Genomic DNA, 72,089 nt, shown 5'->3' on the forward strand with positions numbered 1-72,089 from the left:
AAACCCACAAAAAAAACATAAAAACACCACTATCACACCCATATATTAGTGCTACTAATTACAAACCCTATGATGTGTATAGCAGTTTGATGTTATTGATGGATTCCAAAAAGAAATACTGGAGTATGTTTGTAAACTGGTCTTTCCTTCTGGGCATATTAGATTATATTGGATTCAGAGGTTTACTTGACTGAGTAATCAGTAGGGTGTTGAGTATCCACCCCTTGGTGAGTGGGGACTCACAATAAAAGGCATGGGAAAGGACAACAGTCGGGGTATGTTTTTTTCTTTTATTCCTCCCTCCCCTTGTGGCTTTTTGCATGTTGCCTGCTCTCTGTGTCCATTCGCTGTGAGTTCCTATGTGCATGTATTTATTTATTTTTATTACCCCTTCCCTCTTGTGGTTTGCTTGCTGTTTGCTCTCTGTCCATTGGCTGCGTGCTCTTCTGCGTTTTTGCTTATCTCCCTTTTCTGTTGCGTCACCTTGCTGAGTCAGCTCTCCGTGGCATCATGGGCCCGGTGGTGCTCCGTGGTGCCTGCAGGCTGGTGGCGCTCTGCAGCATGCAGATGAGACTGCCTTCACAAGGAGGACCTGGGATGTGAACCCAGGGTCTCCCGTATGGTAGACTGGAGCCCAACTGACTGAACCACAGCCACTTCCCAAGTTGGGGGTTTTTGATGTTTTGAATTTGGATGGTGGGAGTTTGATGCAGAAGCCTTAAGCTGGAGCGTCAGGAAGTAAGCACACCGAGGAAAGAGAAGCAAGAACCCAGGAAGGGAGGAACCCAGGGAGCCTGAACCCTCACAGATGTCAGCAGTCATCTTACTCCAACACGTGAAAATAGACTTTAGTGAGGGAAGTAACTTATGCTCTCGGGCCTGCTATCTCCAACATTTATAGCTTTCTGTTTTGTTACTAGTGTGGCCATTCTAGTAGGTGTAAAATGATATCTTATTGTAGCTTTGATTTGCATTTCCCTAATAGCCAGTGCTGTTAAACATTTTTTCATGTGTGCGTGTGTTTTTTTGTTTTGTTTTGTTTTGTTTTTGCCATTTGCATTTCTTCTTTAGAAAAATGTCTATTCATGTATTCTGCCCATTGTTTAATCAGGTCATTTGTTCATCTGTCTTTTTACTGTTGAGTAGTAGGATCTCTTTATCTATCATGACTATCAGACCTCTGCTGGATGTGCAACCTTCAAATATTGTCTCCCATTGAGTAGGCTGCTTTTTTACCCTCTTCACAATCCTTTGAGGTACAGAAGTGTTTGATTTTGAGGAGGTCCCATTTGTGTAGTTTTTCTTTTCTTGCTCATACTGGTAGGTTTAATAGACCACCACCTACTACAAGGCCTTGTCGAGGTTTCCCTAGGTTATCGTCTAGGAGTTTTATGGTCCTGGATTTTATGTCTAGGTGTTTGATCCATTTTCAGTTAATTATTGTATAGGGAGTAAGATAGAGGACCTTCTTCATTCTTTTGGTTATGGATATCCAGTTCTCCCAGTACTATTTATTGAAGAGACTAGTCTGTCTCAGAAAAGTGCACTTGAGTAGGCTTATCAAAAATCAGTTTACCGTGGAGATGAGGGTCTATTTCTAAACTCATTTGGATTCCATTGATCGATGTATCTTTCTTTATGCCCATACCATGATGTTGTTTCCTTTTTAAGATTTATTTTTTAAATTTATTCTCCCCTTCCCTCTGCCATCCCCCCATAATCTGCTCTCTGTGTGCATTCACTGTGTGTTCTGCTATGTCTGCTTGTATTCTCATTAGGTGGCTCTGGGAACCGATCCTGGGACCCTCCAGAGTGGGAGAGAGGCAATTACTCTCTTGCATCTCCTCAGCTCCCCTGTTCTGCCACGTCTTCTTATTTTCTCTCCTCTGTACCTCTTGTTGCGCCATCTTGCTGCACCAGCTCTCCACGTCAGCTGGCACTCCTGCACAGGGTGGCTTACCCACATGAGGCAGCATTCCCACACAGGGCGGTTCTCCTGTGCAGGGCCGCATTCCCACAAGGGCTGGCAATCCACGTGGGCCAGCTCACCATATCACCAGGATCCCTGGGCATCAACATATCATAGTGTTTTGACCACTGTAGCTTTATAATACTCTTCAAGTTCAGGAAGCATGAGGCCTCCAATTTCGTTCTTTTTTTAGGATGATTTTGGCTATTTGGGACCCATTTCCCCTCCAAATAAAATTGGTAATTGACTTTTCTATTTCTGTAAATTAGGCTGTTGGAATTTTGAATAGTATTGTACTGAATCTATGAATCAGACTGGGTGGAATTGATATCTTCATTATATTTAGTTTTCGAATCCATGAACATAGAATGTTCTTTTTGTTTAGGTCTTCTTTGGTTTCTTTTAGCAACGTTTTGTAGTTTTCTAAATACAGATCCTTTACATTCCTGGTTAAATTAATTTCTAGATATCTGAGTCTTTCGTTGCTACTGTAATTAGAATTTTTGTCTTGATTCCCTCCTCAGCTTGCTTATTACTAGAATATAGAAATGCTAGTGCTTTTGCATGTTGTTCTTGTGTCCTGCCAATTTGCTCAACTCATTAGCTCTAACAGCTTTGTTGTAGATGCTTTTCAATTTTCTAAATACAGGATCATGTCATCTGTGAATAGTGAGAGTTTTACTTCCTCTTCTCCAGCCTTTTATTCCTTTTTCTTGCCTATTTGCTGTGGCTAGAACTTCTAGCACAATGTTGAATAACAACGTTGACAGTGGGCAGTTTTGTCTTGTTCTTGATCTTAGAGGGAACTCTTTCAACCTCTCCCCATTGAGTACCATGTTGCCTATAGGTTTTCATATATGTCCTTTATTATGTTGGGGAACTTTCCTTCTATACCTATCTTTCAAAGTGTTTTTTATTAAGAAAGGAAGCTGGATTTTGTCAAACACCTTTTCTGCATCAATCAAGAAGATCACGTGTTTTTTCCCTTCAATTTGTTACTGTGATGTGTTATGCTAATTGGTTTTCTTATGCTGAACCATGCTTGCATCTGAGGAGAAAAAAAAACACTTGATCATAAATTTTTTAATAAGCTGTTGGAGTCTATTACAACTACTTTATTGAGAACATTTGAATCTACATTCATTAGAGTGCTTGGTCTGTAATTGTCTTGAAGTATCTTTATTGGGCCTTGATATTAGGGTGATATTGGCTTCATATAATATGTTGGGTAATTTTCCCTCCTCTTCAATTTTTTGGAAGAGTTTAAACAGGACTGGTATTAATTCTTCTTGAAATGTGGTAGAATTCACCTGTGAAGCCATCTGGTCCTGGACCAGTCTTTGCTGGAAGATTTTTTTGTTTGAGGTACCAGGACTGGGGACTTAACATGGGACCTTGTATGTGGGATGGGAAGCCAGCACTCAACCACTGAGCCGTATCACCTCCCTGAGTTGGTTTATTCATTTGTTTGCTTGTTGTTTTTTGTTGCTGTTATTGTTTTTATGAGGCACTGGAAACCAAACCTGCGACCTCCCATGTGGGAAGCAGATGCTCAGCTGCTTGAGTCACACCTGTTCTGCAGTTGGAAAGCTTTTTTTCCTTTTTTATCCTCCCCCCTTGTGTTCTCTGGCCATTCACTGTGTATTCTTCTGTGTCTGCTTGTCTTCTCTTTAAGTGGCACTGGGAACCGACCCTGGGACCTTCCCGAGTGGGAGAGAAGTGCTCAATCTCTTGCGCCACCTCAGCTCCCTAGTCTGCTGTGTGTCTTATTGCCTCTCCCTTGTGTCTTTTCTTGTTGCATCACCTTGCTGCACCAGCTCTCCATGTGAGGCAGCATGCCGCATGGGCCAGCACACCACGTGGGCCAGTTTTCCATTCGGGCCAGCTTGCTGCTTGGGCCAGGACTCTGTATGGGCCAGTTTTCTGCTTGGGCCAGCTTGCCTTCACCAAAAGGCCTTGGGAATCAAACACTGGACCTACTTTATGGTAGGCGGGAGCCCAACCTCCTCAGTCCACAGCCACTGCAATTCTCAGACTGCTGTTTGCTCTGAGGGTGGGGGGATGGGCGCCCACTGCTGCTTCTGCAACTTTATGCCCATTATTTTTCCAGCTGGCTGAGATTCCTTTCCTTTGACCCTCTCTCTTCTGAGTGGTATTTCACCTTTCCCCAGTGGCCTGAGTCCCCCCAGAACAGCCCTCCAGAGAGTCTCCACCTGTCCTCTAGCTACTTTTTCTGGGGGAGAAGTGATCCCTCGGCTTCTCTAATCCTCCATCTTCCAGGAGGTCCTCAGTGGTTTTAATTTGAATTTCGCTGATGACTACCATGTTGAACCTCTTTTAATGTGCTTATTGGCCATATATTTGGATAAATGTCTATTCAGATCCTTTGCCTGTTTTTAAATTGGGTTACCATTTTAATTGTTGAATTGTAGGAATCCTTTATCCCTTATCGGATATATGATTTGCAAACATTTTCCCCCATTCTGTAAGTTTGTTTTTTCTTTTTCTTGATAGTGCCCTTTGAAGCACAGAGGTTTTCAATTTGGGGGACATACAATCTTTTCTTCTTCTTCTTCTATTGCTGTGCTTTCTGTGCCATATCTAAAACAACATTGTTTAACTCAAGGGCAAGATGATTTATTCCGATGTTTTCTTCTAAGAGTTTTAAAATTTTAACTCTTACATTTAGGTATGTGTTCTATTTTTTTTAAGATTTATTTTATTTATTTCTCTCCCCCCAACCCCCACTGTCTGCTCTCTGGGTCCACTCATTGTGTGTTCTTTTGTGTCTGCTTGCACCATAAGTGGCACCGGGAAACTGCATCTCTTTTGTGTGTGTGTGTCATCTTGCTGCATCAGCTCTCCCTGTGTGCTGTGCCTCGCCTGGGCAGGCTGTGCTTTTTTCACATGTGGCGGCTCTCCTTGCAGGGCACACTCCTTGTGCGTGGACCATCGCTATGCGGGGGCAGGGCACTCCTTGCATGCAGCAGCTGTGCATGTGGGCCAGCTCACCTCACGGGTCAGGAGGCCCTGGGTATCGCACCCTGGACCTCCCATATGGTAAGCGCACATCCGCTTCCCTTTGGTCTAACTTAATTGATTTTTATATATGGGTGAAGCAGGGAGCATTTAATTTTAATGCCCACTCAGCCTCTCTATAATCAGGTGACTTTTGGTAATTTTCTGGACTTCTCTATTTGTAAAGTGGTAATAACAAATAGTGCCGAATCATAAAGTTACTGTAAAGATAAAGAGAGATTGTATCCGCAGCACTTAACACAGTGCTTGAATCATCCTAATTGCTCACTGTTAAAGTAAGAACAACGGAATGAACTGCTTTGATGGTGCGGGCCTGTCGGGTGCAGAAAGCCTCCGACAATCTCAGTCTGCTTCCCCACCTGATCTCAAGCCTCCTAAACATCTCTAGGAATTGTTAACAAACCAACAGACAAACAACACACACACCCTGGAATCCCAGGTCTCCATCTCAGGTTGCCTGAAAGAAGTCGTCCCAGCCCGAGGTCCTAGAGTCTGCATTGGTGTCACCTTCTCCAAAGTCATACCTCGGTTTGTCGGGTAGTGGTGGGTGAGGGTGGTCGCGCCTGCAGGGCCACCGCCGACCTACAAGGGGCGCCCGAGGGCCCAGGGCGGTGACAGCGGCTGCGCGGAGCCATCTCCACGCCGGCGACCGCCCCAGTCCGCCCGGCTCCACTCAGCTGGCAGCCGTTAGGGCGGAAGAGGCGGTGTGCAGGTTGAGGCGGGCACCGCTAGGCCTAGCGGGCGAGAGGCGGTGAGCGGGCCCGGGCTAGGGTGGGAGGCGGGACTCTTGGGCCCGGCCCGGCGGGAGGGCAGGAGGGTACAGTGGGGACCGCGCCGAGGCGCTGGAGGCAGGGCGGGCGGCGGGGCCGGGACTGCCCCTTGGGCCTCAGCCCCTCAATCCGGGACGGGTCCCCCAGCCCATCCGGATGGGCTAAGACCCCGCCAGCCCGCGGGCGCTCCAGGAGCTGGAAGGGGAAGGTCGGGCCCGGGCCACATCCCGTCGCCCCGGGGCCAGCCCACGCCAGCCATGCCGGCACAGCGCCCCCTGGGGGCCTCACGCTGGGCAGACGGCGAGCTGGGGGCCTGCCCCAGGTTGTGGTTGAGAAGCAAGAACAACGACGCGGCCCGCAGGGCGGCGAGCGCGCTTGTGGAGGCGCCAGCGGCGGCGTGCTGATCCCGGAGCCAGTGCCCGCCCGGGGCTGAAGTCTGCAAGGCGTGGCCTGGAGGAATGAGTAGGATTGTCCCAGGCCACAGGGGCATCTGGAGGGAGAGGGACTTCCCTCACTGGAGTAGAGGTTTTCCGTTCCTCGACTTGGGGGTGGGGGCTAAGGGGAGAAAAATAAAAACAAACAAACAAGCAAATAAATAAATCTTAAAAAAAAAAACCAAAAAACAGAAAACTAGCATTAAATTCGAATTAGCTGTCTGATGCCTTCGGGATTTATTCTCGTTCCGTTTTATAGATGAGGAAACAGTAATTTGAATCCAGATTTCGGCCAGAAAGGGACCGAAACTGTCATTTTTCTTACTTAGAATGGAGATAAGAATAGGACTTATTTCGTGTGGCTGTGGGAGAATATCATGAGTTAATGCATTTAAAGGGCTCAGCTCGATGTACCTGGCGCGCAGATAGAGACCGTTAAATGCCACTGTTATTGTGACCCATTCCCTGCTTCTAGTGGGATGTGGCATTATGGTGACTGTGCCCTATACTTTTGGTCCCCTATTCCAGCATAAGTCAATTATATATTTTTTTCCAGTGTCTAATGCAAGACACGACTGGACACTGAGAACAATATACAGTTAGAAAAATCGACCTTTCCTGAGCAACTATTGCAGTCTAGCAGGAGAGAAAGTGCAAATTCTTAAACTACTGTATTGCAGCATGGGATGTGTCAATGTCTTAGGAACGTTAGAGTAAACAAGTTTGGCTGGATGTTAAAGACACGATGTCTAATTGGAAAAAAAAAGCTACATGAAAGGGGAGCTTTGGAGGGGGCCTTGAAGCCGGAGTGGATAGAATCAGGTCGAAGGAAATGGAGGTCAGAGCCCCGAAATAAGGGGTGGGGTCTGGTGGCAGCTTTGGAAGCCGGGGTCTGGTAGTGTAGGTCTTAGTTGCCATCAGAGGGAAGCACTGCTAGGAGCAGAGGTTCTCAAACCTGACTGCTCATTGGAATCACCCAGAGAGCTTGGAAAGCTAATGTTGGGGGCCAACCCAGAGACTCTGTTTAATTGGTCTGGGGTGTGGCCTAGGTATCGGCAGTTTTAAAAGAAGTCCCTCTGGAGATTCTCTTGTGCAGATAAGATAAAGAACACTAACTTAACACCAACAAACTAAATTCGGCTCTCACACCATTTGTAAATGATTTCACAGGAAGAAACAACTTAATCACATTTTCACCGTGTTCTACCACCTGGTGAAATTGTTTAAAATTAAATAAGGTAATGGGAAAGGACTTAACACACTAAATGTTAGGTACTCGATAAATGCAGATTGATTCAGACTCTCATTCTCAGTTTATCTGGAAGTCACAAATCCAAGAATATGTTTTAAATATTATGGTGTCACACATTTCCATAGCCCATCCGTGGACTCCCCCCACCCGCCACCCCTTCCTCCCTACCACCCAGTTAACAACCCTGGCTCTAAAGTATTTAGAATAAAGTTTAACAGTTTGTGTGCGTATGTTGTGTTGTTTTGTTTTAAAATATTCTGCCATCCTGTTTAAATTAACCTGACCTTGAATGTCACTGGCAGGAATAAGCAGGAAAGAGGAAAAACCGGAGGTGAATGGGAGAAGAAGGAATAGAAAAAGCAGAAGAGGAAAGGAGAAAAGAACAAAACCAAGCAGATGTTTGTCATGGAGCACGGTGCCTGCCCTCTCCTATGACCTTGGTGTTCCTCCTCAGCTCCTCCCAGGCCTGAGGCAGTCAGATCGGCCTCTGTCATTTCTGGGCACCTGCAAATCCTGGCTGTGCTCAGGCTGTGCTAGGAGAGTCATATTCACTTGAAGATTAGACCTGAGTATGTGTAGGATGTGTTTGACTTAAGTGGTATTATTGGGAATTATAGGAATTTAAATTTGGAGAGTGTCCTTACACCATTTTCTGTATTTCTTTTCTGCCGATGGCAGGATTTCCATAGTGTACCTAGTTTGAGCCCCGTCTCTTGGCCTCTTATCCAGCATCAGCAGTCGCATCTCCACTGGCCAGAGAGTAAATGGGATTTGCATGCATTCCAAACTCCCTGACCTCAGATACAGCCTGTAGTGTTGACATCCTTTTCTTCTGGTTGTCATTAACAGGTCCTAACTTCAAGTAAAACAGGTCACTCTGCGTCTTCTTAGAAAGGGATGCAGCTCAAGCAGAACCATTATTATTGGCTTGGGGAAATTATTTTTTGAAAACGGTATCATTTAAAATGACTTTGTTTAAATGAATTGGCACCTTTTAGAAGGTGAAAAATATGTCCAACCCCTTCCCCGCCATGGCTTTCTCACCTGTCGACTCATTGTCGTCTGGTTGTCTCCTTCTTTAGGAGGCATGGGAAACTGAACCCGGGACCTCACATGTGGGAGGCGGGTGCCCAATTGTCAGAGCCACATCCACTCCCTGTCCTAACTTTTAAATGTTGAACATTTCACATTTTAAAAATATTTTTGTTGAGAAGCAGCATATTTGAAAAAGCAAATATAGGGCACTGTTTTAATTGACAGAATAATTTATTGATTTTTGTTGTTTTATTAAAGTAATTTTCATAGCTTATCATTGCATAATTTTTCAAATTTAAATCACTAAATTGTGTTGCATCTTTCAGTTGCTGTGATAAAAAGTATTGATTGACACTTTAATTGTAGTGTATTTTCATTCTTTGTGTTACCTAAAATAATGATAAATCTTAAAATCTATGGCTTCTTGGCTTTGACAAAACCCAGTATTATTTCAGAACTTTGCTTGAGCCACAGCTACTTCCCAAAATTCATTTATTCTTAGGAAGTATATAAAAAAAGATAAAAATAAATAAATAAAAAGAAGTATATCAAATATACTTTTTCTTTTTTAAGATTTATTTATTTATTTCAATCCTCCCCCCTCCCCCGGTTGTCTGTTCTCTGTGTCTTTTTGCTGCTCTTGTTTCTTTGTCCGCCTCTGTTGTCGTCAGTGGCATGGGAAGTGTGGGCGGCGCCATTCCTGGGTAGGCTGCACTCTCTTTCGTGCTGGGCGGCTCTCCTCACGGGCGCACTCCTTGCGCGTGGGGCTCCCCTACGCGGGGTCACCCCTGCGTGGCAGGGCACTCCTTGCGCGCATCAGCGCTGCTCATGGGCCAGCTCCACACGGGTCAAGGAGGCCCGGGGTTTGAACCGCGGACCTCCCATGTGGTAGACGGACGCCCTAACCACTGGGCCAAGTCCGTTTCCCTATCAAATATACTTTCACTCCTTTTGTGAGCAAGGCACTTTGCTAGGTTCTGTGGAGAAGCCAAAGTAATCTCTGGTTTGGTCTTTTTCAAAAACATTTAAAATTCTTGCTCTCCCACACCCACCCCATCAGCCATACAATACCTAACTGGTCAAAACCAGCCATTAGAAGCACTACAAACATCCTTTTTGAAGAGACTATTGCCATTGCAAAGCTAATGGAATGCTAGAGATGCCAGTCCTTTTCAGCTTAGCCAGAAAAGCGGAAATATTGATTAATCCTTTACAGTTTTTTGTGAGGAACTTGTAAGTGCCTCTCAAGTTTTCCTAACTCAGTGCCTCTTCTTAACTGATTTGAATGGTTTTCTGTAGCTCCTCAGAAAATTAAATGTCGTCAGAAGACCGAGAAGCTCAGGAGGATGAATTGCTGGCCTTGGCAAGCATTTTTGATGGAGATGAATTTAAAAAGGCAGAGTCCATCCAAGGTGGAGAATCCAGGATCTATTTGCATTTGCCACAAAATTTCAAGATATTTGTGAGCGGTTAGTCCATACTCTTCTCCTAAACAGACTTTTTTCAATAAAGATCATTTTCAATTTCTTAGTGTGTCCTAAACTATTTATCATCTTGTGTTTATATGCATTAGTTTAATAGCTGCTCGTATTACTGAGTTACTTCTCGTTTCCATTTTGATTGCAAATTGGAATGGGGGTAAGCCATTTCAATTCGAGTCTTCCTCTTTGACCATTTAATTGGAGTGTGAACCTGCATATTTCATACATCCTACTTTTCCTCTACCTAGCAGTTTATCAGCCATGAGTCACTGACTGTTAAATAATGATCATCAAAGAGTAAATATAATAATGCATGTGAACACTTGGAAAACTTGAAAGTACCATGGTGCCTGTTATTACTGTTTGCTTTCCGGAATCATTTCAATTGTCATGAATACGTGCCACATGCTGTTACTCTGTGACCTTTTGCTTCAGAAAAAACAAAACTCCTTTTGAGACAAATGTTCACAGAAGACCTTGATGCACATTTTCTCAAAAGGTTTCTCCTATAAAGGCATTGAGTAAAGAAAGTAAGTGCAATAATTTAAATGAGATTTTGATTGTGCAAGTGTTGTATGCTCTACCATGCCCTCAAACCTTAGATCTCTGTGTTGGCACAGATTTTTCCAGCTGTGATTCGTCGGCTGTGGGCACATGCTGATCTCAGTAGGTCGTGGTTGTTTGATAGAAATAACTGTCCTTTTCTCTTGAAAACTAACTACTGGAAACTAACAAAAAAAATCATTGCATATTACTTATTACTGTTAGGAATTGTACTCAAAAGTATAAGTTGTGTATCTTCATTATGCATTTCACATGGTGCTTAGTTGATTTTTCAAGGGCTTACGAGATTTTTTTTTTTTATGGTGGTGGCTATGAAGTGAAAGTTAGGGAATGGAAAGTGCTTTGGGGGAGGATTTTTATCCCCTCATTTAACCATTAAGTCATTCTTTTTTTTTTTAATATTTTTTTTCCAAATTCTACTCAGTCATTAAGTCATTCTTGAGCTCTGCTCAACAGTAATAAGACACTCCAGTGTTGACCAACTGATCGTTTCTAATCTTTGTTTTTGGTTCAGGCAACTCAAATGAGAGTCTCCAGAACAGTGGCTTTGAACACACCGTTTGCTTTCTGCCTCCACTTGTGCTGAACTTTGAACTGCCACCAGATTATCCATCCTCCTCCCCACCTTCATTCACTCTTAGTGGCAAATGGCTGTCACCAACTCAGGTTTGACCAGATACTTAATTTCTCCGATCCATTTTTAGTAACTGAAAAATCATCCTTAGTTGAAGACTGTCTTGATGATCTTAAATTCAATGCATGAAGAACAAACGGTTTTGATTTTATAATTTTTCCCCCTTGCCTTCGTGTACCATAATGTTAATGAATTGAAAATGTTTTGGTGTTTTAGAAAGGAATATCAGTAATTTAAACTATTAATCATCGTGGGTTACAGTAGGAATCATTTTTAATCAAATATATTGCTTCTTGTTTTGCTATTTTCCCATTTAATCAGTATTGTAATGAAGACCATGAGGGCCTCCGCATTTTCCATAGATGTTGATGTTATTCTTCCCCTCAATTTCTTATACGTTCCTTAAATGAAAGATTTGATTTTAATTAGGAGGACTGAAATGGGGTAATGCATTAATCATAATAAACAGTTTTCTAAGTAAATATAATAAGTGGTTTTACCCTTAAAGATCTTTATATTAATAATAAATCATTGTTGACTGGCCTCACCTAGTTCCAAATGCACATAAATAGAAATGTGTACGATTCCTGTAGTATCTTACTAAGGCTTAGACCTGCTATTAAGAGCCTTCATTTCCTTTGGGTTATATATTCTGTCCTGCTATTAACCTCAGACTTGATTGAGACATAAGTATGACTTGAAGCTAATAAAAAGTATCCTGGGAGAGATAATGGATCAATAGTAGCTATTTTTCCAGAAGTCATGATGAAGATTGATAGACTGATGTATGTTAAGGCAAAAGCTGTCAGAGTTGCTGACCTCAAGGAATCACCTGTTTTTGATGGTGTAGTTTCCATTCCTCCAGCCAGCAGTCTCATATTTTAGATTAGAGTGCCTTTGAAAAGTTGACCTAATGTGTTAAAAACAAAATTGAACTTTAAAGAAGTTTAGCAGGGAGTGGATGTGGCTCAAGCAGTTGAACGCCTGTTTCCCACGTGGGAGGACCTGGGTTCACTCCCCGGTGTCACCTAAAAGCAAAAAAAAACCGCAAGCAAACAAAAGAAAAAAAAACTCAGGGAGTCGATGTGGCTCAGTGGTGGAGTGCCAGCTTCCCACATACAAGGTCTGGGCTTCCATTCTCAGCACTGGTACCTAAAAAACAAACAAAGAATAATCCATATAAAATAAATAATATTACTTTACATTCTAATATCTGCCAGAGGTGATAGATCCAAGAGAGGAGAATGGATTATTTGCCCAAGAATATCAAGATTATTTAACATTAAGATCACTGACACTTATCTGAACTCTATAGATATTTTAAAGTCATGTTTTTACATTTCTCGAGAGAGCCCTTGATACTTTTTGCCCATGCATGTGTATGTGTACATGTACACACACACACACGGACAAATTTACTGAGTATGTGGTGGCAGTTTCAGATTCCAGACCAATAGCATATACTTAGTACTGGCTTTTTGGGGGAGGAAGAGGGAGGAGGATTGTTTATTATCTTATGTTTTACAGCTATAATTGTAGTAGGATTCTTTATCAAATAAATTTTTGTGCATGTAATTGGCATTTTTAATTGGTCTGTTATACTCCTTCTTTGTTCAAATCTTCTTCACTGGGGGCCCAGATTCCTTGGCATTCTGAATCTCATATGTTGATAGTTAAGTTGACACATGGACCTGCCATTCCCTGAATTAGGACAGGTGGGTGGAGGAAAGTGTATTTAGTCTCCTAGTCTTTTCCATTTTCCCCCTTTTCCCCCAATACACATACACACACAGTCTTTCTTTCTCTCTCTCTCTCTCTCGCTTCTTTCCCTTTATGTCCCTCTTCATAGGCATTCCAGCCACCTTTTTAGTAGAACCTGGGGAAGAATTAGCATGGGGGAAATGGTTTTTCATTGGACTTGGTGGTTCACACAAGACTCAGCGCTTCCCTTTCAGTATTTGCTATTTTTTGGAGATTTCAGCAGAGTTTCTCAAAAGCAAAGTTGATCCTATAAGCATATTCATGCAAATGTGAAAAAGCACTAATTGTCAGTCTTGAATTCTTCAATAAGTGAGTGCTGTGCAGGGTTCAGTGCACATTACTGCATAGAGCAGCACATAGAAAAGGAGTCCTTCCTCACTTGTTTAAATTTACAAAATTTGTTTGCCATCTAGAAGTCTTATTTTGGATGTTTACCTAAAAAGAAAAGCTGCTTATAATTCCAAAGCTTTACTTAACAAATATAATACATTTCTAATGGACAACCCTCGTATATTTGCTTTTCAAATTGAACGGATCACATTTAAGGAGGAAAAAAAATATCTAAATAGTATAAATTTTGATTGTTTAGCTCGGGAAAGATTTCCTTATAGCAGCCAGACCATGTTGAGGACTTGATTATGCCCAGACACAGTATCAGTAGGCTTTCTTCCATTAACCAGGAGTGATGTAGGCCCAGATTAGTTAAAACCAGTGTGTAAATCTGAATAACAGGGACTGAAGTTGAATGCTGTTTGTGACTTTCAGATGAGTTGGCTTTTTGATAGGATTGAAAGTTGGAATTAACTTAGAAACTCGAGTGGTATTTTTAACTTTTTTTAACCATTATTCTATTGCATCTACAGGGATAGGATGCCAAAGGAATAGAAATAGTTCATTTTAGAAGCAGAGCTCTTTCTCTCCTACATGAAATATGTAACAATATTAAAGCAAAGAACAGAAAAATCCTCCATTTCATCAGCTCTTACGTAAATCTAGTTGTTGTTTTTTTTACCTTCTCCTGTGGAATCTTGGCCATTTCTCTTGTTTTTGTGATACTTCTAGCTACTGACTCTTGTGTTCAGTTCTGACTCCTGTTCCTGAATAGATGAAGAAGTGCTTTGATAAGAATGTTGATACCGTTTTGTAGCAAGGTTTACCACAGCAGTGAAAAAAGGTGTCAACATAGTATAAGGGCCTAAACTTACAAGTTAAAAGAGGTTTCAAGGGAAATCAGGAGTTGGCCTCATCATCTTTCCTTCCTAAATTCACCAGCATCCTTTGTTTTCTCCTAGCTATCTGCTCTGTGCGAGCACTTAGACAGTCTGTGGGAAGAACACCGTGGCACCGTGGTCCTGTTTGCCTGGATGCAGTTTCTTAAGGAAGAGACATTAGCGTACCTGAATATTGTCTCTCCTTTTGAGCTCAAGATGGGTTCGCAGGGAAAAGTGCAAAGGAGGCCAGCTCAAGCCTCTCTCAACACAGAGCTAGATTTTGCAGGTGGTGCCACTGGATCGGATGTAGACCAAGAGGAAGTGGTGGATGAAAGAGCTGTGCAGGATGTGGAGTCATTGTCGAGTCTGATCCAGGAAATCTTGGACTTTGATCAAGCTCAGCAGAAAAAATGTTTTAACAGCAAATTGTTCCTGTGCAATATCTGTTTCTGTGAGAAGCTAGGCAGTGCATGCATGTACTTCTTGGAGTGCAAGCATGTGTACTGCAAAGCCTGTCTGAAGGACTACTTTGAAATCCAGATCAAAGATGGCCAAGTTCATTGCCTCAACTGCCCAGAACCAAAGTGCCCTTCGGTGGCCACCCCTGGTCAGGTAACTGCTTACTCTGCTGGTAACTTTGTCCTACTTCTGTTTCGTGAGGGGAGGAAGTCTTCTCAGGAGTTTCCTTGGTAGGGCTCAGCGCAGTCTGAGGCCTTGGAGCCAGCCCACAAGTTGTTACAGGACCTATCGAGGATGCTGTGGTCGTACTTTACTGTTTAAGCAAATGTTAATCTTCCTTGGCTTGGTCTTGGAATAGGTGGTCCTAGACAGGAATCAATGTTAAAAAGTAATCGCAAAATAATGTTGGTAATTTACTTTGTGTATCTGCTAGGTTCACATCAACCTTGGGGAAGCCCTAGCCTGTCTGCGTGAGGCTGGGACATGTAGGGGACGTCCCTTGAAGTGGTTAACTGAGTCATTTACAGACCTTAAGATAAGGATAGCCTACTTGGTTGGGTTTTTAAAATCAACTTTGTTAAGGTACAATTTTACCTAAAATAAACTATTCCCATTTAAGGAATATAGTTTGTTTAGTTTTGACAAATGTGTAGATCCATGTTAACCACTACCTCCATTAAGATATAGTCTGTTTCCATACTTTGATTTTGCAGTGAGGTAGAGGGTTTTAATTTGTGTGTCCATCTAGTTTGCAACAACGTCCTAAGGATCTCGTCAGGATCAGAAGTGATGGGGAATCGCTAAACCTATGGTGTTTTATGTTACCCTCCAGGTCAAAGAGCTAGTGGAAGCAGAGCTATTTGCTCGTTATGACCGCCTTCTCCTCCAGTATACCTTGGACCTGATGGCCGATGTGGTGTACTGCCCGCGCCCATGCTGCCAACTGCCTGTGATGCAGGAGCCAGGCGAAACCATGGGCATCTGCTCCAGCTGCAGTTTTGCCTTCTGTACTTTGTGCAGATTGACCTACCATGGAGTCTCTCCGTGTAATGTCACCTCAGGTAAGCTGTAACTATGGCCCCAACCCCTCTAACCCTCTCCCCCATAAAAAAGCCTTATGTCTTAAAATTGGGAGTATGCATTCAACAGATATTGTTGTGCCAGTTACTGTCCTAGGTACTGGGTTATAGCAATGACCAAAAGGACAAAATCTCTGCCTTTATGGAACTTATATTCTAGTGGGGGAGCCAAGCAAACAAAACTAATAAGGATCCAACATGGTGTTAAGTGCTAAGGAGAAAAAGAAAGAAAGCAGAGATAGGATATGCAATGCTCTGAGGGAGACAGGTGGCAGGGGGAAGATTTTAGTTAGGGAACTGGGAGAGGCATCATTCTCAAAGTGGGCTGGGTAAAGATTTGAAGGAAGTAAGGAAACAAGACATGCTCATATTCGGGGGATCATTCCAGGAGAAGGAATGACAAGGTCATTTTTTAAATATGAACATGGTATAACATAGATCCTGGATGGCAGATATACAGCTTCTAAGCTGCCACTCTTGTTTCCATGGTACATGCCTGATAAGCTGTCAGATGCTTTCTTACTGAGTCTAGGGAGGCTTCAGAATCTTCCTCAACACAGCACTTCAGAAAGTTAGCGCATGTTGATGTAGTCACAGGAGGTGAAACATATTTGCCATTTCTGATCTAGGTAAGGAATGGGCAATCAGGCCCTTGACATCGATTTAATGGGACTTTGGTGCATTTAGTCTCTTTCTTACTATAGCAGGGATGATAATAAAAGCAATTTCATAGGAATAGTGTGAGGATGAAGTAAACTAATACAGTGCTAATCAAAGTTGTATTTGTTATTCCAGACCATGATGAGATAAGTGTAGAAATTGAGAGTCAGGGTTAGAAACTTTCATAGCTATTTGACAGATTAATTTTATGTCAATCAAATCCCATAATAAAAAACTTAGGGTTGTATTTTGTTGTTGTTGTTGTTTTTTAATTCTTTTTTTAGGGCTGTATTTTTTATCTTTCTCATTTAATTTTTCTAATTCATTTTTGTTGTGCTTTTCAAAAGTATTAGTGTCTGATAGATTGGGGGAAGAAAAACTGGTTCTTCACCAAAGATGGTTTGAAAAACAGCTAATACGTGTATAATGCAAAGTGTAAAATGGAAAGTATTAACTATTAAGATATTGCTAGTTGCTACTGTCTTTGAGAGAAGTCATTCTTTTACTGTATACTACTAGTTGCATAAACATATCAACATTAATAAAGCAAAATCAGATGAAAAAGAAATCTATTTTTCTACCACCTTTAGAAAAGTCCCAACTTTTCTAGTTGGGGATTCCCTTCTGTTCTTGGTTGTTCGTACATATGTGATTTTTTACATAGTTACGATTTTTTTAAAAAGATTTATTTTTTCTTTATTTCTCTCCCCTTCCCTCTTCCCCAGTTTTCTGCTCTCTGTGTCCATTTGCTGTGTGTTTTTCTGTGTCTGCTTGTATTCTTGTCAGTGGCACCAGAAATCTGTGTCTCTTTTTGTTGCATCATCTTGCTGTGTCAGCTCTCCCTGTGTGCTGCGGCACTCCTGGGCAGCCTGCACTTGCTTTCTTCATGCGGCATCTCCTTGTGCATGGGGCTCCCCTATGCAGGGGACACCCCCACATGGCACGGCACTCCTTGCATGTGTCACCACTGTATGTGGGCCAGCTCACCACACAGGTCAGGAGGTCCCGGGTTTGAACCCTGGATCTCCTATATGGTAGGTGGATGCTCTAACAATTGAGCTAAATCTGCTTCCCATGTAGTTTCTACTGTAATTTTTTTTTATTCTATTATGAATGTTTTAGCTGTGCCATAGGCTTCCTAATAGTAAACTTTTTCTTTTAAGATTTATTTATTTATTTCTCTCCGCTTCATTGTTTGCGCTTGTTGTTAGCTCGTCTTGTTTTTTTAGGAGGCATCGGGAACCAAACCATGGGCCTCTCGTGTGGGAGGGAGGCGCCTAATCTCTTGAGCCACTTTTATTACCATAAGCTTTTAATAACTGAATATTATGTCATTAAATAGCTCTTTCACACATAATTTATATTCCCTTGGACATTTAATTTGCTTGCCATTGTTATATGCATCTCTATGCACATGACTTTTCTTTGGAGTATTTCCTTATGTTAAAGATCCAGAAATAGCATTCTTCAGTAGTCAACGGTTATGGTCATTTTTTTTTTTTTTTTGGATCTGAGTGTTTTTCTCCTTTTTCCCCACTTTTTTATTTTTGAAAGATAATTCGATTCACTTTTAATGGCTTTTACTCAGCATTGTAAAGTTGTATAGAAATTAATTTTCCATTTCACCTTCTAGGGAAGTTAATGGAATTAGGAAAAGAATACTTGAAAGCAGATGAGGCCAATAAAAGATTTTTGGAACAGAGGTATGGTAAGAAGATAATTCAGAAGGCACTGGAAGAGATGAAAAGTAAGAAGTGGCTTAAAAAGAACTCAAAGAGCTGCCCGTGTTGTGGGACTCCCATAGAGGTAAATGTTTGGGAGTGGACTTAGAGATAAACAGACTTGTAAGCATGTTACAATTGCCTCAAGAACCCTATTGGTCAATTTTATGATTTAATAAGAAAGCGTATTTTGGTATTTATTAAACCTTCTTACTCAGAAGATGCAAATTCACTGCTAACTATTGTTTATGAACTTAAATGTAGACTTCCCTTTTCACAGTGCTTTCGTGTGGTGACAATTGTTCTCACATTCTATCCACCTCATAATGAATGCGTTATAAAGAGGCCCATACTAGAACTACTACCAACTCAATCCATCTACATGATTTAAAAAAACAACAAAAAAAAAATCATGTCTGACATTTCCTCAGAACTCTTTATGCTGGGATATAGCACACCTGTCTAGCAAGTCAGTTTTGGAAATGGAGACATTTTTCCACTAATCTGAGCCAAAATAATTAGACAGATCTTAATACATTTTAAATTGAAATATATCTTTCCTTTTGATTTGACTGTTCCAGCCCATTATATCTGAACTGAATTTAACGGTAATTACCCACTTACTCCATTAAGAACATGGGCATTATATTTGATCTCTTTTGATTGGCCTCAGCCCTATGATAGAGCAAAGGACTTGAGACGAAATGTTTACTTAGATTTATGTAAAAATGTCTTAATTGCACATGTTAAATTCAAACATTTTAACATTAAGCTGTAACTAGTTATTCTGCTCATAATATATGCTTGGCTTTTATCTACTGCTCATCAAAAGAGATTTTGCTCAGTTTCTAGTCATAGGAGCATCTGTTAAATAGGTATTGATGTATAGCGGAGAAAAGGAAAATGACTAGGAAAAGGTTGTACTGAATCTTTTTGGATTGTATGTTTCTCTTTTGCCTTTATAGCCTTCGTGTTATTCTCTTTCTATCCTTCCCAACAGAAATTAGATGGATGTAACAAGATGACATGTACTGCCTGCAAGCAGTATTTCTGTTGGATTTGCCTGCGTTCTCTCTCTAGAGCGAAACCTTATAAACATTTCACTGATCCTTCTTCCCCTTGTTTTAACCGGTAGGTATACCTATAATTCCTAGGCACAGCAGCAATTGTTGTACTTGATTTGCAGACCACAAATCCAGCATTTTACTTAAATACTCAGACTTAGAGAATTCTCTTACGTGTTTTCCCGTATAAAGGAATTTCTATAGTATTTTCATGAAAATAAGTTTTACGGTGGAAACATCCTATCTGGAAATTTTTATTTTATTTTTTATTCTTCCCAACTTTTTGTGCTTAAAATTTTCAAACATACAAAAAGATGCGAGGATGGTACTATGAATTTAGGTGGAAGGACACCTTCCACCTAAATAAACAACTGATAACATTTTTCCTTATTCTCTCTAAATTTTTTGCTGAATGTGACGGTACATTGGAGAGAGGGCACTTCAACTCTTAATACTTCCACATGTATCTCCTCAGATTAGAAGACTTCTCCATAAATAGTGGAGCCATAAATAATAAATAATGCCTATTTACAACTTGGCAATTTTTCCTAAAAATGTCTTTTAAAGCTATTTTATGAAACCAGGGCTCATTAAGATTCAGTCTTTGTAGTTGGTTCTAGCTCTTTAGTTTCTTTTAATATAGAACAGTTTTGCTCACCTTTGGAGTGTGGGTGGCAATGGTAGGGGGTGGGGAGTGATTGGCTTTTTGAGATGTCCAGGCCAGCTCTCCTGTATGACATTGTACTGTCTGGAGTTTTATTTCCCATGAGGTCTTTTAGCTTGTTTCTCCATTATCTTTCCTGTAAACTGGAAGTTAGGTCTAAATTGAGGTTTGATTAAATTCAGAATAACATTTTGGACAGGAAAACCTCTGGGGGGGGGGGGGCGTGACGCGTATTTCATACTGTATGACATCAGGAGGTCCCTCACGTCAGATCGTCCCACTATTCAGTGATGCTAAGTTTGCTCATTTGCTCCATTGTAAAGGTAAGTGTTCCTTTTCATTATAAGTAACCTGTAGAGTAATTCCTTGGCACAGTGTGAATATCATATTCTCTGACAGCTCTCCAAATTCAGTATCAGTTGATGATCCTGGTTGATAGACAAGCTGTAGAACATCTACAATCATTAGTAATATGAGACTATAAAAGAAGTTGAAGAAACAAACCTGCCCAGGAACAATTGGAAACTAGAGTTGGAAAGTGCATAAATTTTAGGCAACGTAAGGGAAAAAATGACAAGTAGGTGACTACAAAACATTCTACAAAGGGAGGGTGCAAGGACTTTGAAGATACAGAAAATGGAGTGCTTGACATGTAGTAGAGTTATTAATGCCTTGGAAAGAGTTCAGCTTCTCCTAAATTGCCTGACTTCCTCTATCTTGGCTCGTTCCACATATTCTGAACATTGGATATCAGCGTTTTGTGATACCCATGTCCCATGATTATTGTTTATCCTTGGCTCTAAAGACTTATCTTAATCCTAAAAGCCCTGTTCTTACAAACTTTAAGGCAGCTTGTTCAGAGTGTCTCATATTTCAGCCTTTTTCAGTGTAGTCATTAAAAGAGAGGAAAAGATATACAAAAATGTAAGCAGAAGTGTATAGAAATTTTTGAGAAAAAGAAAGGCAAATTATATTCAATTTCTCCTAAGTGCTTAAAACATGTACCTTATTTTATGTTTTTAGGCTGTTCCATGGGATACATGTTAATGGAGACATTTAGGAAGATGAGATTGAAGATTAATTAACTCCTACTGCTCAAGATTATGGATATGGAATGGTTTGCCCCAATCTTTTGTTGAGTACACAGATTAACCTTGCAGACTATTTAGGGTATCTTTCAATCACTATTCTATATGAAAGATATGGGAGTACAGGTTTATATTTTTAGTTGGTACTACCGATTAAGGCACATTCGTACATTTTTCATTGTAACATAAACTGAGAAAATAAGCCAAAGGTTTAGAAAACGAAAAGTAGAGAATATTACATATCATAATATGCTCCAAAGTCTGATTACCTAAAAATTACATATTTATGTTCCTAAGATAAGGAGAGGGGTTAAGATTTAAACTTACAGACCCTTTCTTCTCTGAGAATCATCCCCTCTAAGGCATTTCTGTTGGAGTCCCTGAGTACTACTCCATATACCAAGGCTGGGTAGAAGCCCTGTTAAAATTGTACTGAGAATTATATGCTTTTACAAACCTGATCTCATTTCCTCCATGTTACTCATATTCTTTCCAACCTAAATTTCTGCTGATTTAGTTTTCCTTTGAGGGAGTGCTTTAATCTATAACTTAACTGGATGGCCCAGAGTCATTTTGAACTGCTTTTCAAAATAGAAGTTTATAGATAATTCAAAGGTATTTTTTAATGCCACAAACACTGTGGATCACCTGATATTTACTAGTGATGTAAAGTCCAGTGGTTTTGAGCCAAATATACTGGTTCTGAAGAATTGCAGCCCTTTTTGACTTTCCTGGACAATAGAGCCTAGATTCAACATGACCTGTCCTGCTACCTTTTGTTCCACGTTCTGTCTTTTCACCTTCAGTTGGTAAGGACAGTTTTAGTATCTAATTCAGCAGTAGCTCATGTTTTTATTTCCTCTGCTGGGATAGAAGAAATCCCAATATATTCCCAAATTGAACAAGCTGAGAACTTTACTATCCATACCACTGTAGTTTCAACCCTAACTTTTAGGATTCTCTCCCCTTTCTCTGTCTTCTCTTAAGATATTCTTTAATGACCTATGGACATTTAGCTCCTTATCCTTTTTTTGCAAACAGTAATATTATGGGGAATAATTTTGATAATGGCTAGATCTCTGTTTCTGGGTTTTTGTTAGCTTTTTTGGAAAAATGACTTCCCTTACATTTTGGTAAATGGCTTGGTAGTAAATGAAAATTTGGGGGGAGGGGGAGGACAGGAATTCAGCTGCAGCTTGTGAACATGTTCTTTTTCCTATCTTCTCTTTAAAAACTGGGGCATCACTTTAACCATTTTGGGAGTATGGTTAGGCCCATTGAATAAGCAGGGATTGTGTTTCAGGATTGTCAATGAGGATGCTTAATTAAAAAAATAAAAATAAAAAAGAAACTTGTAATTAGAGCAGAGTTGCTGCTATTTGTTTTATCACCAAGGCTACTGATGGCATTTGAAAACTATTTGGTATATAACAGATATTCTTAAAGTGAGAACAAAAATGTCATGGAACAGCCCTTCTCTCATACCTGGGCTTGTGACTGAGCTTAGGATTTAGGGTTCATGTTTTTATGTAAAGCAAATATTTCCATAGGGTTCCATTTTGCACATTTTATATAATAACTAAAATTACTTAAAGAGTAAGTGGATAATAAATGGGAATTCAAAAATTTAAGTAAACGATATATACCTGAGACCAGCGCCTGCTGTGGTTGAAGAGGAAATCAGATTTTTTTCAGATTTTTTTTCAGTAGTACCTGCTTAGAAGCTCTTTAGTTAATGGTTGGTTGAGATTATCTAGAGATTATTTTATTTTGGGATGCTGCACATTATGTTCACGGTATAGGAGGAAGGAAGCAATTACATGAGAGAAATAAGATGTTTTTCCATTTATGATTAAAAGCAAAAGAAAATAAAACCAACACAGGTGGTTAGTCTGAAAGACTTGTTTGTTTATCTGAGTGTCTCTTTCTTTCTTCCTTAGGTACAGAATCTTCACCGCTCAATTTTGACAAAAACAGTAGTAGGGTTTATAAAGTCTTATTTTTTTAAGCAGGAGTTTTAAGATGACTCCTGCTGTCACATTATACTTTATTTAGTCTCTGAGTAATTAAAATGAAAGGTTGAGGTAACCCCCTGAATGTCCTGTGAAATAAATGTGTTTTGCAAGGTTGCTCTATCAAGGAAGTATATGATAGTGCAAAGAATTTTGTACCTAGTTTAGTTTAATGAAGCCCTGTTTGACTAGCAGCCTGAGATTTTCCATATAGTGAGAGAAACCTCTTGGGTCATTGCAAAGGGTCCCTTTGCAGGCTCCTAATTTATCCTGCTCAAAACAGTAGTTTGGAGAGGTGATGTCTCTTGATTTTCTATAAACAGTTTTGGTCTAAAGCTGATAAATGTAAATAAATTACTAAGTAAAATTTTAAGTCAATATAGAGGGTTTGTACCATTTTAAATTTGTCTTTGCACTATTCTTTGGGTTTACCTTTGTCAGCTGAGGTACATCATGTTCTATCCATTTTTCAAAATAACTTTATTTAGAATAGTTTTAGATTTATTTTTTTTTTTAATTGTGATGATAGTACAGACTTCCTTTACCCCAGAAGTTCTATGTAACCCACATTTGGTTTCACCTATATTAACATCTTACATTAGTATGGTACACTCCTCACAGTTAATGAGCCAATATTGGTCTATGATTGCTAACTAGATAGAAGCCATACTTGATTCCGATTTCCTTAGTTTCCACCTAATGTCCACAGGATCCTATCCAGGATACCACATGCATTTAGTCATCATGTTCTTTTAGGTGCCTCTTGGCTGTAACAGCTGTCCCATCTATGTTTATTGTTAGTGTTATATAAAGACCCATTATACCTTGATGCACCTGGATTATCAGGAGCTGAAAAACTTTCTTATATGCTGATTACTTAGCAATGAATACCTACTGTCCAGTTCATTGGACTCACCCAGGACAACTTAACTAAATGATGATGATGGACAACCCTCATCTCAAAAAGCAAAGGGTATTTACAACTGCAAGCAATACAGTTCCTTCCATCTGTCCCAGAAGATCTAAGACCCCTCTCAATCTGAAGCAGAGTAGGCATCGCCATTCCTAAATACTCCAGATTGGGGAATGAATAAACATAAAGAAGGATACAAACATGGACCAAAATAGAATTATTATTGTAGTAATGGAGGAACTTATAACATTGATATAATTATAACAGTTATCAGATGTTCTAAGGGGATGGGGAAGGACAAATAGAAATACTGATTACTTAATCCTACCAGGCTCAGCAAACAAATGAAATTCTTTTGACTCAAGTCTTTTTGTAGCTTCAAGTCAGTTATTTCTCACGACACTTCACTGGCTGTTTAGGTGGTTTTAGGCTGTGTACCTGTTATGGTTATTTTCCTGGTCAGCATCGTGAGGAAATCTTTAAGTGTTGGAAAAGTTGATCAGGTCATGCCATTGGTCAGCTGGACCCACAAGGCTCTGAGTGGCCTGAAAGGATTAGCCATCTACCCCAGCTATATACTGAATCAAGTGAGGGAGGGAGTGTTTCGTGGATACATCCATTCCATTTGAGGAGGTGGAAAACAGAAATGTGAGCTCTAGAGAAAGGCCTTGGCAACTCTTCCCCTACCTGTAGCATTGTCATCAAAGGTTGATTTTTAGTACTAGAGGGATCTCGTTTGCATTAGAAGTCCCTCAATATCCTTACTGTTTATTATTCTGTCAAAAGTGATGAGAGTTAATTAGACATGATAATCATAAAACTATCTGTAAGGCTGCCTATTTCAGACTGGAATTGAAAAGTGATGACTGCAATTGTGGATTTCCTATCAAATATTGACTTTGTTATGAAGTCACCAGCTGGTGGCAGCAGTTCCCATGTTACAAATATAGTAAATGGTTACGATAGGAATAGTATTTTGTTAGAGGCAGGTTTAATTTCTGGGAATTTAATTTTCATCATTTTGTTTCATCGCAGGCTGTAATATACCTTGATAGACAAATGACATCTAATGATAACAGCCAAACAGGAATAGCAATATAACCAAAAATTTGAGGCCACTTAAAACTGTATTTGGACCATGGTTGACATCTTATCCAATTGTTACATAAGAAAGCATCGCTCCTGACACTGGTCTTTATCTGCAGTCACACAAGTAAAGGAATTAAGTTATATACAGCTCTTTATTAGGACCGAGGCACTGTAACACTGTGGTACCCTCAGATACTCCTGAGAGTCACCAAATAGTTTGCTCCCTGAATTTTGTCTGAATAAAAAAAAATTGGACAGCAGAGACAGCTGAGGGCTTGTGGTCTTAAGAAATGTTTATGATCATTATGAACTTTCAGCACCCATAGTCTAGTCTTTGTGCAATTATTGTCCTTTCTACTCAGGCCACCTGATTATTTACCATGCTAAAGATTCCCACCTTTCTCTGAGTGAGAGTACACCTTGGAAAAGATTGTACACATTGTAAAAGTAGTGAGATTCTGATAATGAAGTTGCTAAGTAAAAAGTGAACACGGTTGCTTCTCTTCTGTGCTCGGATCTCTATTTTCTCTTTGTTAAAAATAAAACCCTCAACGAAACCTAAATGCATGTAAAACTTAAAAAATGGTTGTCTTGCTGCCAGTTCCATTCCACTTCTTGCAACATATTGCATTTCCTGGAATTCTTTCACTTAGTAAATATTTTTTGAGAACCTCTTTATGGGTCTTAACATTTTTCTAGATGCTGAGAATGTAGCAGCGAACAAAACACACATAAATCTCCCTGCACTCATGAATCTTAAATTCTGGTGAAAGAAACAGAATATAAATGAATTATATGGTTCATGAGAAGATAAGTGCTATGGAGAGAAGTTGGAGGAAGGAATGAAATTAGGAGAGGAAGGAATACAGAGGAGTGGAAGGGTAATGTTGGAATTTTAAAGTGTAGAGACATAAGACTTCACCAAAGTAGCACTTGAACAAAGGCTTGGCAATGCGGGAGTGAAAATTGTAGCTACATGGGAGAGGAGAATTCCAGGCAGAGAGACAGCATGCTTAGAGGGCTCCAAGAGCAGCATGGTGGCCAGTAAGTGTGGAGGCCCACTGAGAAAGGGAGAATCACAAGAGATGGGGTGGGAGTGGGGTGCGCTGCAGATTCTGTAGGGCCTTGTGTGAACTTTGGCTTCTAGAGAGGGGAAAGCTTTGGGAGGTTTTAGGCAGAGAAGTGATAGGATCAGACTTACATTTTAGGGGAGCTGGGGGAGCAAGGTAACAGACCAGTGAAGAGACCATTGCAGGACCTCAGCTGAGGAACACAATGGCTGGTACCAGTATGCCAGCAGCTGGAATCTTGAGAAGATTCTGTGCATATTTTGAAGGTAAAGCTAATAGGATTTGCTGATACATTGGATGTATAATTTGAGAAAAGAAGTCATCAGAATTGATTCCAAGGTGATTTTACCTGAGCAGTAGAGATGGAGAAACATATGGGTAGCACAGGTTTGCAGAGAAAGATTAGGTATTTGGTTGTGGAGCTGTTGACTTTACGACGTCTAGTAGTTATACCAGTGTAGGTGTTAAATAGGTGGTTGCACATTGGAGAGCCTTAGGCTGGAAATGTAAATGTGGGAGTTCAGGTAGAGATGGTATTCAAAACCACGAGTTTTGGGGCCACTCCAACACTAAGAAGTCAAGGAGATGAGGAAGCAGCAAAGGAGAAAGTGGCCAGCATGGTTGGAAAACAGCAGAATGTGATGTCCTAGAAGCCAGCCCATTTTGAGGAGGGAGTGCTCAACTGTGTCAAATGTTGCAGATAGGTCAAGTGAGAAGAAGACTAAGAATTGGCTTAGCCATCAATGCAGAGGTCACTGGTACTTTTGACAAGTGCCATTTCAATGGAGGGGACATAAAAGCCTGAATGGAGTGTGTGTAAGAGAGAATGGGGGAGAGCAATTAAGAGTCTGGGTAACTGGAGGAATCTTACTATTAAAGGTGATCAGGGAAATGCGCTGTAGCTGGAGGGGACAAATGGGATAGAGAGCTTTGTTTCCTTAAAATTTTGTTTTGTTTTGTTTTACTGTAATTTTTTTTTACAATTATAGGAGTTGTAGGTTTATAGAAAAGTTATGTAAAAAATGTTCCCATATACAGTTTTGTTTTGTTTTTTAAAAGGTTATATTTTTTGCTGATAGGAGTAACCCAGGAGATAAGGACAATGGGATGCTGCAGGTGAGAAAGCAGTGCAGGAGCAGTGTACTCTACTAGACAAGAGAGGATGGGATCTAGTGCCTGAGGGATCAGGCAAGGAACAAGTAACCTGAAAAAGGCAGAGTATGAGAGCAAGGCTAGCAGGTGGGGGGTGGGGTCATGGGAAAGTGTGAAAGTTCTCTTCTGACTGCTTCTGTTTTCAGGGGCTGAGATGGAAGCTGGGGAAGAGGAGTTAGAGGCTTGAGGCCTTTTGAACTTAACTTCTAGGAAACTGACTTGACTAGGGAGCTATAGTAAGATTGCTCACTGGTGTCATGGGCTCCCTTGAGATCCAAATTAATATGTTGTGTTTTACTTGCCCATTATACATAACACATTATGCACTCACAGTATATAATTTTTGGAAATGTATGCATCCTTGGCCAGCATCTCATCCCAGTCAGTAAAGATTTTGGTTCCCAGGAAAGGGGCATAAAATTTGCAAGGTTAGATCTCTTCAGTAGCCCCACTGGCCAATTTATTATCATATAATAAGCTACATGTATGATCACTATTCGTGGGGACAACTATATAATTCAAGTCCACAAATAATGGGTGCCTTCTAGCTATCAAGTCACTGTTACATGAATGGAATAAAATAGCATTTAAAAAGTGTTTACCCTCATGGAGTGTACATTTAGAGGAAAACAAAATACATATGAGGTAGGAAATGGTTCTGAGAAAATAAAGCAGGATAAGGGGGATAGGGAATTGAGATTGCTGCTTTACATAGGAAGATCAGAGTAAATCTCTCTGATAAATGACATTTGAGCAGACACCTGGTGAATAAGCCACTGATTTATCTGGGGAAAGAGTGACAGGTTCTTGTTCCATCCATCATGACTTGTGACAGACATACTTAGTAGTGGACACCTATTACATCAGCATCCCACCACTTAACCAAATGTAGTAAAGGTTGAAACACATTCTAGACACTTTTTGGGATACAATCTATGTACACTTAAATATTCCCATTTTGATGATTAGACTTTGTGTTTTACAAATTCAACTTGTTCCAATTAGTGATACTTAATATTTTTCCTTTTTGATCAGCTTGTCAAAACCTGGCCAGCGGGGACCCCCATTAAGTTGGCTGCTTTTCCCTCTCAGCCCTGCTGCAGCCATTATTGAAAGCATTCTTGTTTTCTGCCAATAAACTATTCCAGTCCTACTATTATTCCTGGCGCAAAGCAGAAACTTAGCTACTCTCCAAGGGATGCTGAGTGGTATGAGATGTTCCACTCTGGCCCAGGGATGCACATCCCACCTGATCCACGCAAGCACTAGCTGCAGCAGGTGACAGCGCTGCTGGGCCACCAGGGAGCCACAGGCCTGGGAAAGTTCTATCTTTTTAAAGTCCCGAGTTATCATAATGATCTTTCCAGTTGAGCTGTCATCACTAAATCGTTTTTCATTTCTTTCTAATATTGCTACTTTTTTTTCCTGTAGCACTTAAAATTTAAATCCTTGTTGAGGGTACAGTGAAAGAACAGACTTACTGCTACCTGTTACATGGATAAACCTCAAAAACTGTATGCTTAGTGAAAGTGGCCAGACAAAAGGCTCCACGCAATGTGACTTATGAGAAATGTCCAGGAAAGGGAAACCTGCAGACTGAAAGCACATCAGTGGTTGCCTAGGGCTGGGAGTAGGATAGGGACTTCTTAGAGATGATGGAAATAGACTGTGCAGATGAATTGCACAGCACTATAAACTTAATAAAAATCACTGGATTTATATTTAAAATGGGTGACTTTTGCAGTATGTATGTTATATCCCAATAAAATTTAAATGTTTCTTCTAACTTGTACGTTCTTAATAGGTTACATTGACCTAAGATGTTCCATTATATTGGCTTTTTTAAGAAACAAAAACTGGGTATATTACTTATTTTTCCATACCTTGTAGTTTTTACATCTCTGCCTCAAATCTGCCTTAATTCTTTCCAACAGCTCTTTTCTTGCTCGGATTGCAAGAACATGACAATTTACTATTGCACATCTGCTCATGCCTCTGATTTTTTCAAGGGTTCTTCATTTTTGTAAAGTATTTTTTAATAGATTTCAAACTTCTAAAGACACATAGATCATACAAAATGTTAAATTAAAAAATATAAGAGGATCTCATATACCCGCACTCCCCACTCCACCCACTCTCCCACATCACCAAATTCTTTCATCAGTGGGGCACATCCATTGCATTAGGTGAATACATTTTAGAGCACTGCTACACAGCATAGATTATAGTTTACATTGTAGTTTACACTCTCTCCCAGTCCATTCTGTGGGTTATGGCAGGATGCATGATGTCCTGCATCAGTCCCTGCAATATCATTCAGGATAACTCCAGGTCCCGAAAATTGCCCCCACATCACACCTCTTCTTCCCTCTCCCTGCCCTCAGCAACTCCCATGGCCACTGTTTCCACACTAATGATACAGTTTCTTCCATTGCTAGAGGCACAATAATTCTATAATAGAATATCAGTAAGACCACCCTAATCCATATTTTATTCCTCCATCCTGATGACCCTGGGATGGCAATGCTGCCTCTGCTTCTAACTTGAGAGGGGGCTTAGATCCCACATGGCTGAAGAATGGAATTCTGCTTGCAGTTGTAGAATCTCTCAGTTCCCTGGTGTGGTGGTTGACCATCCCCGCCTTCCTGTTAGCCGACATGGGAAAGCCAACAAACTGGAAAGTAGGTGCTGCAACTCTGCTAAGGCTTGGGACCAAGTCAGCACACAGTCAGTCCAGAGATTAAAGTCTCCTGAATATACACCAACCCCAGCACCAACCACAGGTTCAGTAAAAGTGATGGAAGAGGCATGTGTAGAGAAGTCACATCTGAGTCCAACGCCATCACACTCAGGAGCACAAATTCCAAAGTAGGGCCCACTGGCAAGGCACTGAACTCCAGAGCCATCTGCCATGACCGTAGAACCTGGGTGTCTCCATAGTCCTCAGGAGCACCACTACTTGGGGTTGTATCTACTTTGGCTGTCTCTGAGATCCTGCTGAGATGTGCATAAGCGCAATTCCTCTGATGACCTCCTGACTCACTTTGAAGACCCTCAGCCATATAAACTCATTTGACGTTACCATTTCCTCCTTTTATTCAATGTCTTTTTCTAGCTGCGTCACCAGCTGGCATTTGGTAGAAATCCCTTTGTGCTAGGGAGGCTCATCCCAGGGACTCATGGGGGGGAAGGTAATGCATTTACATGCTGAGTTAGACTTAGAGAGTGGCCACATTTGAGCGACATGGAGGCTCTCAGGAGGTAACTCTTAGGCATTCTGCAGCTCTAGGCCTAGTTGAAATTTCAAGCACACAGGCTCCTAAGCATAATCATTAGTATCAAGGGCCCACCATTGGACCATCCTTCTTCACTGGCCTTTGCCCTTGCACTAGGGGGATTGTTGCTGCTCCATTGGGCAGTGTTTAAATATTGTGATTATTTTTCACCCTGGTGGTGAAGAGATCAAAAGAGATTTTCTATGGTTGTAACCTTCCTTCAGAACTGCTGTGAGGAGTGAGTGTGAAACACTGCTCATCAGCTATTTACAAAATATAAAAATATCAACCAAGACATCACCTTCTGTCCTTGGGAGGGGGGAGGGGGGAGGGTAGAGGTCCACAGATGACACATTTCATTTGAAAATACTGGATTTAATAGAAAATAATCACATTATAAACAAGTCCTTTGATCCATTAGCTTAAAACAAAATGACAACACAATCACATATAAACACTCAAGACAAAATGCTGGTACAAAACAGCAGTAAAAGAGAGGCCTAAGCCAAGCTCTGAAGAGTCTTTCTCAGAAATAGATGCAGCAGCAGCTTCAAATAAGCACAAAGACAGGCAGGAGAAGGCAGCTTTCACTCCATGAAGGCTTAAGAGTAAAAGGAAGGCAGAGCAATAGACTCATCTTATGAACAAAGGGTGAAGGACAAATAGGTTGTACTTTCTGATGTGCTGGAAACCTTAGATCGCAAGAACCTGAGATTTTCTTAGAAGGGCAGAGTATTGTAGGTGGGGGAAATAATGAGGCAGCTTTAGAATAATGTGGTAATTTGTCTTGACACGTGGCTCTTACGGGAACCAGAGAGCATGTCTCACATTTTGTATCTAAACTCACACCTGGGCTGCTTGTCCTGGCTCCCATCACCTTGACTGAATACCAACATTGAAACTGGCAGCATCTGTTGTCCCAGTGGACCTCTGACCTTTTAATAAGTGTACAGTTGAAGAGACCCAGTGAAACCTCTGAATAAAAACACAGGGCTCTGGTGGGAAAAGGGTTTCCACTTTCCTCCTCCTGGAATCACAGGATTCCTAAGGGAGAGGAGTTTGTTGTGGCTGGGCCTACTGGGGCTCTGGGTTCATCAGCAGAAGTCTTCTGTTTAGTCCACCATCCCCATTGAAGTCCTCCCCCAGGTTTCCTCCAAGTTCATAAAAGGTCAACTCAGAGCAGGGGGGAAAATTGTGGGAGGAATTAAGTGAGTGAGTGTTTTCTATCCATGACACTTATTACTGACCAGAGGGATTGTTTCCTTAGACATTAATCTAGGACAGTGACTCTCAAGTAAGGTGGCAACCCTGCTCAAGAGGGACTCTCAAGACTGCCCAAAGAGGTTCTAGGCAATATACAAAAACACCTAATTGCCTCTCACTTGAGACCTGGCATGTAAGAGGATCCTAAAGGGAGTGTATTGTACAGTAGAACAGTGTCAGAAGCAGAACAAAAAGTTAAAACTCCTAACCCAGATGTGGCAGACACCAAAATGACGGAACATTTTCCAGATATTTTTTTCTGAATCTGTAGATTAAAGAAAGTCATTCTCCCTGTAGATAAACCTCAGCACTAGGCTTCAAGCCTCAGAGCCATGAACAACAGATTCATTCATTTATCTGGAATAACAATACTGAATTAAAGAAATACAATTCTGTTCTCCTAATTACAATTTCCAGAAGAGACTGCCCATTCCTATGAGGTACTTGATACTAGGTTCAGCACAGGCTAATTACGGTATGGTTTCTTAGAAGACTGACTTCTCTCTGCTTCCTTCTCTTTGATACTGTACAGGGGGTCCACCAACTTGTTATGAACAAGCATTAAACCTACAAAACATGAAAAACAGAAAATGGTTAACTTTTAGGTAGAGGCAGAGTTCCACCATTAAGAACAACATCCCAGAGTTCTTAAATTTTGTCTTAGAATCAACATGCATCATCTTTTCTGTGACACTGAAATAAACTTGCAAACAGAAAAATTAAAAAAAGAAATCATACAACTCAACAATAAAAGAGCAAGCAATCCAATTTAAAAATGGGCAAAGGATTTATATAGATATTTCTCCCAAGAGGAAATGCAAATGGCAAATAAAATGCACATGAAAAATGTTCACTATCACTTGCTATTAGGGAAATGCAAAGGAAAACATAATGAGCTATCTCATAACTCATAGAATGATCGTTATTAACAAGCGCTGGAGAGGATGTGGAGAAATAGGTACACTCCTTCACTGTTGGTGGGAATGTAGAATGGGCAGCCTCTGTGGAAGATAGTTTGGCAGTTTCTCAGGAAGCTAAATATAGAAATGCCATGTGATCCGGCAATCCCTCTACTAGGAATATATCCAGGAGAACTGAAAACTGTGACACGAGCAGATATTTTCACACTGATGTTCATAGCAGCATTATTCACAATTGCCAAAAGAAGGAAACAGCCCAAGTTTCCGTCAACCAATGATGGATAAACCAAATGTGGTATATACATACAATGGAATACTATGCTGCTGTAAGAAAAAATGAAATTGGGACACATATGACAACATGGATGAACCTTGAGGACATTATGCTAAGGGCGAAATAAGCCAGACACAAAAAGACAAACATTGAATGGTCTCACTCTTATGATCTAAATATGAACAACTGTACATTACTAGGTGATAGGATATGGATTAAGAAGGGGTACTGATGCTTAATGTGTATAGAACTTTCAATTATCTTGACTGTAAAAGTGTGGAAATGGATAGAGTTGATGTTAACACATTCCAGTGACTATAACAAGCCCAAATGGTTTATAAATGGGATTGTGGCTGAAAAGGGTGGTCTAGGGATGTAAATATTATTTGAAAGAAAGCTAGAGAATGATCTAGGGACTGAATAACCTAGTGAATCCGGAGGTTGTTGATGAGGATTGTGGTTAATAATACGAATACAAGAATGTTTTTCTATGAACACAAGGTGGTGAGAATGTAGCGATGCATGGGGAAAATACAATTAACGTCACTGAAGGACTATACTTGATGGCAATATGATATTCTTGCATCAGTGCCAAAGAAAGTACCATACAAATGCTAAGGGTCAATAACAGTGGGGTGTGGGATTTTTTTCTTTTGGATTAAGGAAAACTTTCAAAGGTTTACTGGGGTGATGACTACACAGCTCTGATGAAAGAGTCACTAAGTATATACTTTGGCTAGATTGTACAAGGCATGGGACTATGTAACTCATTGAACCATGTGATGGAAGATAGACTGTGGTTAACAATACAAATAAGAGAGTGCTCATTCATGAACTATAACAAATGTACAATACTAATGCATAGCGTTAATAATAGGGAGGTATATGGAAAAAATATACCAAGTGTACACTATGGACCATAGTCAGTGGTAATAGTCTGGTCATGTTCTTTCATAAATTCCAACAAATTTTCCACAACAATGTAAGATATTAGTGGAGGGGTGATGTATGAGAATTATGCACATTATGCATGATTGTATTGTAAGCTCTCAACTTCTCTAATTAAAAACAAACAATCAAAAATAAGAAAGACACCTTGAGCGTAGGAAAAAAGTCTGCTATTCCCAATGAGTGCTACATTTCATGGAACTTCTATAAATTCAATTGCTTAGAGGAATTGACTATGCAAGGCTAATCTTTTCAACAAAGAACAAATTCCAAATTTACCTGCGAAGTTAATGAAGACTTTCACAGTAGTTTGCTTAGAGCAGTATTTTCCTATTAAACTAAGTAAATGACAAAAAAGATGGTCACGATAGGTAGTTTCATGCCTGACCTGGAGGGGAGAGGACTGTATGTAATCTGGAAAGGTCCATCATCCTACTGCAAGGAAATCAACGACATAGACTGTGGGCTCATAGATGGGAGACAGAATAACTGAGTACTGGAAGACTGTAAGGTTTGATTATTTTTAAAAAATCATACCTGTTGATTAAAATGGCCAGATCATGACAGCCAGGTCTACTCCTCACCCTAAAATGGCCTGAGCTGGAATGTTCTGGAATTAAATCTAGGTAAGGGATTTCCAACTTGGTGAATATATTGTCAACTATTAGATTGTAACCTTCAAATGGCTAAAATGGTGATTATTAGGTCATGTGAATTTTATGTCCAATAAATTTTTTGAACTTATTGACAAATGGAAAGAGAAATAGTGTGTTAGAGTAAAAGAATGAATAAATGGATTATGCAATTAGGGAAATCTAGTATTTCATTAATGCCTCAAAATATATTATTTTTCAGATTCTCTCTATTAAAAAAGAATATCATTTCTGCAGCTATTCCTGGGACATGCTCCCTTCTGGACCATCAGGCAATGTGGTGTACAACTCCTGGCATTCTGATCATTGTGAAACTCGATATTTCAATGATCAGATATTTGGAAAGGCCGCTGGTTATTAGGGGCAAGTTGAGCATTTGGCTTACCAATATTCCCAATGTGCTGCACAGAAACAGATCATTCTCACTTGTGTTGATGGGAATGACAGAAGGGAATGATAATTTTCTGATGTGAATAACACCGTAGGTACCATGCAGGGTGTCAGAATTCCTCTGGGAATGGGAGCCCCCATAAGACAAGGAAAGCTGCCTAGGGCCTAGAGAATACACACAGTGAATTACATAGTGGTGTGGCTACCAGTCTTCACATATACAGATCAACAGCCAGTAAAGAAAATATTAGAGAGCAAAAATCATCAAATCGGAGCATGTAAGTGGAAAATCAAAGTTGCACAAACCTAAGAGGTATTTAAGCAGCAATAGCAACAAAGAAACAGGGAAGAGGAGCTTCAGCTGGTGGATGACTTGGTACTAGGGGGCATGGACAAGGTCAGGGCCAAAACTGGAACTGAGGGTTGAATAAATCCTATGATCAAGGATATGGAAATTACACCTCTGCCTATAGTGGTGAACAAAATAACAGTGCCTATTTCAGATTTGATGATACTGGGCATGAGTATGGGATCGATGGATATGGGCAGGGATCTGCAGACTACAGTAGCTAAGAGAGATCATATCTCAAGGCATCCTGATGGAGCAGAGATCAACAAATACTTACCAGCCATACTAAAGGAGGACAATGCAGAAAATAGGATTAAATGCTAAAATAACCCATCTTGAAAGACCGCATTGAACACTGGTCTTCTGCTGACCTAAGATGATTATTTCCTAAAAGACATTCTCGGGTACAGGACAGACCTCTTTAGAAATGAATATAGCTGCCACTTAGTTCTCTTTGATTTTACATTGTTTGCTATTTGTTTTGCCTCTGTGTGGTTTTGTGTTTTATACAAATTTCATTTGTATGCTTTCATTTGACCTCAAAAATGTGCTTTCTTATGGAATTATTTTATAAATAGTTTATTTCAGTAGACTTGGGTTACTCAAAAGCTGCATTTTGAGGGGCTCTTCTGGGATTGCAAACAAAGCCAGAGAAGGAAGCATTTCACTACCCCTTTGGAATCACCGAGGAAGAGGGCAGGACTCAAATGAATGCAAAATCAGGGCACCCCTGGAATACAGTGAAAAATTGTTAGAAGCAAAAGGTGAAATATCTCTAGTGAATTGATGGAATTAAGGAAATAAGGGAATAGTACAAAAATCTCTATGGCAAAAATTTCAATAACTTAGATACAATAGAACAATTCTTTGAAAAACATGAATTCCTGAAACTCCTAACATTAACCATGGGCTATATTACTACAATTACAGTAATATCCTTTCATCAATTGCAACAAATGTAGCAAAATAATGGAAATTACTAATAATGGTGGTGGTTTTAATGTAGGCTATGGGTGGTGGCGCAGTTCATCGCTTTGTAATTACCCTGAGCTGTATTTGTCCTGAGCTGTGTGGTTCTGACAGTGAGAACTGCAGCCCTGCACTTGGTAACCATGACAACGACTACAGTCCCAGAAAAACAGTTTAGTAATGCAAACTCTATAAACTTTAAATCTTCAGGGAAAATGCAAACCTTATATATTAAAAGTTTACCAAGATTTGTAAAAAGAACTCAGAAAGCTTGTTCTGGGCTCGGAATTTGCATGAGAAGATTTGAGCCCGGCCATTCATAAATAAACCTTTTTCCTTCCCCAAATTATTCTTGAGTCCTGGCCTTTCTATACGCAAATAATTAAACCTCTCGAATTCTGCAAAATTTTGGGGGGCTTGTCTATGATTGCAAATTAAGGCCAGAGAAAGTAGCATTTCACAACTCCACACAGATCCCCACGGATGCCAGGAGGACTCAGGTGAATGCCAAATCTGGGTGTCCCTGAATTAAATTTCATCCACAGTAGATGTGGGTTCCACTGGAATCTTTCTGATGAAAATTGAAGGCAATGGGAAGTCTGAAAAAAAAATAAATTCTGGGATCATAAAAGACTCCAAGCATAGAAGAAGAAAAGACTCCAGGCGATCATTGTCAGGAAATCCGTATCCTTAATTGTTAGGTAGAGTTGCCCAATCACTTCCTGAGGGAGCCCTAGTACCTCCAAAAATTTAGAGAGAGAATGTTCTCTCCATGTTTGAAAAAAAGAAAACCCTGATGTTTGACTTTGTCTAACTGCAGGTTAGTATTCGGTGCTGGTCTTGTCGCCACTGAGGTAATGAAGGCTTGATTATAATAGGAAGGGATGTTTATAAGTTCGAGTCCTAACATCCTGGAATTTGATCTGGAATTTGAAAATTTGTTTACAGGAAAATGAATCGGCATTTTTAATGGAGCTTGGACTGGGTGTAAATTTAAACAGTGTAAAGTTCTAGCTGGAATCTTTTCATGTGCTGCTGATCTGCTAACGAATTCCCTTAATACCAGATGATAATGTTAAGTGTCCTCTCTTTCTTAAGTTTTAACGGCTTTGGGGGCAGCCATGCTGACGAAAATATACATAAAACTTGTGGGTCAGTTAAAAGAGTTCTGACCTTCTGTCTTTGTTAGCTCAATGCTGGTGTTGGAGTTGTGCAGCTATGTAAAGTGATGGAATTTGGTTGAGCTGGAAACCTCATTGCTGTCGGTGGAGGACTGAGTTGATTGTAGTTTGTGAAGCAATACCGTGAAGCGAATGTGTGCATGTGCTCTGCGTCTTATGTTTCTACTCCGGCCCCATTTGTGGGAACTCAGGGATTGTCTGTGACCATGTCCATGCCACTCCACCGAGTTTGAAGGAGCTGGCCAAATCAGGGTGGCTGGTGGTGGCAGTGACTTGAATCATAGCCCTGCTGGGACAGGGGTTCCCCGAGGAAGGAGCTGAATTTGAAAAGTTCGCTCAAGCCAATTTTAGCAACCTGGAACCTGCCACCATTATTTTTTCCCCCTTCCTCCCGGGTAATGGGTGCAGCTTGACCCTTTCCAGTAAGTACTCTCCTTCCATTCATAAGCAACATTCCTATCAAATCACTGATCAACCTGGAAGGGTGGAGATAAGGGAAATCTCTCTCCTTTTAAGTCTACATAGAAAGACCTTGATCTCAAAGAAGGAGGCTATTGCTTGAAAACAATAATCTTATAATCACTTCATCTCCCTTTTAATGGGTTGACTGAAAGCAGTCAGCAAAAAGGGTCAAGAAATAAAGCGAAAATTAAAAAAAAAAATAAAACAGGAAAACTATGCAGGGTTATCACTACTAAGTTTCTTGTAACTTAATAAAGGTCTCCAATTCATCTTAAAGTAAAACATACTAAGAACTCTAGTTAAGAATTAAAATCACTGTATAAGTACACTTACGTATATATATATATGCATATGTATATATACATACACACGCATATACATGTACACATATATATATATGTTGGTAACTAGGGCTATGGCAACAGAGTAAACGTAGCCTGTATTTCAGCTATTGGCATGGTAATTGTAGACTGCATTTACTTGTGATTCGGAAATCTGGCCCAACCCTTAACAATTCACCTTAAGGTAAATACTTATTGAAAACTGTAACAAAGTGTTAAGATAATTTATAGATGCATTTACATTAGAAACCAGGAGAAAGATAATAACTGAAATTTTAACTGTGTGAATTTAGCCTGAAGCTGTAATTGTGAGAGTAAACTCTAAACTAAACTTACCATCGTTTATGGTCACTTCAAGCCTAGCCTCACCCCTTGTTTATGCTTACAGTTATTTCACAGCAGCTCCTGCCCCTATAGCCCAGGGAAAAGCAGACATGAGACATTCCTCTCTCCTTTCCTACTACTATTAGTAACCCTGCATTTTCTCAGGATTCCAAGTATGGGCTAAATTGCTATCTGGTTTAAATTTGACCCTTGGGGATGAATGTTCACAGTTGTTGTTGTTGTTGTTTTTAATCTCCAAGAACTGGAAAATAAAGGAGACCTCCTGCCTTGACTGTCAGGGTTCCTAAGAGTGGCAATTCATGAGAGAAACCAGTCTCCCTGAGTCTACAATAGCCTCAGTTGATATACATAGAATTACTCTTGCTCATCAAAAATCTGCTAAATTCCAAGTAAAATATGAAGTCATGAAACAAAGGAAAATTGTATTAAAGCATTGATTACATTTTGGTTACAAGCCTTTAGTTAAGAAACAAAATTCTCGTGCATAACTGCATGGCCATAGTGCAAATTTAGAAAAATAGAAATCTTTCAGGAGTCTTTCAAAAGTTTTGCTGTCACACTTATTTTGTAGAAAATTCAAGCTTTACCTAACTAAATTATGCTTATGTGTCAAACTATTCATGTAGGTTTGCTAAAAACGTTGGTGCAAAATATGCAGTTATATAAGTGATACATATTTCTAAAACCCAAATTAAACTAAACTTATATGAAATAATGCAAATTAAATGTAACCTCAATGAGTTAGGTTTTTGTGTCTAAATCTATTTGTTTCTGCCTGTATGCTCAGTGTATATCTTCATACATCAGGATAATATTAGCAAATTAACAAATGAAAATTCTAAAAAGAACTCTATTCAAATTGTTAAAAAATAAATACGTAGTTATATATGAGAATAAATACTCCTGGAGCCCAAATAACACTGTGCAGGTTGGAAAGGTCATATAGAAATATGATTATAGGAATATTTGGGAAAGGGTTTTCTCTTTACAAGAGCTTTGAGGGAGGGGCTAGGCCGGCAGATTAAAATTATCTTCTAGGCTAGGGAAATAAATATCATTTTGCCGTTCTAATTCCCCAGTTTAAATCTTTTAACAACCTCAAAATAAGGGTGGTTAATAAATTACCAAATTTCACTAAGTAAAAACTGTCTATAAATGCTATGAAAAGATCTGTACTAAATTAAGATTAACAAATTACAAAACTATAATATATTTTGGAACCTGGAAGTCAGTGTGCATTTAAAATTATTCACAGTTTTTGAACTTGAGAAAAGAGGTTTTAGACTCTTGTAAAGAAAGGAAAGAGAACATTCCTTGCATAAACTATAATATTCTCAATTTTATTTAACTTGGGTGTAATCTCCTTTGCTCTATAACCTACCAATTAAATAAATTAACATTATATGAGAAGCAGACTTGGCCCAATGGATAGAGAGTCCACCTACCACATGGGAGGTCGGCAGTTCAAACCCTGGGCCTCGTTGACCCATGTGGAGCTGGCCCATGCACAGTGCTGATGCGTGCATGGAGTGCCGTGCCACACAGGGGTGTCCCCTGCATATGGGAGCCCCATGCACAAGGAGTGCACCCTGTAAGGAGAGCCGACCAGTGTGAAAGAAAGTACAGCCTGCTCAAGAATGGTGCAGCACACAAGGAGAGCTGACACAACAAGATGATGCAACAAAAAGAAATGCAGCTTCCCAGTGCTGCTGCTGAGGATGGAAGTGGTCACAAAAGAACACACAGTGAGTGGACACAGAGAGCAGACAACTGGGGAGGGGGAGAGAAATAAAAAAAATAAATCTAAAAAATATACGTACAAAATCTTTGAAGTAAAGAAAATGTTAATTTCATATTAATGAAATTAAGCTAAAGAAGAAAATGTAATTATACTCTCAAATAAATGAAGCAAACTTCTTTTGTTGGTAATTGTAATTTAAAAACTTTACTTAAATGTAAGGTAACTAGTCTATGTGGTTATGGTTAATTATAAAAGTTTGTAAATGCATCTTCTAAATTAAAGTGTTTAAATGGCCAATTCCAAAAAAACTTTTATTAAAAACCTGGATTGGTATTAATGGTACAAAGGTAAATTTGTGGTAAGAAAACCTGTTTGAAATGCACCGCAAAGTGCATATTTAAATAATGGATAATGACTAGTTACCTCAATTCTTTTTTTTGTTTATTTATTTTTCTAATGTTACATTAAAAAAATATGAGGTCCCCATATACCCCCCTGTTGGAGATTTGGACCCGAAGGGTATCAGGAATGAAAGAAAGAGAAAAGGGAGAAGGAAACAAGGAGAAAGAACGAGAGAGCTGGGATCAGGGGGTCTGAGGGTAATGACTCCTCAGACAACTTTATTGTTCACAAGGGGCTCTATATATAACCCAGTCCACATGGGTAGAAGCAACAACATGCAGTTAACTATCAACATTACTCAGTCTAAGGAATTTAAAAAATCTTATCTCAAGGTACAAAGATAAGTGTTCTTCTATTTACTACACAAATGTTACCTGCTCATCTTTTCTTTCAGCCTTTCACACCTTCATCCTGTTTGCCTGGAACTCTTAATTACCACATTCCTTAGATTGCAAGCATAGCCATGGAGACAGCACGTCTCTCCTTGAGAGGCCACTGTGCCTCAGTTTCCAACATCTCCCCCTTTTTGTTTTTGTTGAGGTGACCGTGCCTGTCTTAGGTTGCCATCCCATGGCTGTTACGCTTTGCAATTTTCTTCGAAAGCACTGTCCGGCACAGGCGAGAATCATGAGCAACAGAACAAATATGATTAACCCTATTCCTCAAGCTAACAGGAAATGCTGTGATTTCCACCAATTAACTGGGTTAAATTTTGTAATATGTGAAATCATATCTGAGAAAATATCCTTATCATTGGCTACATGAATTTGATTTTGAGACGTTTCTAGTTTTTTTTTTTCCTTTTAATTCCATTATTTCCAGAGAGATATTACTTTTATGGCCTAGCAAATGATTCTTAATTTTTCCCCATTCTATATCAGATGAATTATAGGCAAGAGGAGTAATACAAAAGTTGCTTTCATTCCAATCACATTTCAACCCCCTTAACAAATTTAAATTATACAATTGTAGGGTGGCACCGGGTGGGAGCACGGCGACAGCAAGGGTCGGCTCGTCTCCAGGCGCCGGTGCGAGTCGGACCCGGGTGGCGGGAACAGGCGTTAAGGCCCTCCGCTTGGGGTTCGGGCGTACTGCCCGCCCCTCTGCCCAGCTGCACCCGCTTCCCCCTCGGTGGCCTAACCCCGCCTCTCCCCCGAGGGCCACCGCCGCGCCATGACAGCCCCGCCTCGCTGCCGCCGAGAACCCTGGCTACCCCGTCTTCTGCCCGCAACCAGTGATGCACCCCTGCACGAACCTATCAGCCGTCTGCCGCCCTCCGGCCACGCCCCCTGCCCCTCCCCCATCTTCGCCCTATATTAACCGCTGTACTTCCTGAATAAATCAGACTTGCGCACAGATCCTGGTCTCCTCGGTAGTCTTCTTCCTACCGCGCGTCCTCCGCACCTTGCCGGCCCCGGAGCGCCTTCTCGGAAGGCCCCTCCGTGTGTTGCAGCCCTCCGCCCGAGCCCACACCACCCCTGCAGCGGCCCTCCGGGCGAGCCCACACTGCAACATACAATTGATCTCCAGTATGCGAAACAACAGATTCTAAATCATTAACCCGATTATTTAACTGTTCATCAGTGTGCTCTTGGCTATGCCACAAATCACTAGCATTTTTATGCCAATCATGCATGTATTGTTGAGTCTGAACAGTCCCATGCAAGGCGACAGCAGCGGTGGCAGCAGCTGTGATGATTCCAATTAGGCCCATTATACTAATTATTAGGAGTCCAATAAATCTTTTTTGTCCATTTCATGCTTTCTTGCGCCATATGGAGCAATGGCTGACTTTCAGGTGATGACTGCCATATTCGGTTCATTTGCATGGGAATCCATATACTTCGTCATCTTCTAGCTATTGTGACAGTGTCTCCATCCTGCAACACATTTTCTGACAGACATGCATACAAGGCCCCGTTCCTATCTTTTATGGTTACTTTTCCAGTAATGAATACAAAAGGATCCCTGACACATGCTTTCAATTGATAGGCTTGATTTAATTGTAGATATTAACCTGTTTGACTGTAATTACCGATCCATTCATAAGTAGGGGCAATTCCAAGAAATACTTTCCACATATTTTTATGTATAAACAGAGTTATTAATAATTTTGTACCATTATTTTCCATGGTAACCATAGTCCGATTTTTTGTTTGCATGCAAGGGGGACCTTTTCCAACACATAATAATCTATGATCAAAAGGAAGGATAAGATTATATATTTCCTTCCCTTCTTCATCAGGTTTTAAGGGTAGTCTGTCATCTATAGGCCCAGGAAACACATGTGTTTTATTAAAAATACAGGAAATGATGGGCCTCTCCATGTTAGAGCACGTACTAGAGGTGGGTTAGGAATATATGCCCATTAAGTGTGATTTTCACCTGCGTGACCCAGAGTTACCATTAACATGACCAGAAGAGGAGAAATCATCGTCAAAATTCTTTCTTCTCTATCCGCGGTTTAATCCATCGAGCTGGCAGGCAAATTTGTTCCCTGTCTTCTGTAATGACAAGAGCATATCCTCCCCCCCATACTTTAACCTTTCCCTTTTGCCAAGTGTTAATTTGTATATCTTTCCAATATATTGGCTGATATTTAGCTGAGTCACACAATACCTTTTCTTGTAATTTTGTTAAAGATGGAAATTTATGTCTCAATCCCTTAGTATTGATATGAGTTAGAGCATGATATTTGGCAGCATCCGGTATAGACCCTACCAGAATATCTGCTTGCGCATTATGTGTGAACAAGGGGCCAGATAAAGCAGAATGTGATCGAATATGGGTAATGTGCAGAGAATTTACTCATTGATGAATGAGTGCCTGCAATTGCAGGAACATTTGAGAAAGCTCATCAGTTACAGAGATATTAGCAGTTTCAATTTGAGCAACAGTTAAGCCATACTCAGAGTCAGAAATAATATTGAGAGGCTCTTTAAAAGTTTTTAGGACCATGAGAACAGCTGATAATTCTGTACGTTGGGCAGAAGTATGTGGTGTTTGCCAAGCCTTTTCTGTAAAAGGAGTGACATAAGCTGCTTTACCATTGCTACTACCGTCTGTGAAAGTGGTGAGTGCATTTTCAATTTGAAATGACTTACCTATTTTTGGTAAAATCCAAGTTGTTCTCTGTAAGAATGTTAACAGCTTAGAAGTGGGGTAATGGTTATCAATAATTCCCTGAAAATCACTAATAGCAACTTGCCATTGTGTGTTTGTAGCATAAAGATGTTTAATTTCATCATTAGACAGACTACATATTATTCGATCAGGATCAGTCCCTTTAAGTTGCATGAGCCATAATCGTCCTTTAGCAATAGTAGAAATAAGTTTTTGTAAATACGTTTGCAATCTTTTTTGTTTATTACTGGGGATAAATAAATACCCATTCTAATATGCCATCTTGCCAGAACAGGGCGGTAGGAGATTGCGGGGTAGGAAAAATCACCCAGTCTATGGTTTTGTCAGGATCTATTTGAGTCAATTGTCCCTGTGAAATTCATTCTTCAATGAGATTTATTTCCTTTTCTGATTCTGAGGATAATTTCCTCGGACTTAAGAGGGCAGGCTGTCCTTCTAAATTTTGAAATAGGTGCCGCAACATGTACTTAGGAAAGCCTAGAGTAGGACGAGTCCAATTAACTTCCCCCAGAAGTTTCTGAAAGTCATTTAAGGTTTTTAATTTATCACGTCTCAGTCGCATTTTCTGTGGGCGTATGCATTCATTTGCCCACTCCATGCCTAGATAACAATAGGAGGCGTTCCGCTGAACTTTTTCAGGGGCAATCTGTAACCCATACTCAGGAAACATTTTTCGGCATGCTGAAACAATTGCTGTAACTTGTCGTCTGAAGAATGTGCGAATAATATATCATCCATGAAATGAATAATCATGGCTTTTGGAAACATTTTTCTTAGCACCTGTAGAGGCTGATGAATGAGTAATTGACAGATGGTAGGACTGTTCATCATGCCCTGAGGCAACACACACCACTGATCTCTCTGCAGAGGGGATTGATTATTTATAGCAGGAACAGAAAAGGTGAATTTCTCTTTATCAGAAGGATGCAAAGGAATAGCAAAGAAACAATCTTTCAAATCTATAATACTCAAAGACCAATTCTTAGGAATCATAGAGGGTTGTGGAACCCCTGGGTGCAGTGCCCCCATAGGGCTCATAACCTTATTAACACCTCTTAGATCAGTTACCATTCGCCATTTTCCAGATTTCTTTTTTATTACAAACACTAGAGAATTCCAAGGACTATTTGAGCACTCAATATGTTTCTGAGATAATTCTTCTTTTACTGAACTATGGAGGGCATTGAGTTTTTCCACAGGCAGGGGCTATTGATCAGCCCACACTGGTGCTTCTGTAAGCCAGGTTATGGGAATAGTAATGCCCTTGATTGCAATGGCCCCTATGTTAAATTTTGCATCTCTGTATCCTGTCTTAGTGTAACAGAACCAAGTCCTCTATGATCCCCTTGTTGATGTATGTTAGGGTTATGCTGCATATCCATAAATAAAGCTTTTGCCTGCTCAGATAATGTAGGAACGTGAACAAAAGCTCCCCACTGACTAAGTAAATCATGGCCCCATAAATTAAGTCCAACATCAGCCACATAAGATGGTAGTGTAGATTTATGCCCATCAGGTCCTAATACATCAAAAATAGAGGTATTCCGATAAATACCTGTCATAGTGCCAATGCCAGTAAAGACTTTTGGGACTTTTTGTAATGTCCATGATTGAGGCCAATATCGTTTAGCAATGATGGGCACATCAGCTCCTGTGTCTATTAATCCCAAAACACTTTTCCATCAATATTAATAGTAACTTCAGTCCAATCATCGTCTACAAATTTTGCCAATAAATTTCATTCTCCATAGACGTAAACTCCCCATTTCTAGCAGAAAGAAGAGTGCGTGGTTTGTAATAGATCAGGAGTAATAATTGAGCTATATATTGCCCCAAAATAACTTGTACTTGATTAACAGCTTGCACCATAACCTTAATTTCTTCCTTATAATCACTATCTATAATGCCAATTTGTGCTAGCAGTCCTTTCATAATTAAACTACTCATACCTACAATTAAGCCAACAGTTCCAGGAGGTAATGGGCTTTTTACACCTGTAAATATAGTTTGCATACCCATAGCAGGAGTAATAAGTTTAGTTTCTGTAGAAGGCAAATCAACAGCAGTGCTACCTCGAGTAGCAGCCCTTAATACAGAAACTGGGATGCATGCTGCTGGCCATTGCTGACTGGGTATCTTTCCTGTAGGCTCTTATTGTTTGTCTGAGGACCTTGAGCTAGGCCCGCAAAGAAGTTTCATGAAGGTGAAATGGGAGAGCCAATTTTATGAAATCTAGATTTACATTCATTAGCCCAATGAAAGCCCTTTTGACATATAGGGCACAGTTTAGAAGGGGTTTTACCTCCCCCATTATTTTGTGGCTGAGCGAAATTTGCTCTGCAATCCCTTTGAAAATGACCAGATTTCCCACATTTAAAACAATGTCCTCTTTTAGTCTGGGGTCTCTGATTGCCCCTCATTGCTGCAGCTAGTATTGCCATCTGGTGGGTGGTGGAACCTACGTCCTGGCAAGCTTTAATATAGTCTTGTATTGACCCTCCCGCTGCCTTAACATGTCTAATAGTTTTTTGCATTCACTATTTGCTTGATCGAATGCAAGAGTTAATAAAATCAAGCCTCTAGCATCCGGAATTTCTATAGTTTTTTGAATAATATCTGATAGCCTAGCCACAAACTCTACATATGGCTCATTGACTCCTTGGATAACTTTAGGAAAGGATTGTACAGGTTTCCCAGGGGCTGAAATTTTTCTCCAAGCGGCTAAGCAGGACATTCTAACTTGAACTATTGCTACATCATCATACTGCATTTGCATGCCCACTCCTGCCCAAGCTCCTACCCCCAATAGCTGTTCTGCCGATATAAGCACCGGGGGGTCTTGACTAGCATTTCGCCGTGTAGTCATATTAGCCTCATCAGTCCACCAAGTTTTAAATTACAGAAATTCAGCAGGGCTAAGAACAGTATGGGCTAACATTTCCCAGTCCCAAGGAATCAATCTATCTGCCTGAACCATGCCCTGAACTAAGCCAAATGTATATGGAGAATTAACCCCATATTGCAAACAAGCTTGCTTTAAATCTTTCAATAGTTTAAAAGGTATTGGTTCATGATGGAACTCAGCACCTCCCTGAGGATTATTAGCATCTGATGGAATTGGTTGTGATATAACTGGAAAAGCTGATAAAAATTGCATGGCCTCCAGATCCCCTTGTTGAGATTCTTGCAATAAACAGCGCATCAAGGGTGTTTGAGGAGTGGGGTTGGAAACAACTGTCCTTTTAACACAAGATATCGTGTCTGCATATCTGAAAAAATTCCAGGGGCTGAGGTCGGGGCAGCCATAAGTGGTGGCTCATCAGGTACAGTAGGTTGGACTGGATATAAGCTAGGCGGCTCATCAGGTGCAGTAGGTTGGACTGAATGTAAGCTAGGATTGATGTGGGCTCTGGGTGGGAGGCTCTTTGTCTCTTCAGAGATAACCTAAGCTGTCTGACTTGTGGGTGTGAAACGGTAAGAGGCTGCAGTCCTGCCCTTGGTGACCATGGCAACAACTCCAGTCCCAGGAAACAGTTTAACTATGCAAAGTCTATAAACTTTAAGTATTCAGGGGAAATGCAAACCAAATATGCTAAAAGCTTATCTAAAATATAGAAGGTATATATGCTAATTTAAGCCTATTGAGAACTGAAACAAAAGAACCATTTGGCCTGTCCTCTCTGTATAAAAGGAACTCAAAAATCTTGTTCGGGGCTTGGGATTGAACCAGGAAGCTCCCAAGTCTAGCCGGCCATCAATAAACCAGTTTTCCTTCTCAAAATCATTCCTGAGTCCTGGCCTCTCTATACACAAATAATTGAACCTCTCTCAAATTCTACAACAGGATAAAGACTGGGATGAGATATATGGAGATTGGATATTTCATTAGAGCAGACAGTTTTCTTTTTATCTATAAAAGAATAAGTACTGGGATTAGTCATAAAACCAGGAGATACTCCTCCAACTTTTGGTTCAGAATTTAGTTCTTTCAAATGGCCCTCCATTTTCTTTTTGTCTATGGGTTTTGAAAATAGAACAATTTCTTCTTCCTCATCTTTATCTGATTGTAAAGGATCTGAGGTGGCAAGAATTTGCTGTCACAAAGTCCTCACAGATAAAGGAATGGATTCCCTTTTCTGATATGCTCTTTCTAAAGCCTTTGTTACACATTTCCACTGTTTTAAATTTAAGACATTACATCCCCGAGGCTGAAACCAACCACAATGCTTTTGTATTAAAGCAAACAGTTCTTTTAACTCACAACTTTTTACAGGCACCCCACTAGCTTTCAATAAGGTTTTTAACACTTGAGAATGTTCTTCCACAATTCCCGTTCAATTACCCATTACCCTGATGACTTCCCGGAAAATGTTACTTACTTAAAAGAAGACTCAATTCACTCTGCTTTGGACGTCACACGACCCTTGACGAGGTCTTTTTCGCCATTCCCAATACTGATTTGGAAGACTCCCTAACTTCTTTGGGCCCCACGTTGGGCGCCAGCTGTTGGAGATTTGGACCCGAAGGTTATCGGGAATGAAAGAAAGAGAAAAGGGAGAAGGAAACAAGGAGAAAGAACGAGAGAGCTGGGATCAGGGGGTCTGCGGGTAATGACTCCTCAGACAACTTTATTGTTCACAAGGGGCTCTATATATACCGCAGTCTACATGGGTAGAAGCAGCAACATGCAGTTAACCATCAACATTACTTATAGTCTAAGGAATTAAAAAAATCTTATCTCAAGGTACAAAGATAAGTGTTCTATTTACTATACAAATGTTATCTGCTCATCTTTTCTTTCAGCCTTTCACAGCTTCATGTTGTTTGCCTGGAACTCTTAATTACCACAATCCTTAGATTGCAAGTATAGCCATGGAGACAGCATGTCTCTCCTTGAGAGGCCACTGTGCCCCAGTTTCCAACACCCCCCACCCCCCTCACTCCACTCCTCCCCCTGTAACAACAACCTCCTCAATCATCATGAGAAATTCATTGCACTTGGTGAATACCTCTCTGAGCACCACTGTACCTCATGGTCAATGGTCCACATCACAGCCCACACTCTCCCACATTCCACCCAGTGGGTCATGGGAGGTCATACAATGTCCAGTAACTGTCCCTGTACCACCACTCAGGACAACTCCAAGTCCTGAAAATGCCCCAACATCACATCTCTTCCTCGTACTCCCTAACCCTAGCAACCACCATGGCCACTTTCTCCACACCAATGCCACATTCTCTTCAATTACTAATCACAATAGTTCATGAATAAAATATCAGTAAGTCCACTTTAATCCATACTCTATTCCTCCATCCTGTGGACCCTGGAATGGTTGTGTCCACTCCATCTTTACATCAAGAGGGACCTTAGATTCCATATGGATGATAGATGCAATTCTCTTGCTTGCAGTTGTAGGCACTCTTGGCTCCCTGGTGTGGTGGTTGACCTTCTTCACCTCCATGCTAGCTGAGTGGGGTAAGTCCAATAAACCAGAATGTAGGAGTTGCAAGTCTGTTGCGGCTCAGGGCCTGACTATCACATGGTCAGTCCAGAGATTCAGGTCCCCTGGGTATATACTAAACCCCAGCACCAACTACAGATCTTTTGAGAATCTTCCCTTTTCATTTTAACAATGAAAAATATATTTTTCCTTCTACTACTAAGATAAAATGCCTGCTAGTATGGTCATGGTAAATGTGTAAAAGTCATTTAATATAAAATGTGTCACATTAAAAATGTTTAAAAATATATGAAAACAAAAGATAAGTTTTAACATTGTCAAAGTGTCCTTTGCATCAAACAAGTCCTTGAATACATTAAAGGTTGCCGCTCAGTGTGAGCTATTGGCTAGACAGGTCAGTGAAAACCCAAATAAAAATGTTTGTAGTATCATGCCTCTGCTTATGCTCCTGAAGTTGACAGAAAATACGTTAGAATTTCAAGCTCCTGCAGGAGCCAATAATGTCTCATTAAAGCCAAAAGTACAATGGATATCACCTCCAGATGGGCACTGTTCCATAGTGCCAGAGAACACTGGAAACTCTCTCTAGGATCAACAATGCTGGGACAAGCTCACTTTTTGAAGAACATGCTTAGTGGAGCCATGAAGACCAGGATAATGTAAGTAAAACTTAAACACATTTGGCATTATGTCCTGCTCCCATGGAGACATAAGATGTAAATTATTTCAGACCTGAAACTTAAAACCATTAATTGCAACTCAGAATTCTTATGTACTCAGTAGTACATTAGGTAATATTAAATGCTGTACTTTTATCCTGTTCTAAATATTTGTCTTATAATTACAATGTTATATTTTCTATTCTGGATCAGGTGAAAAATACATTAAACGTGGTAAATTCCTGATAACTTCATTTTCTAAATAGTCAATAAACATCCTTATAAAATAAGGTGGAAGTCTTAGCTGAAAACAAGGGGACCACCATTGCCTTGCAGGTAGCCCATAAATTGGTGCCTGGTTCAGCCACCCTACTAATGTACTGTACTCTACTGTGTAGGAAAATGAGGTTTGCTTGCTAGTGATGCGTCGCCTATTGAGCAGTCAAAATTACCAGAAATTATTCAATTAAAACTTAAATGTAAAAAATTATATTCTTTAGTTCTGATCACTACCACAGCTAAAAACAAGGAAATTTACTGCTTAGTACACTAATCCTGAATGAAACCAATTGCACAAAATATGTCAATTCACCAGAATAACCTGACGCACATGAGTGACAATTATTAAATTGCCTGAAATATGTCTTCAGAACAGAATTAAGTATCTAATATTATTATGTATTACAAAATCTCTCTGAAAGTAAATAACTTAAATATATATATATATGTATATATACTGTTCTCCACTAACTTTTAAAAAGCACCCAACCGTTTCTACCTCTGTAATCCACTGTCGTCATTTAGAAAATAGTTATCTCATATTATTAATTTTGTTTATTTCAGAATGAACATCTTATTAACCATATGAAAAATTCCTCCAGCTTCATACAGAAAGCCAGATCCATCTTACTCCAGTCAAAATAAAATAAGCTTCTTACACCTTGTTCTGTAAGGACTACAACACATGGCCAGCAGGAATTAGTTACAGAAATGAGATCATCTCCCTTCATCACCCTTTTAAGTATAAAGACATAAAATCTCTAAGGGTACAATAAAATTAATAAATGGACTTGGAGATTAACAAGAAAGCCATGGAAGCACCAGCAATACTTAGAATGATTGCTGGGGGTCTCCAAAACCAGAATTCTATTGTCCAGGACAAGAAGTTTGAAAACTGGTGGAACCCCGGATGTTACCCAGGAAATTTGTCTTTGGACCCTCACTAGGAATTTGATAAGTTGCATAATCAATCAAAACAATGAACAGCCACCGACGTCATATCTCCAACAATAATGATGCCAAAGCTTGGCAAGATAAGCTGGAATCAAAGCGGGGAATGATGTATGCTATGGGTGTGGGGGCTGTTCATCTCTTCTTAGATAACCTGAATTGTATGTGTCTAGAGCTGTGCATTTGGGACAGTGAGTACTGCAGCCTGACCCTTGCTAACCATGACAACAACTCCAGTTCTGGAAAAACAATTTAGCAATGCAAACTCTAAAAACATTAAACATTCAGGGAAAATTCAAACCAAATTTGTTAAAATCTTATAAAGAATGTATGAAATCCATGCTGAAAGCTTACCTAGGATGTGGAAGATATATGTTAATTCAAGCTTATTGAGCACTGAAAAAGAGAATCATTTTTCACTTCCTCAGTATAAAAAGAGCTCAAAATGATTGATTGGTGTTCGGAGTTTGCATTAAAGGTCTGAACCCAACTGGTCGTAAATAAATCTTTTTCCTTCCCAAAAATGTTCCTGAGTCCTGCCCTTTCGATATCCAAGTAATTGAACCTCTCTCAACTTCTACAACAGTATATGGAAACTGTATTCTATCCATGAGTTAGGTAAACCTATGATAGCTGTATTTAAAAAAAAACCAAAACTGATGGCAATGAAACCTACCATGTTACATGTTGACCCTGGGGAGCCTCAGAGAGAGCAGGCCAATTCCTTCTTAAAAGAAAAATCTGTTGTGGAAAATGTGGCCATGGTGGCAGCTGGGTGCGGGGAATGGGAGGAAGAGAAGAGATGTGGAGGCATTCTCGGGACTTGGAGTTGTCCTGGGTGGTGCTCCAGGGACAATTGCCAGACGTTGTGTGTCCTCCCATGGCCCACTGGATGGAACATGGGAAAGTGTGGGCTATGGTGTGGAACACGGGACATGGGGTGCAGCGATGCCCGGAGATGTACTCACCAGATGCAATGGATGTGACATGATGATGGGGGAGAGTGTTGATGGGGGAGAGTGTTACTGTGGGGGGAGTGGTGGGGTGGGGGACCAGAATAAAAAATCCTATGGCACCTCATATTTTTCGAATGTAATATTTTAAAAAAGGAATAAAGAGCGAAAAAAAATCCTATGGCAGCTATGTTCAGATTCACTCGGTGTAGGATGAGGATACTCCTAGATAACTCTCATTTTTCGGGGTGCACTGATGAGTCAGCACTGGTTGGGGCATCCAGGTGAGGGACGGATAGCCTCCTCCAGCCCCCCCTGGGTATGAAGCCAAGGCACATTAAAATCACTTGGGAAACTTTAGGATACTGATGTACATTAATTCATAAGAATAAAAATTGGTACAGGGTTCTTGAAGTAAAATTTTCGCAATATTTATAAAAAATAAAAATACCACAAACTTTCCACTTTATCCCAATGTCCATATCAGAAAGACTTTCTTTTTAGGAAGCACACAACTTTGTTCAAGAATTTATATTTGGCGGCGGACTTGGCCCAGTGGTTAGGGCGTCTGTCTACCACATGGGAGGCCTGTGGTTCAAACCCTGAGCATCCTTGACCCACGTGGAGCTGGCCCATGAGCAGTGCTGATGCACAAGGAGTGCCATACCACGCAGGGGTGTCCCCCGCGTAGGGGCGCCCCACGTGCAATGACTGTGCCCCGTAAGGAGAGCCGCCCAGCGCTAAAGAAAGTGCAGCCAGCCCAGGAATGGCACCGTACACGTGGAGAGCTGACACAACAAGATGACGCAACCAAAAAAAAGAAACACAGATTCCCGTGCTGCTGACAACAACAGAAGTGGACAAAGAATATGCAGCAAATAGACACAGAGAACAGGCACCCGGGGTGGGGGTGGGAAGGGGATAGAAATAAATAAATAAATAAATCTTTTAAAAAAAAGAATTTATATTCAAGCCTGTTGATATCAGTTCCATTAATCATAAGAAAAAATGAAGAACATTTATGTGTCCATCAGGAGAAGAATGGTTTAATTATTTACTTACCACACATATTTTGGACTATTAGAAAATAATTATGAAACTGCGGTAGAACATCACAGGGTTTCATAGAAAGATCCTCCATCCATTTTACTAAGTGACAAAAGCAAGTGGCAGATCAACATGTATATCATTACCCATGTACATTTTTCTTAAGCAAGATATAGTTGTAATACATCTATCTATGAAAAAAAGCCTAGAATCAGGTTTAAAATACTACATGATGTGGACCATTGACTACGGGGTGCAGTGATGTTCAGAGATGTACTTACTGGGTGCAATGGATGTCTCACAATGATGGGAGAGAGTGTTGCTGTGGGGGGAGTGGGGGGTGGGGCGGTGGGATTGATTGGGACCTCGTATTTTTTTAATGTAAATCGTAAAAATAAATTATTTTAATTAAAAAATAATAATAATAAAATAAAAAATAAAAATAAAATACTACACATAAGGTTGTCTACATTACTTTGAGTAGGGAGCTGAATTTTAGAGGAAATTTTAAAAAGGGAATTGTGATTTATATGTATTTTTAGAATTTTTTGTAGTAATATATACATTTCTACATTTTAATTAAGATATTTAAATAAACATAACAACAGAAATTTTATCTATATGTCAAAGTAAATGGTAGCTGATACAACAAACAAAAAATGTTATTTGCATGACTTGACACTACAGAAGCTCATTTTGTGTGTGTGTGTGCAAAACCTGATGTGAGTAGGCAGGAGCTCTGTCTGTCAAGACAGCTATGTGCTGTCAAGTGACTCAGGGATCAAGGCTCCTCCTATACTGTAGTTTCATCATTTCAACGCAGGGATGCCATGTTTGGGGCTTATTGGAAGAGAAAGCATGGAAATGGAACACTGCCTCTCATTTGTCCAGAAGTGACCAATCATCCTTCTGCTTAATTACCTGAGTTGACACATTTACAAAACCATCACAATGAGGTTAAGACAAACTGTTGTACACAAACAAATTGACTAACCCATATGAACGTGAAAAATTCCTAGAAACAAAGAACACTGAATCAACAAGAAATAGAACATTTCAACAAACCAATAACTAGTCAAGGGATTGAATCAGTGAACTATAACTGCCCTGCAAATAAAAACCATGACTAGAAGGCTTAAAAGGGAATTCTTCAGAAACATTACAAGAGGCACCACCTATCTTTTTCAAAGAATTTCAAAAAATCCAAGACAAAGTAATATTCTGTAATTACTTCTAGAGGCTATCACCATCAAAGAAAGCCAAATAAAGATAGCACACAATAAAGAAACTACAAAATAATAACCATTATGAATATAGATGCAAAAATCCTCAACAACATCCTAACTAACTGAATCCAATAGCATAGAAAAGAACTATATACACTATGATCCCATGGGATTATTCTCAAATGTGCATGGATGGTTCAACAAAGAAAGTCAATAAATGCAATAGACAACTTTAAGGAAAGAAAGTAAAAACACGACATGATCATCTCAACTGATGCAGAAAAGGTACTTTGCAATATCAAGATTTCCTTCTTGAGAAAAAGAAAACCGTAAAACAATGGAATGGAAAGAAACTTCCACATCCTGATAAAGGGCATCTGTGACACACAAACAGCTAATATTATGAAGCGGAGCACAGGAGTGGTAGGGTTCCTCTATGGCATGTATATAGGGGACATAAAAATATTCTGATACATGTAACAGTTTTGAACGTCAAGTCAGGGTGTGCTGAGATCCTGCACACATGAGTGATGTCACATTCCACAATGGGACAATAATAATCCCCCAAGTGCAATGGCAAAGACAAACAAGGAAGGATTGTCCAATAATGAGCCCTTGATACTGATGATTATGCTTATGATCCTGTGTGTCTGAAATATGAACTGGGGCTGGAACACAAGGATGCCTAAGAGTTACCTCCTGAAAGCCTACATGTTGCTGAAATGTGACCACTATCTAATCCAAACACACTATGTAAATGCATTACCTTGCCCCAGGGTAGCAACATGACTCCGGGGATGAGCCTCAATAGTGCCAAGGGATTACTACTGATCACTAACTGCTGATGCAATTAGAAAGAGACCATAAAAAAAAAGAGTCAACTCAGACCAGCAGAATATCTCAGGTTAGATATTGGATCAATTTTAAAAACTCCTTTTTTACTTTGAATAAAAATGGGAAATGGCAAAGAAAAATGGGTTTATATGGCTGCGTCTTCCAAAAAAGACTCGCGAGGTCATCATTGGTGTAATGCTTATGCACACCTCAGCAGGTCCCCAGATAGAGCCAAAGTAGATACAGACCTATGTGCTGGTTCTCCTGAAGTCTATGGAGATACACAGGATATATGGTCATGTCAGATGGATCTGGAGTTCTGTGCCATGTCAGAGGGTCCTTCTTTAGAATTTGTGCTCCTGAGTGTGATGAAGCTGTTCTCAGATGTGACTTTCCTGAAGCTGCCTCTTGTCATTTTTACTGAACCTGTGGTTGGTGATAAGGATGGTGCATACACAGGGGGCTTGAATCTCTGGACTGCCCATGTGTCACCTGGGCCCTGAGCCTCAGCCGAGTTGGGACTCCTACTCATTCACTCATTGGACTTACCCAGGTCTGATCACAGGCAGGTGAATGTGGTCAAACACCACACCAGGGAATCGAGAGTGCCAAAAACCACAAGCAGAGCAATTGCCTGCAACATCCACTTGGATGTTGATATAGACGTGCAGTGGACATCAACATCCCAGGATCCACAGAATGGAGGAATAAAATATGAATTACTATAGACTAACGGACATTTTAGTATAAAAATATTGTGACTAATAATAAAAGAAATTGCAGCATTGAGGAGGAGAATGTGACCACAGTAGATGTGGTGGTTAGGGAGAAGGAAGAAGAGATGTAATGTGGGGGCATATATGGGAATTTGAGATGTCCTAAATGATACTGCAGGGTCAGATGATGCACTTTATATATCCTGTATTAACCCACTCTTGGTACAGGGGGAGAATATGAATTACAGGTTAAAGTATTATTGATGTGGTGCAGCAGTTCTCCAGAATATGTTCACCGAGTTTGAACAGTGTGTCACCATGATGGAGTACGTGGTTGTTGTGGGAGGATTTGTTGAGACGAGGGTGGTATACATGAACCACTTTTATATTTTTAAATTTATTTTTAAATTTCATGTTTTTTTTTCTTTTTTAATGTTATTTTCATAAAATAAGAGGACCTTTATTCCTCCCATCTCCCACCTCACTCCTTCCACACCAACAACCTCATCCATCATTGTGGGACATTCATTTAATTTACGGGATACATTTTGGTACACTGCTGCAACACATGTAAAATGGTTTATATTGTAGTTTACACTCTCCCCCAGTCCACGCAGTGGTCCATGACAGGACATAAAATGTCCAGCATCTGTTCCTGCAGTACCGCCCAGGAAAACTCCAAGTCCTGAAAATGCCCTCCCATCCTATCTCTTCTTCCCTCTCCCTACACTCAGCAGCTACCATGTCCACTTTCTCCACATCAGTGCTAAAACTTCTTCCATTAATAATCACAATAGTTCAATAGTAGAATATCAGTAAGGGCACTCAAATTCAGACTCTATTCTTCCATCCTCTGAACCCTGCGATGGTTATGTCCCCTCCACCTCTATATTGAAAGGGGGCTCTGATTCCATATGGATGATAGAACAGTTCTCCTGCTTGCAGTTGAAGGCGCTCTTGACACAGTCATCCAACTCAGTGAACACGTTCTGGAGCACCGCTGCCCCACATTCATAATAGTTTAACCTGTAGTTGACGCTCTCCCACAATACATTCAGTAGGTTGATGTAGGATATATAAAGTCCATAATGTGACTTCTCAATATTATTAAGGTTAACTCAAAGTCCCAAAAATGTCCCCACATCTCATATCTTCTTCCCTCTCCCTGTCCTCAGCAAAACTATGGTCATGTTCTCCCCCTCAATGCTAAAATTTCTTCTATTAGTAATCACAATAGTTTTACAGTAGAATATCATTAAGTCCACTCTAATTCATAGCCTATTTTTCCATTCTTTGGACCATGCGGTAGAGATGTCCACTCGACCTCTAGATCGAGAAGGTGCATAAATTCCACATGGATGAAATTATCCTGCTTGTAATCATAAGAACTTTTGGCTCCATGGGGTGTTGTTGGACCATTTTAATCTCCCTTTCAGCCTACCTAGTTAAGTCCAATAATCCAGAGAGAAGGAGTTCAAAAATCTGCTGAGTTTAAGGGCCTGGCTGTCACATGGACAGTCCAAAGATCCAGGTCTCCTGTGTATCCAAAAACCCCAGCACCAACCACAGGTCCAGTACAAGTAACAGAAGAGGCATGTATAAAATGACACCTCTAAGTCCGACTCCATAAAACTCAGGAACACAAAATCCAAAGTAGGGTCAACTGACATGGCAATGTCTTCCAGATTTCATCTGCCATGACCGTAGAACCTGTGTATCTTATTAGCCCTCAGGAAAACCAGTACCTGGGATTGTATCTACTCTGGCTTTCTGATGTATATATCTTCAAAAAAAAATACAAATTACAAAAAAGATAGGGAGGGTTGTGGGGTTCCCTTACACAGCACTCACCATCCCCTCCGACATCAACAACTTCTTTCATCAGTGTGGCCCATTCTTTGCAATTGGTGAATACATTTTGGAGCACTGCTGCACCACATTTATGATAGTTTTCATTGTAGAATACACCCTCCCCCAGTAAATTGAGTGGCTTATTGTAGGACATATAATGTCCTGCCTCTCTACCTGCAATATCATTCAGGACAATTCCAAGTCCTGAAAATCAAAACCCATTTTTTGAAGCCTATATTAATTATTCTCCACAATGGTTTTTAGTTTTAGTGGCGTGTTTTTAACATCTTTGATCAGATAAACCATATGTATTCCACATTTTCTCCTACATAGCTACTACATTAAAATAAAATAAGATTTCTGCATTGATCATCCATCCTGAGCCTCCCTAACATCAACTATTATAACTAGATCCTTCTTGTACATTGGTAAAAATTTCAACATAGACTGTATGGAGATCTGCGTATAAAGGCAGTTTTCCCTCTCCCTTTCCAACCTGGAATCCTATTTTTTCTCATTCACTGGATAGCACCTAAGGAAAAATATGAAAGTACACCCCCATGCCTGTACACCTATCTCACACACATTTCCACTCATCATTTAGGATGTAGTATTCTGCACGTGAACGTTCTGCAAGACTTTCTGCATGTGGGTCTCTGCTTCACACTCCTGCACTGTTAAAACCCAAATGGATTCTAGACTCTTTGAGAAAAACATGAACCTGTTTTTCCAGGACCCCCTTTGGAAGTCATGTATTCTCTGAGTTTTTTTCAACATGAATGCAGTGATTTCAGCATGGAAAACATAAAACCAGGAGAGGTACATGATTTTTGGCCATGGAGGTGAATGCGAAAGGTGGCTGTATCTAAGAAGTGAAGAGTCCTGAGAATAAGCGAAATTTGTAGGAGGGAAGTGGGATGATTGATATCCACAGGGACTTAAGTCCAGCCAAATTTCAAAGTGGTATTTTAGATAAGGCACACACAAATTACGTCATGGTGACGCGCATGAAAATGGAATGAACCACTGAACGGCTGTGGCATGGTCAAAGACTTGGAGGAGGCGCCCTCCCCCTTCCATGTGTGGGGAAAGCCTTGGAGGAGACGCCCTCACTTTGCCATGTGCACCACCTGCATTGAAGGCAGGTTCATGAGGACAACTGGCTGGGAAGTTTGGAGGGCTTTAGAGGAGAGTCAACAAATGCCCCTTCTCCAACCACCATTTCTTGGTCTTCCTAGCTGCCACCTCCCCCGCCACATGGTAGAAATGTCAGTTGGTGATTTGTCACGTCTCACCTCTAAGTCTCCCATTGCGTGGGGAAAGCCTTGATGACAAATCTAACTGAAATGCGTGGCTCCTTTTGGTCCTGGGTAGGGTATATTTCGGGAGGACTGGGGCCCTTGGCTAGACAACAGGAGGACATGAGATGGCAAGGGAGATCAGCAAATTAGAAGCAACCCCAAAGTCCGAAACCAACAAAATGAAGAAGGGGATGGCCAGTAGCCTTAGAGCCAGGCGCAGAGGTTGTGGGAACACTGATGTGAGATGACACCACCCAAGACGCTCCATTTTTCCAGATTGGCCCCCCACCCCCAAGACTTCCTCCTTATCCTTGCCTTCAACATCATCATCCTCACACCTCTTCCATTCCCCTAAGCCCAATTCCTCTTCCTTCCAACCCTAACTCTTACCCTAAACCAGTGCCATCGGTGCTCTCCCTGTTTTCCCACTAAGTGTTTTAGAAAACCATGGGAGTGCAAAGGCCTGTTCAAAGGAGTTCAGTGAAAACAGCCTCTTTTCCAAATCCTTCAGGGGTGCATAAGAACACTCAAGGGTCAGCACTATTTTCCCAGTATCAAACAATAAGGGAGAACCCAGATGAAAATGTGCAAGGGAATTCCCAAATGACCAAGAAGCTCCCAATCCACTTCAGGTATCAACATAAGGAGGCAGGCACTTTGAAATTTGTGAGTGAACCAGATTCATCAGAGCTGCCTGCTGAGTGTCCTGAGGTTAGCCAGATGAGGAAGGGACAACCTTAATCAGGCACTGTCCATGAATCAGGCACAATGTACACAGTACACTGAGAGTGATGATTCAAATAAAATGAACAAGTTGAGAAAAGGAAATATTTCTTTGCATGTTCTCTGATGGTGAAGAGGGAGGAAGAGGAAGGTGTGAGTAGGGAGAATGTGGAGTCATGCAGGGTTGAGATGGGTTCACACATGAATGGGTGTCAGAGCTGCATGTCCACGGAATGGTAGAAGGCCTGGGACAGAAATGCACATGAAGACAAATTTCCTCCTTAACATAAGCCCATGGGAAGACTGTGTCTGCAGGGGTTAAGGGTGGTGGTCACTTCAGGTACCAGTTCCTAAAAGGAATGAGATGTGGGGGAGGGCAAAAAGTTAAGACATTTATCAACTCCAGGCTACCTAACTCATGGTGGTGCTTGCTGTGCACCTCAGGCTGTAAGCAAGTAAAGTCCTTCAGAATGCCAGACATTTCACCCTACTCAATTCATCAACAGAATACTCAGAAAGGAAAAAAAAACATAGTGTGGATTACAAATACAACAATCTTTAAACCCCTTTCTTCTGGGAAACCTGGGAATGAAACACTGCCTTACCAAGACCAGGGCAATGGGAAAAGTCATCCGCAAAGCAGGCAATGCTAGGGGATCATGTTCTCAGAAATTAATTTACAAACTTTGGAAATACTACACCCAACAGTCAACAGTTCCCCTGTTGTAGTTTGATATTTTTTATGAATTACATATAAAGATATAGATGATGTTTTTAAGCTGGTCTGTTCTTCTTGATGTGATACCATTCGATTGTATTACATATGAAAGTTTTGGGTTTACTTAATTAAATCAGTTAAGGGCCTTTGATTTGACCACATCAGTAGGGTGTATAACTCACGGTTTAATCTCCACTCCCTTTGTGGGCTATATACACAGACAATCAAGAGGGTGCAGAGATGAAGGCAAAGGACGAAAGAGAGCTCTATAGACACAGAAGAGAAGAGACTTGGTCATTTCTGTCCTGACATGTGACAGAAAGGAGAAGAGGCAGAGAGCTACAGCCCATGGTGGAGATTAGCTCTTTCCCTGATGGGTTACCGCTCAAGAGACCATCCTCAGAAAGGAATGAACACTCCAGCCTACACCTTCCACTTCCTCGCCAATTCTTTTTTAAAATTTTCTAAATAAATCCTCCTCTTGGGATTGAAGTGGTATCATATTTTTATTTTTAAATCTTTTCTCTAATGGACCATAATGTAGCTACATTTCATATGCATATTGGCCAGCCATCTAAAAATGCTCCTTTTATAAGTGTCTATCCTAGTAAGTTGTCCATTTTCAAATTGTGATGTTTGACTTTTTGTCATTTAGTTCTCAACATTCTTTATATATTCCACATATTAAGCCTTGCTCAGATATATAATTTGCAACTGTTTTCTACAGTTTTGTAAGTTATATTTTCACTTTCTTGATTATGCTTTTTCATACACAAAAGTCTTTACTTTGGATGAAGTAAAAATTGGTCATTTTGTTTTGTTGATTGTGCATTTGGTGTCATACTTCTTTCGCCAAATTCAAGATTCTTTAGCTGTTACCCTATTTTAACTTCATTGAGTTTTATGTTTTGAGCTCTGTGTTTAGGTCCTTGGTCCTTTGCAGTCAGTTTTTGTAAATGGTCTCTTCTTAGGGACCATGTACATTTTTTTCATGTGGATATCCAGATTTTACATCAATATCGGTGGTTGATACTGCTCTTTGTTTATTTAATGTACCTGGCACCCTTGCTGAAGGCAACCCTTTATGGGGTACTCTTGATTTGAAAATAATTTTCATATTCTATTGTATTATTTGGAGTTAAGTCCTCAATTAGGGTTAGGGTTAGGGTTTGGTTTACTGTTAGGGTTAAGGCTAGGGTTTCCCTAAAAGGGGTGTTCATTTCTGGAGTGTTAATTCTACTCTATTGTTCTTACTGACTGTCGTTATGCCACTCCCTCTCTCTTTAGATTTCCGTGGATTTGTAAGATGTTTTGAAATCAGGAAGTGTGAATTTTCCAAAATTTTTTTCTCCTTTTCAGAATTGAACTGCCTAGTCAGAACCCATTTTGATTTCATACGAATTTAAGCATCTACTTATGGATTTCAGAATAAAAGAAAGGCTGGTAGAATAATGATAAGGGTTTTGCTGAATCACTAGATCCCTTTGCAAAGCATTGGCCTCTTATAATAAAATCTTCCAATCCCTAAACACAGGAGGCTTTCCATTTTCTTTCATGGTCCTTCATTTCTTTCAGCAGGGTTTGTTGGTTTTTTTTTTAGTAAAAGTCATTCACATCCTTGATTAAATGTATTCCTTGTCATTTTAATCTTCTAAATAGTGCTGAAAATGGAATGTTTTACAGTAGGTTTATTATTTTTTTGAACGCGGTTTTTTTATTTTATTATTTCTATTTTCATTTAATGTTACATCAAAAAAATATGAGGTCACCGTATAACGCCAATGAAACCCACCCCACTCCTCCCACATTAACAATGCCTTCGATCATCGCAGCACATCCACTATACCTAGTGAATACATTCTGTATCACCTTTGTACCACAAGGACAGTGGTCCACATTGTAGTCCACACTCTCCCTCAGTCCACCCAGTGGGCCATGGTAGGACACACAATGTCCAGCATCCTTCCCTGCAGCACCACACAGGACAAAACCATTTCCTGGAAATGCCCCCACACCTTATCTCTTCTTCTGTTTCCCTACCAACAGCAGCCACCATGGCTATCCTCTCCACATCACTACTATGGTTTCTTCCCTTGCTAATCACAATAGTTCCCTAGCAGAACACCAGTAAGTCCAATCTATTCCTCCACCTGTGGACCCTGAGATGTTTATGTCCAGTCTACCTCTACATCAAGACAGGGCTTCGATTTCATATGGATGTTGGATGCAATCCTCCTGCTTGCAGCTGTAGGCACTCTTGGCTTCCTGGTGTAGTGGTTGTCCCTCTTCAGCTCCCTTTCAGTTGGCCAGGGTAAGTTACCTCCTGAGAGCCTCCATGTTGCTCAAATGTGACCAAACTCTAAGCCAAACTCAGCATATAGATGCATTGCCTTCCCCCCTGCATGGGACATGACTCCTGGGCATGAGCCTCCCTGGCACTGAGGGATTACTACCAAGCACCAGCTGACGACGTAACTAGAAAAAGACCTTGAACAAAGAGGTCCACTCAGACCGGCAGAATAGCTCAGCCTACATGTAATATCAGGTGTTAAAAGCTGCTTTTTGACTTTGGATAAAAGGGAAAGGAAAAGTGAGTTTATATGGCTATGGGTCTCTGGTAGGTGTATTATACACGACTGGTTTTTGCATGTTGGTTTGTCGCTACAATTTTGCTAATCTGCTTATTAGCACTAAGGGTTTTCCTGTGTATTCTTTGACATTTTCCATATAAAGTATCATGTCATCAAGCAGTGGAAGCAATGTTACCTTTTCTCCAGTATGGTTGCCTTTTATTCTTTTTCCTGGCTACATGCTTTGTTTCATTTCCTGGACAAAAGCCCCTCCTGGTAAAACTTGAGCCTTGACAGGAATCACTTTTTACTCAAAGGATTGAGCTTCCTAAGGGTACATGAATCATCCCTCTCACAACACAGTGAGGGTTATTTCAAAGGAAGGGAAATATATTCCATGAATTTCTCAATCAATTGATCAGATAGGAAAGAGGGAGGATATAACTGCACACCATGGCCCTTTCCTGACTGAAGATGACTGGCATGCCACCATATAGGGATGACAGCATCCCTGGGTGGGAAGTGCATTATGCTAGGCCTGTGTGAAGGGCAGTGAGAAGCACACAGTAGCATGTTAGAATGGAGATAGGGAGGACCAACCTTGCTTTGCTGCAAGTAAGTGTCACTGTTTGGAGAGGACAAGAAAGAGAAATTGCAGGAGAAAGGAAAGTATGTTCCTAGCTATGGGCAACCATGCTCTGGTAATGGAGTATCTGGATATGACCAACTGATGTCCCTTGACCAGTGTCCCTGGTTTTGCAGGCTATCAATCAGACAAAGATTTTACAGAAATGACACCCGATGAGGAGTTTCTATGAGTTTCCAGCAGTGAGAAGTGTGATGCCCTAAAATGCAGCAGAAAGAAATGAACCTGTTTAAGCCAATGAGTGGGGAAGAAGTCACACTCATAGTGACCTGAATGAGAACACATGGCAATTGGTCTTCTTGAAATTAAACTGGGATCGCATATTCTCATGTGTTGTACATTTGTTTAACTTGGGTATCCTCCTTTCTAATGCTATTGTTTAAATAAGTAGAAAGCACTACAAAATGAAAAGAAAAGAAAGGAATTTGATGGTGATGAAAGAGCACATCTATGTTAACTTAAATGGATAAAATAATATACTGAGAATAAATAGAAAGTTATTTTATGTCCAAATATGCCTAAAAAGCTAACTGAGAAGTATGAACTCTATTGGATTTGGATATTTTGGGAGGATGCAAGATAAATATGCCAAGCTTACCGGGAATGTGGGAGGTTCATGCTAAAATCTTACCTGGAATTAGGGGACATGTGTTAACTCAAGCTAATCTGGAATGTGGTTTATATGTTTTAAATCAAGCTTATGTTGAGGAAGTAATGTCGCTAATACTCAGAAAAAACACTTGAGGAAACTAACAAAAAGTCGGTTTGCATACAAGCACCTCTTGACTCCCCACTCTTAAATCCTCAGTATAAAAAGGACCCAAAACTACTATTCAGGGCTAGGTTTTTTATCAGGATAAGAGTCCACCAAATCCGTCTGGTCTAAATAAAACTTCCTCCTCAGAATTCTCACGTCCTGGTCTTCCTTTTTGGAACTTTCATAATCAGAAATCATGATGGACTTCAAGTTTGTTTGTTTGTTTGTTTGTTTTAATTAGATTCCATTGATTTATGAGGAATGAAAAGTGCTTTAAGTGCTCATTTTCTCATAGTGTGTTATTTCATTCGGTGGAGACCCATACTATGTGAGTGAAGGTAGACCCACATCCTGTGGAGTACTGATGTTTTCAAAAGGAGTGAATTGTCTCTCTTGAGCATATTTGTGGCTCCTAATGGTTTAGGGCAGTTGAGTATGTTAAGTCCTCAACATTGTTGCACGTGTGTATTAATATGGACCTCCATGTAATGAAGATGAAGTGTCACTGTGGACCTTGAGGGGATGGGGAGAGAGCTACTGAATAGATGGAATCAGTGTAACTGTGGCACAATGTTAGTGTTCCAAAAGATGATACAATGATGGATATAGGACATTACTCCAAAAATGTATAGAAGTCTACAGGGTACAATATAAACCATAATATAAAACGTAAGATCACTAAAATTTTAGAAAATTATATAATCTAAAATATAAACCATAAAGTACACGCAAATGGAACCATGTTTGAAAGCTCTGTTTCATTATCTGTACATCAACTATAGCAAATATAATATGAACATGTAAAAAGATCATTGCTGGGAGAGGGACAAAGTATTTTTTGTTGGATCTGTGGGAGTACCATATACTGTATATGTGAATTACTGTGGTCTAAAACTTCTGTGAACACAATCTTAAAAATTAGAAAAAAAAATTGGGTATAGACTCCGAGGAAGATTTTAAAGAAATTGTTTTGCCACTGTGCATGCAGGGCAACGTCTATTTCAGTGATGAAAGGCAAAATGACAAATCAAAGCTTTTTGCCATTTTATGCCCCAATTTATTTTTTCATTACTTAATTGTTCTAAATTAAAATGCGTTCTATATCTAACCTTCATACCAAACACTATGTTATATTTTACTACTAATGGAATTTTGCAATATATTCAGCTTCATTTTTTTAAGAAGTTTTGGAACACAGAGAGGTTCAACTTTGACAGGGGAGGGCGGAAATGGTGTTGGGTCTTATTGATGGGAAGCACATATTTGGGAGGGAGTTCTCCAGGGCAGGTATACAGTGTATATAAACATATTAGATTGTTTTCAATATAGTTACAGTTAAAAAGGACAAATGAGAGAGTGTTGAGTTCCTAGCCAGTGGAGCTCTATCGCATTCCCCGATGGAAGAGAAGCAATCCCCCAAGTGCAATGCTCAAGAACAATAAAGAAAGATGGTCCAACCATGAGAACCTTGGCACCGATGAATATGCTTATTAGGCTGTACACCTGAAATATGAACAAGACCTAGAGCTCCAGTGTGCCTAAGAGTTAACTCCTAAGAGCCTCCTTATTGCTCAAATGTGCCACTGTCTAGGTGAAAAACAACATGTAAATGCATTACCTACCCCCAGCATGGGACATAACTTCCAAGGACGAGCCCATTGGCACCAAGGAATTACTACCAAGCACAAGCTGATGATGTAACTAGAAAAACACTTTAAATAAAAGGGTCACTGAAGTCCAGCAGAATATCTCAGCCTACATGTAACATCAGGTGTTAAAAAATGCTTTTGACCTTGAATCAAAGGGGAAAATCGAAAGATCAAATGAGTTTTTATGGCTCTGGGTCTCCAAAAAAGAGTCGGGAGGTCATCAGAGGGGTCACCTTTACGGATACCTCAGCAGGGCCCCAGAGACAGCCAAGGAACATTCAACTCCAGTTCCTGGTTCTCCTGAGTGACTACAGAGACCCGGAGGTTCTATGGTTATGGCAGATGCCTCTGGAGTTCAGTGCCATGTCACTTTGCCCTACTTTGGAGTTTGCCTTCCTGAGTGTGATGGAGTTGGACTCAGAAATGTCCTTTCTATGCATGCCTCTTCTCTCACCTTTACTGGACCTGTGGATGACACTGGGTTTTTTAATAATCAGGAGACCTGACTTTCTGGATTGTCCATATGACAGCCATGACCTGAGTCTCAGCAGACTTGCAAATCCTACCTTCTGGATTATTGGACCTAATATGGCCAGCTAACATGGAGGTGGGAAAGGTAAACCACCACACCTACAACTGTGAGGAGCAGAAATGCATCCATCATCCATGTGGAATATAAGCCACCTCTTGATATAGATGTGGAGTTGCCATAACCATCCCAAAGTCCAGAGGATGGAGGAACAGAGAATGGAATAGATGGATTTGCAGATATTCTTCTATGAAATTATTGTGATTAGAAATGGAAGAAATTGTAGCATTAATGTGGAGAAAGTGACCACAGAAGCTTCTGATTGTATTGAGATGGAAGAAGTGATCTGATAAGGGTACATTTTCAGGACTTGGAGTTTTCCTGGGTGGTACTGCAGTGTCACATGCTGGTCATTTTAATTTCTGCCATGGCCCACTTGGTAGACTGCGGGGAGAGTGTAAACTAGAATGTGTACGATTATCTATGTGGTGCAACAAAGCTCCAAAATGCATTCACCAATTGCAGTGAATGAACCATGATGATGATAGACGTTGTTGTTGTGGGAGGAGAACAGTGAGGGGGGTCGGGATTATATGAGGACTTCTTATGTCTTTTGAATGTAACAATAAAAAATTAAAGAGAGAAAAACACATGAAAAAAAATAAAAATAATTGATGCAGTATCACTGCCAAGCAGATTAATTAATTAGACAAGCACATATAAACGCATCCCTTGGAATATTGTTCAGCAGAGAAAGGAATGAAGTACAGATATATGCTACCATATGGATGAGCCTGAAACTTTATGATAAACGAAAGAAGCCCGACATCAAAGCCACATCTCAATGAGTTTGTTTCTGAGAAATCTCCAGTTCAGGCAATTTCACAGACTGATTCAAATATGTGTCAGCCTGTACACCATACCAGTAAAATACAGGAAACTATCTCTAGGATCAAGGATCCTGCGACTTGCTCACTATGGGAAGAACATGCTAAGTGAAGCCATTATTACCAGGATAATGTAAGTAAAACTTAAACACAATTGGAATTGGGGCCTGCACCCATGGAGAGATAACATGTAAAGTATTAGAAACCTGAAACTTAGAACTATTAACTACACCTCAAAATCCTTATTCATTAAGACATTAATTAATATTAATTGCTGTACTTTTATCCTTTTCTAAATATATTTCTAATAATAATAATGTTATCTATTCTGGATCAGGTATAAAAGTACATTACACATGTTAAATTCCTGGTTACTTCATTTTCTAAATAGTTAATAAACATGTCTATAAAATGAGGAGGCAGTCTTAGCTGAACACAGTGGTACCACCAGTGGCTTGTAGGTAGCTGGTTAATCGTTGCCAGGCTCAACCACCCTACTACTCTACTGTACCCTACTGTTTAGCTAAATGAGACTTGCTTGCTAGTGATTGGACACCTATTGAACAGTTAAAATTACCAGAAATTTTACAATTAAACCAAATTATAAAAAACTTTATTCTATAGATCTGATCACTCCCACAACTGAAAACCTAAGGGAATTTCTATCTTGGTACACTAATCCTGAATGAAACCAACTGCCCCAAAAGTGTCAATTCACCAGAAACACATGACGCAGCACTTGAGTGCCAATCATTAAAGAACCTGAATTGCATCTTCAGAACAAAGCTAAGTACCTAATATTATTATCTATTACAATTTTTCTCTGAAAATAAATAACTTAATATATATATATATATATATATATATATATACACACACACACACACTGTTCTCCACTAACTTTTAAAATTGATCCCATCTTTATAAGAACCCAACCTTGTCTACCTCTATAATCCAATATCCTTCTTTAAAAAACAGGTATTCCAAATTTTTAACTAAGTTTGTTTCTTTCAGCATGAACATCTTATTAACCATATGGAAACTTCATCCAGCTTTGTACAAATTGCCAGATTCATCTTCCTCCAGTCCAAATAATGTAACAAAATTTTTATACCTTATTAGGTAATGACCACAACCCATGGTGAGCAGGAAGTAGTTAGAGAGAAGAGATCATCTCCCTTTAGCACCCCTTTTTTTGAAGATTTAAAAATTTATTTCTCTCCCTTTCCCCATCCTGCCCCTAATTATCTGCTCTCTGTGACCATTTGCTGCATGTTCTTCGGTGTCCGCCTGTATTATTGTCAGCATCACCCAGAATCTGTGTCTCTTTTTGTTGCGTCATCTTTCTGCATCAGCTTTCCGTATGTACAGCGCCATTCCTGGGCAGGCTGCACATTTTTTCATGCTGGGTGGCTTTTTATTTTTTTATTGATTTTGTAATAATATTACATTAAAAATATATATGTGAGGTCCCATTCAACCCCACCCCCCCCATCCCACCTCTCCCCCCCCCCCCCCCAGCAACACTCGTTCCCATCATCATGACACATCCATTGGATTTCGTAAGTACATCTTTGGTCACCTCTGCACCTCATAGTCAATGGTCCACATCATGGCCCATACTCTCCTCCATTCCATCCAGTGGGCCCTGTGAGGATTTATTGTAAATCCTGTCTGGTGATTGCCTCTGAAGCACCATCCAGGGCAGCTCCATGTCCCAAAGACGCCTCCACCTCTCATCTCTTCCTGCCTTTCCCCATACCCATCAGCCACCATGTCCACTTTTCCCAATCCAATGCCACCTCTTCTATGTGGACATTGGATTGGTTGTGTCCATTGCACCTCTATGTCAAGAGGAGGCTCAGATTCCACATGGATGTTGGATGCAATCCTCCCACTTTCAGTTGTAATCACTCTAGGCTCCATGGTGTGGTGGTTGTCCTTCTTCAACTCCATCTTAGCTGAGTGTGATAAGTCCAATAAATCATAATGTAGGTGCTGGAGTCTGTTGAGGCTCAGGACCTGGCTATCACATTGTCAGTCCAGAGATTCAAATCCGCTAAATATATCTTAAACCCCAACATTAACTGCACCTCCATCACCTTAGCATGAAAGTCTTATGAAGGAAGATCCCATCTGAGTCCAGATTCATCACACATAAACACCAGTTCCAAAAAGGGGCCATCTGACCTGGTAGTTAACCCCATCGGCCATGACCATAACTCCCATGGGTCTCTTTAGCCCTCGAAGGAACCGATATCTGGGGGTTGTATCTGCTTTATCTGTCTCTCTGACTCTGCTCAGTTGTGCATGAGGGCAATCCTTCTGCCAGCCTCCAGACTCTTTTTTAGAAACTCGTAGCCATATAAACTCATTTCTCTTTTCCATTTCCCCCTTACTTTAGGTCAAACAGCATTTTAAAGTCATGTTATTTTATGTAGACAGGGATATTCTGCTGATCCACATTGAACCTTCCGTATAAGGTCATTTTCCAGTTGCATCATCAGTTGGTAGTTGATAGTGGTCCCCTCGGTGCCAGGGAGGCTCATCCCCGGGTGTCATGTCCCACGCTGGGGGGAAGGCATTGCATTTACATGCTGAGTTTGGCTTCGAGACTGGCCACATTTGAGTAACATGAAGGCTGACAGGAGGAAATTCCCAGGCACAATGTTGCTCTAGGCCTTGTTCTTATTTTAGGCTTATCAGCTCACAAGCATAGTCATTAGCATCAGGGGCTCACTGTTGAACCCTCACTCCCTCCCGGTCCCCGCCGCTGTACATGGGAGACTATCGCTGCTCCCCTAGGGACCACGACAGAACACCATTGGCCAGGAACCCAGTACCCCCCCTGCTGTGGTTTTTAATTGTTGCCACTATGAGTATATCCAAACATTACCATGCACCCTGGACATATGTTCTGTACAGCTCCCTGTCAGCCATATATCACCTGTCATTGGCATCGCATACCAGTATCCCTCCATTGCCATTGTTGAAACACTCTGTGATCCAGAACTCCCCGAAATTTGAAGCCCAATATAATGTCATGGTCCCTTACTAGGGAATGGCATATAGCGATGGATTTAAAGGTTAGATAAAGAACTTGGATAAAGTTAGATAAAGAACTTAGATAAAGAATGTTGACTTGAAAAAATTCTTCATCATATCTGTTTTTTTTTTCCCCCCCTAATTATTCAGCTTCTCTTCACAGGAGTCCTAGACCACAGCAATGCATATATATAATATACAGCACTCCCATACATCCACCACAAAACCTTTTTCCTTCCACAGCGATAATCTTACACCCTATTCATATCATATTTACTTAACGTGATGTACAGAGTCTGAGACATTAGCTTTCTAACAAGGTGACATCTGTGCTTACATTATGGTGCATACTTTAGGATATACAGTTCTTTACATTCTTAGTTATCCTATGTTTTACATTATGGTTTCCATTATCAGTCTGTCATCTCCTATATGTTATGGTGTAATATTACATGTTTTATATCCATCCTTGTGTACTCTCAAGAAACTCCTCTCTTATCCCCCATTTACCTTGGTTCCACACATTTAACGTCCATTTTCCCTTCCACCTTGGTGCCCACAGTGACAGCCAACCTCCGTTTCCTGAGGAGCCACTTCCAGAGATAGATGGAATAGTGTTCAGGGCCTAACTTGCTCAACTGCCCCACTGCCCTGGGAGCCACCCTTTCTCTCGAGGGATACAGTTCCCTCTATTTGGTGGCATTAGTCCTCCCCAGGATGTGGGTCCACCCCCACTCTCACTACTTGGGTTTCTACCCCATGGTGACACCCACTCTGGCAGAATGAGCATTTAGACATTCCCCAGGAGCCCGTCCTGCATCAGACCTCCCCTCCGAGCATTCTAAACAGGTAACCCTCTTTATTATATTTTGATATGATTTTCTCGGCATTTTACTCTCCACCAACACCTGACCCTCTTCTGTGTTCATATGCTACCCCTCCCTCCCCCCACTTTTGGGCAATGTTACCCATCCGTCCCTCCCCAGCCACCCTCAAACCCCCAAAGCCCCAACCAAAGGCAACCCCTTGCCCCCCTTTTATCTCTTCTTTCTGTTCATACTTACCACCATCTCGTCTTAAATTCCACCCCTGCAGACATCAGCTCATATCCTTCCTCCACCCTCCGATTTCCTGTAAGCCTATCGTTCAGTCTCTTGCTATCTAAGGCAGCTTGTTTATTTCATATCATTGAAGTCATGTAGTATTTGTCCTTCAATGTCTGGGTTGCTTCACTCAACATAAGGTTCTCAAGATTCATCCATGTTATCACATGTGTTTGTAGTGTATTTGTTCTTACAGCTGAGTAGTATTCCATTGTGTGTATATACCACATTTTATTGATCCACTCATCTGTTGATGGGCATTTGGGTTGATTCCAACTTTTGGCAATAGTGAACAATGCTGCTATGAACATTGGTGTACATATATCTGTTTGTGTCCTTGTTTTCAGTTCTCCTGGGTATATACCCAGCAGTGGTATTGCTGGGTCATATGGCAAATCTATGGCT

General features: G+C 40.4%; 1 protein-coding gene across 1 annotated transcript; it reads left to right on the forward strand.

Annotated features, from left to right (window-relative positions):
* The first annotated feature begins 11,070 nt into the window (after window positions 1-11,070).
* Window positions 11,071-41,699, forward strand: LOC101426128 (E3 ubiquitin-protein ligase RNF14-like). Its single transcript, XM_012519852.3, has 5 exons — window positions 11,071-11,210; window positions 14,232-14,762; window positions 15,442-15,670; window positions 17,982-18,154; window positions 41,607-41,699. Exons 2-5 carry the CDS (start codon window positions 14,304-14,306, stop codon window positions 41,697-41,699), a joined length of 954 nt encoding a protein of 317 aa, XP_012375306.3. The 5' UTR covers window positions 11,071-11,210; window positions 14,232-14,303.
* Window positions 41,700-72,089: the final 30,390 nt, after the last annotated feature.

The sequence above is a fragment of the Dasypus novemcinctus genome, chromosome X (genome assembly GCF_030445035.2).
Source record: "Dasypus novemcinctus isolate mDasNov1 chromosome X, mDasNov1.1.hap2, whole genome shotgun sequence".
Lineage (NCBI taxonomy): Eukaryota > Metazoa > Chordata > Mammalia > Cingulata > Dasypodidae > Dasypus > Dasypus novemcinctus.

Bases quoted from the DNA above. Each gene is read 5' to 3' on its own strand.
- LOC101426128 (XM_012519852.3), top strand. From the start codon at position 14,304: ATGCAGTTTCTTAAGGAAGAGACATTAGCGTACCTGAATATTGTCTCT. The intron at 15,671-17,981 runs GTAAGCTGTAAC...TTCACCTTCTAG, and splicing joins TCCGTGTAATGTCACCTCAG to GGAAGTTAATGGAATTAGGA. The intron at 18,155-41,606 runs GTAAATGTTTGG...ATACAATTGTAG, and splicing joins GTTGTGGGACTCCCATAGAG to GGTGGCACCGGGTGGGAGCA.